This window comes from Melanaphis sacchari, unplaced genomic scaffold (genome assembly GCF_002803265.2).
Source record: "Melanaphis sacchari strain LSU unplaced genomic scaffold, SCAv2.0 Contig368_pilon_pilon, whole genome shotgun sequence".
Taxonomy (NCBI): Eukaryota; Metazoa; Arthropoda; class Insecta; order Hemiptera; family Aphididae; genus Melanaphis; species Melanaphis sacchari.
The window spans coordinates 1-56,764 of NW_020271230.1; the positions used below are offsets into that span (position 1 = coordinate 1).

The following is a 56,764-nucleotide window of genomic DNA, read 5'->3' on the forward strand; positions in this document are numbered from 1 at the left end:
TACGGTGTACTTCGTTCAGTTACGTATTGCTAAGTTTCAGTGAAATAAAATGTCCATTTCTGTAAAGTAGACAGCTGAACAGCTGTTCTGTGAAAAAGGTAACTAGCTAAGACAATTCTTTATCATATTTATAAAAGTTAATATCAGGATTGTTGGAACATGATTTATTTTAATTTTGTTAATTTATAAAACTTACAATAGAACATTGGAATTTAATTTAGGTGCCTGGTGGTTAAAGCAATGATATTGTTTTGAAAACAGATAGTTATTGTGCGTCCCGTTGATGTCGCGTCGATACATATCAAGCGTAGAATAAATACAATGTTTGCAAGTTAAAGGTTCGTCTTTATTTATCTAATTAATATTAACAGAATACAATTTTATAAGCACAAGATGGTGTGAGTGGTGTTACGCTGCCTCGAAATAACTGATGAACGAGACCGTGGTGGTGTTTTACGACCTGCCTCTGAGCGTCTCGAATATCCTAACAATCTGCTGAGCTCTTACCTGGCTCAACTTATATATGGTTATGACGTCAAGATGTGTGACTTAGGGTAGTGATTACCGATGACCTAAGGGCTCTCTAAATTAAATCTTTTATTTCAGTTGGGTGCCTTTCCGCCGATTTCATCGGTTCTAAAATTACAAGACGTGTGATCAAGTCTTGATTGTCGCATCGATAAAGTAATTAACACTTCGTTTACTCATCATTTCTGAAAGTCAGGACGTGTGATCATGTCTTGTTATTAAATATCGATGTGCGGGTGATCGCCATACCGTTCGATACTACACTGTTTGAATATGTTATTCCATCGGTATACATCACCCTCTCCGTATAATATATATGTGTAAAATAACACGGTACGTCATATTACTATTACCAAATAAGGCCAAATGCATATTACAGGACGAAACTCGTGCTACTTTTATGTTCACCCAAAATGGACAAAATTGAAATAATAAGATATAATGAAACTTTTGGAAAACAAAAATGGAACCATATTTAACATTGTAAGTAATAAGTAAATAAACTGTTGCGTCCGCACCGCGTCGGCCCCGTCGGACCAGTTATAGTTTATAAGATAAGATATCGTTACTCACATGATCGCGGTATTAATTCTTTCTTGTGTGTCACAGTCGTCTGCTATCGTTTGGCAGAATATAATGTCTTTCACGAATAAAATGTATATATATAAATTAACTAATTAAAATGTTCAAAATAAATCGTAATAATACACATTGAAAATCAAGTGTTTTAAATATACAGTCCACTAACGCATAAAAATATACGTGGTCTTCATGGCTACATAAACAATAGATAACACATTTATTCCTACCAAATATCGATTGAACACATTTATCTCATATAATAATATGTCTACTCCCGATAACCTTTGGCTATTCTAAACCATTGAGAAGTAGTTAAAAATCAATGCATAAACATACTATAAGTAATTTTACTATGGTATAAAATAATTATTGTTTTAGATTTTATGAAGAATGTTTGCTTTTGGAAATCGTTGATCCACAATTTAGCAAACGATTACTAAAAAGTGATATCGTCGATCCTCCACATATCAGAGACAACATGGTAAAAGCTACGGAAAAAGTTAAGGGAAAAAAACAAACAAAATTATTGAAAAAAAAATTATAAATATGACGTATTCCTTAAAAAATATTTATATAATTACGATACATATTATGTATACAATTTAATATTATGTATATTGTATATATACATGTATGTAGGTACATGGCCACATATATTATGAATTCAATTATTTTTTAAGAGGATGTCAGCGCACCCGTGAATCGGCCGCAAAACTCATTCTGCGGGAACCAAGTCTACGCAATCAGATTTTATGCTAGAAGTACCAAATCTTTACAACATATAAAGGAGAATATTACCTGTGTCGTAGCGTTTTAATTTTTTTGATAGCAAAAATGCAAATGGATTTATCAATTAATTAATACTTGTCTTTTCTTAATTTTTGATTTGCTTATTAAAAAATATTGAATTATGCTAGAAATAAAATAAGAACGCTATTGCACAGATAATGTTTTCCTTTAGGCTCTGTAAAGTTTTTATAATTTTATGATGAAAACTGTTCTCATACAGTTGGTTCGCACAAAACAGTTTTCATTATATTTAAAAATTGAAAAACAATTATTTCCTAGTAGAGCGCTATGCGTGGTATGCGACGCGCAATGTAACTATCTTCGACAAATCCCCACTTCATATCATACGTTCTGTGCACTGAGTAATTATAGCTATTAACCGGCATATCGCTGTTTCCGATCCCGATTTCTACGTATTGTCAGACCAGTTATTAATAATTATTATACATTTATACAAATTATACCCAATGGCCAATATTATTATGATACGTCTTTTATTTTTACGTACGATTACAATATACTACGTCTGTACTCTGTAGCGACTAGCAAGTACTAATAAAAACAATTTAAATATACTTGGACAGTATAAATAATGTTTTGAATATTATTTTGAGGGACTACGTATAGTTGGTATATTATAATTTGTTATAACGGAAAAGCATTTATTATACAAAACATTTAATTTATGCGAATGAGCATTGTGGTTTGTCGTTTGTGTTCCTTGGTTTTGTTTGTATTTTATAATTGTTTTGCAAATAATGGCACCAAAAAAGGTACGAGCAGTTTCAGCTAGACGAGCTCGATCAGGTCCAAAGTCAAGGTCAAAACGTATGAAAGAAACTAAAAAAGGGATTAGTTTAAATCGTAACAACCCCCTAAATGTTCGGTAAGTACCAATTATAATAATTATTTCTGCATTAAAAATTTAGAAAATGAAATGTATTTCTGAATTTTAATTTATAACATAGTAACAGTCAACATTTTTAGAAAAAATTCAAATATTAAGTAAGTAAGAACACTAATCTTCTCACTATTTAATATTTTTCGTAAGGAAATCTTTAATCTGTCTATGATCAAAGTTAGTTAATAGTAGTAACTAACTTTAATAAATAATAATTTTTTACAGTGCAAAAACTGATACTTCTATTACGACAGAAATATTAAATGAACATCAAATATCTGCAGATGATATACATGATTTAACACCTCCAGCTGCATTTTCTACTCCAATCATTTTTAAATTACCAGAGCATAGAAACGATTTAATTAATTTCTCTTGTAGTGAAGTAGAAGCTTTTAATCTTCAAACTAGTCATGATGATGAACGTACTAAAATGTAAGTAATAAGTAATAACTGATAGTCGCGATAATTCGCAAGTTAATTTATAGTTAAAAATTCATACATACAATAATTCAAGTTTTAAAATTCAATACAATGTTCTACCTACGTTTTGCTAATGATAATATTATAAAACAAAGTCGAGCGTAATTCCACAAGTATTTTTTACGAGTCTTTAACTTTATACGAAAATTTAAGAAAATTGTTTTATTTCTTTTATATATAATATGTTGTTTTTCTACTTGGTTTAGAAATATCACAAATACTCACAACTTTGTAGAATAAATGCATTATTAGAATTATAATATAAAAGAAAATGATAATAATAATAATAATTTTAATTAATAACTAAGCACCTATAATATGTAGAAATTACTAGTTCTATTATTATAATTATTTTATAATTATTTTTTTGATTCGTAGGACTACTGAATGTAAAAAAGTACCCTTAGTTGGTCGAAGGATAGTAGACATTTTTCACATATTTGAACAAATTAGAACGTTTCGACATGAAAGTGGTTTCGATTGTACATTCAGTGATATGGAATATGTTTCAGAAAAATTGAACGGCTATTTTTCTACATTTGAATTCAAGTGTAAGATGTGTTGTATTAAAATGCGTATTTCGTCAGAAAATATAAAAGCTGACTATTTGACTATAAATAAAGCGGTTTTAAATGGCACTGTTGCAATCGGTAATTTTTTTTATAATTTTTAATTAAAATGTTAAACTTTTTAGAAAAAGGTACAACATATTTTTTGTTTTCAAATTATATAACTTAGGCATTGGACAAAGACAATTGACAGAATTTTCAGCTGCATTAGAAATGCCTTCTATGGCTAATACGACGTATTCAAGAGTTCACAAATCGATGCATTCTAGTATCCACGACAGTGCTCGGACAGAAATGTTAAAAGCTGGCGAGGAAGAGAGGAGGTTAGCAATTGAAGATGGAGACGTCGATGAAGATGGAAATGCTCTATGTACTGTGGTAGCAGATGGCCAATGGGGTAAAAGGAGCTACAAGTCGAAATACGACGCACTATCTGGAGTGGTATGATATTTTAATTTTTAAGCTCTCTTTAAATTTTAAATGCGCTGAAAGTTGATAAATAATTTTTCTATAGGCAACTATTATAGGATATAGGACAAAAAAAGTACTATTCGTCGGGATTAGAAATCGATATTGTGTCGTATGTCATCGCGCAGCTTTAAAACAAATTGAAAAGCCTAAACATAGCTGTTTTAAAAACTGGAATAAATCGGCTACTAGTATTGAAGCTGATGGTGTAGTAGAAGGATTTCAAAAAAGTATTGAAATGCACAATTTGAAGTACAACAAATTAATCGGTACCTATATGTTTATTTTTATTTTATTACTATGTATAATTCGGAATTCCTAGTTTATTATTACAAACAAATTTTACTAAATTATAGTATTATACTATTATACCTATTATATTATTTAGGCGATGGAGACAGTAGTGTCACTAAACGTCTCAACGAAGTTTTACCGTATGGTCCTAATTTTTTAATACAGAAAATCGAATGTAGAAACCATTTATTAAGAAATTATTGCCAAAAACTTACTGCTGCTGCAAAAAAATGTATATATCCTATAAATGTACGTAGATTTATTTTATCAAATATCATGAGGTTTAGGACTGGTATTGTAACAGCTATTAAGTATAGAAAAAAGGAGAATAAGCCTACAACGCAACAAGCTTCAGGTTTTTTTTTATTAATATTTTTATTTACTATACATCAGTAAAATTATATACATCTTATCTATAATATTATATTTGATTTTTCGTACACTTTAAGATTTGGCAAATGATATAATGAACAGTCCGTATCACATATTAGGAGAACATAACAAGTGTGACAAATATTTTTGTAAAGAATCTAAAACTGGTGATCAAAATTTAGTTTCCATCGCTGAAAACTGTGGTTTAATGAGGGAAATTAATATGGCTAATCGGCGTTTATTCAACAATGCTCAGAGTCTCTTAAAAAATGTTGACAATAATATATGTGAGCAATTTAATAGCATGATTAACAAATACATTGGTGGCAAAAGAACAAATTTGTCTCAAAAACACACATATAATACGAGAGTAGAGGCAGCTGTGATTGCATTTAATTCACAATCGTATTTACGCACAATTCATAAATCTATAACCAATGCAAGTCCAGGTAATTTTAAAACTAAATGTTGTATACCTATATCGTCTTTATATTATGCTCTAGATATTTATTTGTTTACATTTTTATGTATTGTACTATATACATATTGATATATAAATAGGAACATTTGGAAAACGGTTTTTATCAGACGCTAAAAGAATAAGAATTAATAACTGTAGACGAAGAATTTTATTTCCTAAAAATAAAATACACTTAAAAGTTAATGGGCCTGACGAGGATTATGGTTTGTCTGAACCATTGATAGAAGATATTTCAGAAGAAGATATAAAACAAAAAAAAATTGCGTTCATTAAGAGCCTTTCTGAAATGGATCGAAGTAAGTATATCTATTTGCATAAAAAAAATTAACTATAACTGCGATTCTAAATATACATTTGTGTATATTATATAAACTTATTATAATATTATTCATTTATAATAAACATAGGTTATTTGGAAAAAGAAACTAGAAATCAAGCTGACTCTCAACTTTGGCATGTCGAAAGACGAAACCGAATAACTGCATCAAACTTCGGCAAAATATGTAAAATGAGACCACATACGTCTTGTAAAAATACCGTTTATGGTTTACTGTATGGTAACAACATACAAGCAAAGGCGTTGGATTATGGAAAAAGTATGGAGCCATATGCTAGAAATGAATTTGAAACTAAATTTGGGTTAAAAGTTTCTCCAGCTGGTCTATGTGTGGATTCTGAAATACCATATTTAGCAGCAAGCCCAGGTAATATATCTACAAAAAGTTCAAGTTATATCACATTAAACCTACCTCATTCATGTCATAATATTATAGTTAAATTAACATTTTAGATGGTTTTGTTGATTATGATTCATTGATTGAAATTAAATGCCCATACTCAGCAAAAGACTGTGATACCATAATTCACGCGATAAAGGAAGGAAAAGTATTATAATAATATATACGTAAAATTATTTCACACATTTTTAAGAATAAAAAATAATAAAAATGATATATTTCATTTTCTAGATTAAGTATTGCAGTATAAAAAATATAAACGATGAAAACATAACTGAACTAAAAAAAACATGTGATTATTATTATCAGATTCAAGGGCAGTTGCATATAACCAGAAGAAACCTATGTTATTTTATAATATATTCTGAAAAATGGATTTCAGTTGAAAAAATCATTTACGATGAACACTTTTGGTCCGAAAAAATGTTAGATTATTTAAAAACGTATGTATTAGCGGCTACTACATAAAAATATATAACTTATATTCTAAAATATGAATTCAAACGGTTGTTTCAGATTCTATATGGAATGTTTATTGCCAGAACTTATAAATCCTCAATATTGTAAGCGGATATTGATAAATGATATTAAAGAACCCGATCATATAAAAAAGCAACAAAACAAAAAAATAAAATAAATTTGTATACATCTTATAATATAAAAGCTTCACTTATTGATGTATTGGTACTTATTTATTTATTTATTATATTTAGCAAACAGCAGCTTTAATTATTAGTTTGTGGACGCGTGCGATTATTTTATAAAATGCATTCGGTAATATATTATAAATAATCTGGAAATTGTCTTTTTATTAATTAACGATATATGTTTTCATTTTAACGCGAGAAATGAGCATTTTTAAATATTGTAATATTTTAAATACTCAAAACTTGTATAAAAATCGAATATCGTAAAAATATAGAGAATATTCTTAACTTTAAGGTTGATAATAGGTTAATTCACTCTTATACCAAAGCTAACAACACAAGGTTGGTTCTAGTAATGCTGGTATGTTGTGGTAGGGGCAGAAAGAGCGAGGAAACAAACGGTGCATTACATTTACATTACATAACATTACATCGGCGCGAAACGTTTGACACGATGGTCTAAACATTAATGATACCGTCTCTCCCGAGAATAAAACACGCGACTACGTCGCAGACGAAATGGGCGTAGTTTCAAGCTGTCGCGACTGCGGCGATACGGCGAACAACGCCATCTCTTGAGCGTTGTATACGTTCTACTTTCACGCTGACATCCTCTTAACTATATTAATAACTTAAAATGACTTCCTATTCATATCTAGAATTCTGTTTGATAGATATTATAGATATATTTTACTAATTTTCTTGAGTAAATTGCAGAACTCACAGAACGCTCACGACGTGTGATTTAATTATTTGTTACTTATTAACTATATATGTGTATCTCGTTATGAAATTAATGTTGTATAATATTTTTTGTTTTATGCGTTGATACAAATATTTAAGTTGACGGTAACTTTAAAATATAGTTTGTAAGCGAGCGTGACGCGTGTTAGAAGTACACAGGTATTACTATATTAGCGATTATTGGGTAGGTGACATAATTATAATAGGTATAATAATATAGTATAATACGAAACGCTCAATAGCACTGTAGCGAAACGTTCGAAACGAGAGTCGGTGAAATAATAATGTACCTCTCCCGCGACTAAGACGTGTGGACCGCGTTGGGTAGACAATGGGCGTGGTTACAGTCTGCCGCGACGGCGTGGATACGTCAAACAACGCTATCTCTGGAGCGTTCGTTTCGTTATATTTTGGTGGAACGTCCTCTTAACAGATAATTGCGGATCTATTCTTTACTCGTTTACACTATTACTATATTTTATGTAATATAGCCGTAGCCCTATGTATTTGAAAAGTCTTCACTTTCTGACTACAGACTGAATATCTAATTATATCGTTCCCTATGAGTTATTGCCTACTGGTTTACAAATTAAAAATCATTTATTATTTTTGTTATCGATGAAACTAACATAATAGTGTTAGTTGTCTTTTATATGGGTTATTTTTATCATTAGATAAATGTGTTTGAATATTCTATTCTTTGGCAGTGCGGTACGCGGGTTGAACAGGAGACATTTTTTACGTTTTCGATATTGTAAATTGTAATTGGTGACTATTTCAGTGTATTGTGTATAGTGTATAGTTTGTTATAGTTTTTCATATCAAAATATACAAATTTAATATGAACAGCTCTAATAAAGTAAAAAGTGGCGCAGAAAAAAAACGTTTAAAACAAGCGGCAGAATTAAAGTCTGCAGCTTCAGATCCGAAGCAGACAAAAATTTGTTTTAGCAATATTAGCCAATCTAATGCTACAAATTCCATTGCTGTAATAGAAAAGGTTAGTTATATATGTTTGTAACCAGAATCTTTGTTTCAAACTTAAATGTTGACATTAGTGACATAATAAATATAATAAATTAAATTTTTGAACACATTACTTTCTTTTGTGTGCTTCCGATTTTTATTCACTAAAAAGAATATGTTTTGAAATATTTTGGACTATATTTTCAAGTCATAACTACAGCAATTTATCGTTTTATGATTTATTTTATAAATAATAAATTTTAAAGCTTTGATGTACGGTAAAGGTAAAGGTAAATTGTACTGTCTTTTGATAATAAATATAATTATTAAAGAGTAGATGGATGTTCAATGTTCATGCAATTGTTTTGTATATTTTCTCTGTTTGTCTTTATAAATGTATACCTATTTTATAAATTTTTATACTTTTTTTCAATTATAACGTTTAATTTTGACTTTAAATCAGACTATTATATGATATAATTTTTATTTATAAAATTATAAAATTTTTAATAAATACATTTAACATACAAAATATTAATATATATATATTTATTTATTAATACATTTATTTATACCTACATTTTTTTAATACATTTTACTGAGTTCATTTTTAATTTCTCATTTATAAATAAAATTATTTTAATTAAAAATAATTAGGTAATAGGTATTTTAATAGTTGATTACTTTAATTTAGAAAGTAAAATAACTTAACTTATTATTTTTGGTGTGTGATTTTCATATGAATGAATCAATGATATATAAGACACTTAGTTCAAGTATTTGTAATAGTTTCAGTTGTGGTAGAATTAAAAAAATGTTAGTTACAAATTACAATTTATTCAATAATATGAGTTACCATTACTGTATCTCACTTGTGCATCAGCTTATTTTTTATTGATTTCTTATTATAAGATATTTATTATATTAAAATTATTAAAATTATTATAAATGTCAGTAATAATAATTAGGAAAAAATTTTACTAGAGAGAACTTGATTGCAATGATGGTAATGACAATGTTTTTGATATTCCTGATGATTATGTAAATGGCTTACCTACTGATGCGAACTCTGGTGTAATAGATGTTACTAGCTTTAAATTACCTATCAGCTCATCGATTTCCAATAAAATAGATTTTGTAAAGAAAAATACAATTCAACCAACAGTATTAAAAATGTTGTTATTGATTTCAATAAAGTATATTATAGATCTGTTCTTGGTAAACAAATTCACAGAAAGTGGTTATCAATTTTAAAAAATTCTAATGGCATAGATGCTATGTTTTGTACTATTTGTATTGCATTTGGACTGAATGCAGCAAGTAGTAATTATTCTTCTTCTGAAGGTTGTACCAATTTCAAACATGTTTACTCGGCTATTGAACGTCATGAAAACTCTCATATTCACTGTAATGCAGTTGAGCACTATTTTCGAGCATCAAATGAAATGTCAATTGAATATTCAATCAACTGAAATCTTGTAATGTAATTGCAAGAAAAAAAGAGGTAGAAAATAATATCCATATACTAAAACAAGTTTTTGATATAGTCAAGTTCATTGGACGTCAAAATTTACCCTACAGAGGACCAACATCTAACGAAACATTTATCATTTGAAATGATAAATTTTGTAGCTCAACGAGATTCAATATTGAATGAACATTTACAGCAATCTATAAAAAAGAGTAAATTAAGGAAAGTTAAACTTGAACAGGATAATAAATTAAACTCAAAAGGTCGAGGATCATTGGTAACATTTCTTTCTAAAACTACTGTTGACAAGGTGATACAAGGAATTTTGCTATGTTTAAGAAACAAAATAAAAAATGAAATTAGCCAACAAAAATTTAGTATACAAGTAGATAGTACGCAAGACATTGGCGTCATTGATCAAGCCTCAATATGTGTCCGCTATTGTGCAAATGGTGAAATAAAAGAAAGGCTCTTAGCAATTGTTCAAGTTAAAAGTTCTACTGGTAAAGATTTATATCAGTTACTAAATTGTTGTTTTTTAGAACATGGACTAGAATTTAAAAATATAGTAGGAGAATCATTTGACGGCGCAAGTAATATGAGTGGCCAATTTAATGGATTACAGTCTTTCATTAAATCTCAGAATAAAAATTCCATATACATTTGGTGTTATAGCCACATTTTAAATTTATGTGTAATAGATGTTTGTAAAAATATTGACTCTAAAAATCTGTTTGATCTTTTAAATCGTTTAGCTACTTTTTTTGGTAGTTCTTACAAATGGATGAATATTTGGACTCGTGAAAGTTATAATAACACTAATATTGGTCCACATAAACTAAGAAAATTGCAAAAAGTAGCCGAAACAAATACTAGATGGTGGGCTAGACATAAAGCTTTAGATTGGGTTTTCAAAGGTAACGATTGTTTATTTCCAACTATTATAAGTGCATTACAACATATTACAGTGGATGACTCTTTTGATAATAATACATCCTCGGAGGCAAGTTCCTTATTAAAAAATTTAATTGAATTTAAAACTATATTAACAGCACATATTTTCTTAGATATATTTTATTTTATCAGACCTACATCTAACTACTTACAGACAAAACATCTTGATTTTGTATCAGCATGGAAAATGGTTGATAGAACTAAAAATGATATAAAAACTATTTCATTTCATAATGTTGTAAAAAATGCTGAACGGTTTACTACAAATATGAACGAAAAACTTTCAAACTTGAATATTTCAAATGACATAGTCATAGAAGAGACATTTCCAGAACACCGTATAAGGAGAAAAAAAACATATTTTGATGAAAATAACCAATATTTCACCTTTTCAACCTGCCTTGACCAGTATAGAGTACAAACATTTCAAAATATAATTGATCAATTGAATATGAGCTTGAATGAAAGGTTTTCCAACAATAAAGAATTAATAGCTGACGCACAGTTTTTACACCCTAGTTGTTTTCAAGAAGATTTCATACAATCAATTCCTAAACATGGCTTACAAAAATTAGCAGAATTAGCAAGTATTGATTACAATAAATTAGTTGAAGAACTTATTGCTTTTTCCAAAATATTCAAAGGTTTAGTTGGAAATATTTGTAAAAGAACAACAAATATTTATTTCAATGAAAATTAATCAAACGAACTTGATGTTGAGGATGTGAGTGATGACGAAACATACATTGACAATATTGTTCTGTATAGTGACGAAAATATGGTTGGTAGAAATTCTAACAATAAACCTGGTAAGCAGAGTATTCTAAAGACATAATATATGAATCAATAAATTAATATAAGTTTTTTTTTAATTTTATAGAAGTTGCAAGTTGTAAAAATACAAACTGTTCTGGTTGTTTAGTTTGTTGTTATAAGTTGCTGTACAAATATAACATGCATTCTGTGGCTTACCAATTTATTTTTAGCTTATGAATATTTATTAACATTGTCTTTTACACAGGTTAACTGTGAACGGTATTTTAGTAAGTTAAAAATTATAAAAAATAGGTTACGTTCATCACTAAGCCAGGAAAAATTAGAATCGTTTATGATGGTGAGTGTTGAGAAAGAGTTATTGGAGGAAGTATCATTTGATGATATTTTAGAACATGTGAAACAAAGCTCACCATTAATGAAAAAAATGTTAAGTTAAACATCTAAACACATTCAATTGTGAAAAATAATAAAAAATATTATGTTCATAAGATAAATAAAGGATATTGTATTTATAAAGGTATTTATATTTTTTTAAATAGTTCTACATGTAAAATTAACATTTATTTTAAATTATAGTAATAAAACATTCATTATATTTACAAAATCACTACTGATTTAGTAATAATATAGTAAAATATTTAGGGCCGCTAAGTTGTATTTCCCCCTGGGCTGACGATCTCCCAGTTCGCCCCTGAATAGAATTAGAATAGAATAATAATAATATTAATAATAATCGAATCAATATAATTATAATATTCATAAGACTACAGGCTTGTCGTCCAGTTGTCGATACCGTAATACGGGTATTCGTAATAATTGAAAAACAAAAATAGCAGACGACTGTCAGCGTACACATACTTTTATATTTAAGGAATAATAATAATAATTGTGTAGCGTGTGCGTGGTTTGGTCGGTCGGTGCGATAAGACGATGACGACCGAAATAGTCGCACAGCTGAACATGGTGTCTGTTATTTATAAATTTGGTTTCTAATTTTAAACATATATATGAGTAAAACTGTTTTATATTAATTGTTTCTTAAATCGATATTTTTTTCACAAACATAACATAATAATATTGAAATAACGGGATTAAAACAGGATCATCTTCTAAAAACGGGATAAAAAGCGTCCCGTTCGAAGTTTGTCGGGACAACGGGACATGATAACCAAAAACGGGACAATCCCGTTTTAAACGGGACGTCTGGTCACCCTAAACTAAACTATACGTTCGCATTTTTTCCTTTTTTAACCTCTTCAGTTTTAGTATATAACATGTGTGAGCAAAAAAATACTGTTAGTTTAAGCTGTTTAACTGTTAGTTTATATTCATTTTTTTTTTTCGTAATCGTATAAATATTAATTTTAAAATCGTTTTATAATTTCAATGAATTTATCGTTATATAATATGAATCCACCAGTCGTTGTATCAAAATCAGTATTCGATATCCGTCCTTTAATTAAAAAATTACTAGTTGTATTACGTATTTTTAGTGTTTGGATTTTGGAAAAGTAAATAGAAATGACATAAATATTTTTGAGAGGAAAAATTTTGAGATAGGTAAAATTTATAATATTTCAAAACCTTCTATAACTGTTGTGACTAGAATTCGATGTTTTTTTTATTTGTCCATTTATATAATACATGAGATTGCTTCATGCTGATTGTCATCAGAGATTTGTTATATTTAATATTTATAATTTTAATGCTTAATTGTTGTATCTCTCTTTTTCATCTTTTTCTTTGCGGTGTTCATACAATGATTATATAGTTTCGTTTATCAAGTAGTTTTCGAAATTATAAAGTAGGTGTATTTCATGGGGCGTCATTCGATTGCGTCCCGTTTCAACCTTTTATACCTTTTCAGTATGTTAATTTCGTCCACAAGTCGGATAGGTAAATTATTTTTTCTTACTTTTTTATGTTCCAATTGCGTCCTGTTGTATGATATATAAACATAACATTTTGTAAAACGAATAGCCATTATTAATAATTATTTTAATAATAATAATTATACAAAAACCAATAAAAGTAAATCCAAATATATAAGAATAAATAATTTAAAAAACGATATTTAAACTTATCAATTATACGGATTTCTTTATTTTTTCACTAAAAATGGTATTCATTATTAAGTCTAAACTTTAAAGTATCTTTCAATTCTAAAGCACTTTACGTACTAAATTGCTACGTATTCGTAAGTCGATAAGAGTACCAGCCTTATGATAAAATGTTCGTAAACTCATCAAGTAAAAACCAATTCGTGTTTAAATATACCTCCATACCATGTATGACAAAAATATTAGATTTAATATGTCAATTTTATTTATCTGTCACATTAACGCTTACCTACTATACAATAGGACGCAATCGGAACACGGAAAAGGTGGGCAAAAAATCGTTTACCTGCATCTGGGACGCAATCGACAAACTCCGATATTATGGCTACAACACGATTGCGCAATTTTTCTTTTTTTGACCCGACTAAACACACCACGATTGCGCAAAAAAATTGTAACACGATTGCGCCTCGATCCCTTTTTACCTGTTAAAATCACAACACCATTGCGCACCAAATAATATGTATATATAGTATATACTATAGTATCATAATATATACTATATATCATAGTATATACTAGATACGATGTGTAATAACTAATAATGTATGTATAACATAAAATAATTAATCAATTAAATTAAAAATAAATAATTAATTCTCCTGGTATTATATTATAAATTATATATTAATGTCAATACCCAATATTATTTGTTTTTTCGATAGTTATATCAATTTTCAAGAGTAACTATTTTCTGCATTGGTTTTTATTTTTATTTTTATAATTTTATCTGATCGTCGACTCGGTGAAAGCACGGACGTAGTGCTTACATAGTGCATACGTCCGTGGCGTAAAGCAATAAATTTTAGTAGAAAAGTACCTTTAAAGATAATATTTTCTTAATAAGCGATATCACAATATCGGCATTGGATATTGGTATTTTTGTTTCATTCGCAATTTATATCGCGTATAAAGTGAACGTTTATAGTATTATTACAGTATAGTCTAGTGTAAAATATATAGTGTCAATTATTGAAATGGATCTGAAAATTCAAAAGAAATTTCAAACCGAAAAAGGTAAGCCATGCATTTTAGTCGATGGACATAAATACAGGGAATTCAATATACTAAAAAAATGTGGTAGCATCGGATACCGTTGTACCAATAAAAATTGTTCTGCAAGTCTGCTTGTTAATAAAGATGTTACAATAGTTATTAGTATGCTTAACGATCATAACCACGATGTAATTGCTGAAAATATCGTTGGTAGGCAAATTATCAATTCCCGTATTAAAAGGAAATGCGAGAATGATTTATTAACAAGGCCGAATAAACTAATTCGAGCTGAACTTCAAAACGCAGAAAATGATATTGAACTTGTGTATTCTGATGTGAGGTTATGGAGAAATAGTATTTATGATTTCCGTCATAAGAATATTCCTAAAAATCCAAAAAGTGTTGAAGAATCAAAAATTCAAATATTTGATAGACGTGAAAATATAATAAGTAATACTAATGAGTTGTTTTGTCATATGGAAACAGTTTCAAGTCCGGTATTGTTTACTTGTGCTACTAATCTTGAAATATTAAGTCGAAGTTCTCACATTTTCGCCGATGGGACGTTTTCACATTCCCCCAAACATTATGAACAACTTTATACTATTCATATATTGCAAAACGGTTTTTATATACCTGTAGTGTATTGTTTTTTTGACTTCAAAATCAACTCAAACATATATAGATATGTGGCTTACAATTATAGAATTGTGTTTGAAATTGATCGGTATAAATTTACAACTATCATTAGCTCAATCAACTTTTCATTTCGATTTTGAAAAAAGTACACATAACGCTGTTAAAGAAATTTTCCCGAGCTGCAGAATTCTGGCATGTAGGTTTCATTTAAATCAAGCTTGGTTTAGACATATTCAAAAAGATAATCAGCTACTAAATGAATATAAATCAAATTCGGAATTGGGTGTTTGGCTAAAAAAAAATTTTTGCTTTAGGATTTTTACCAGCCAATTTAGTAGAGAATGCTTTTTATATTTAATTGAAAATTCTTTAACGTCTAATTTTGGATTTGCCGATGATTTACTTAAAAACTATATAGAAATCGATGCACAATTTCCACCAACTTTATGGGCAGATAAACCATCCAAAGAAGCTAGAACAACTAACGGTCCAGAATCTTTTCATAGGCACTATAATTCGCAGTTTTATACCTCGCATCCATCTACTTTCCAAGTAATAAACATATTATTAGGTATTCAAACTGAAACCTATTTAAAAATAAATAGTATTAAACGCAATGAAAAAAATAAATTACGAAAAGAGCAAGAAAACAATATTAAATTTATAATGGGTACTTGGGAACAATTTAAAAACAACAAAATATCAATGAATGACTATTTGCAAGCATTGGGACCACGTTTTTGTGCTAGTCACCAAATGTAATTTTTTAAAACTTATTATTATTAAATTTATAACGGATTATTTTTATATGAACCAAAAAAATATTGACTATTGACTATGTCTGTATATACATTTACCATATATCATGTAATTTAAGAAAAAACAATTTTTAACCAAGCCAACGATGATAATTTGTTGACAATCCTAAGCCTGCAATAATTGGGAAGGGAAATTGAATTGATTAATTATATTATGTTGTACCTAAATTATTATACATATTATAGACTATGGTATATAGTATATATGGTACTATAGATATAATATAAAATATATATAATTTTTTGCTCAATCGTGTTGCACCGGTATATTATATATATATATATATATATATATATTTTTTTTATGAAAGGATATAGGGTGGTGGGAAAATAATAGAAAAGAGAAAAAAAAAATACAAGAATGTGGTAGTTATTGCCGAGTATACTATTACATTCATCTCCTTCGTTGTATTGTGTGGATTGGATCTTCTTGTGGCTTCGAATGTTAATATTAAGTAGTCTTGGTGAAGTGTTGGTTGACCGTCGTTTATACCTTTGTTTTGATGCCAATTTCATGTTAAATTGGTTTTACATTTTTTTTTTTTTAACATCTCACTGTTTACATTTTTGTGAAACTGATTTTATAAGTTTATCCACATCAGTAGCTTCTTGGAATAATTAATATTGATTTTAGTCGTGTGAAATGGATTTTTTTTTTTTGAGTAAGTATTAGAGATTGTATTGTTTATATTTTGTTGTAATATTATGATGTTCGAACTTTTTGTAATTGGTCTTACATTGTAATTTTTTTATTCAACCAATTTTTTTTTTGTTTAAGTGTAAAGAGTGTATTTATTATTAGTTTGTTCAACTTCGTATAATTATCTTTGTGGAATAGGAGGGGACACGGTTAACATATCTATTTTGATAATAGCAGGGTATGAACCCTATTATTATAGTAAGCATGGTTAACCATGTAATATAAATGATGTCACCTAAGAAATCATCAATAAGTGGTTGTGGCATTTTCTTTAGCATTATATCATTAAAGTATTTTTGGGGGTCTTGTATTTGTTTTGTTACGTGGAAGTTAGGAATTTTGTCAATCCAATTTCCGTCAAGTTTGAAAAGGATATATTTTCTTTTCCATTCTCATGGTTTATATTTAATGATTTAATTATTGTCCATGATACTGGTAATACTCTTTTGACTGAGTATGTATATAAATTGTTGGTTTCGTAAGGGTGCATTTTTGGTATTAAAACGATATCATTTCTTAATAGTTCATAGCTACACGGAAAGGTCATTTTTATTAATCTTGGGTGATTGTAATTTAATTTAAGTTCTTCTGTTTTGGTTATATTTAAAATTTCTTTTTTATGCTTAAGGTAGGTTGTGGGTTAGTTATGGCGAATGTGTTTATTCCTATTTGTTTTATTATTATAGAGTTGTCATCATATTGTTTAATGCGTTGGAAATAGCAGTATTGATTAATTATATCTAATTTTTTGTTTTTAAAAATTGCTTCTACGCATTTTGGGAAAAAAAGTAATATCAGATGAAAATATTGGAATATTACATTGGTCCGTTATTGGTGGGTCAAAGTGTTGTAGGCCGATTCATGATATTATCTTGTGTTCATCATTCAGTGGCGCCGAACTAATTTTTTTTTAGGTGTGGCAATGGGCATTAATTTATACCCACCCACCTACCACTATATGGTATGAAACCTAAGCCGTGGTGGCAAGCCCCCCCCCCCCCCCCCAAAGACACTACAAATTTTTTAACTTAGAAAATATAATTTTCATGAATAAATTATATTATTTACTGTATTTTTACATTATTTAATATTTTAATATACAGATAAGTACCATAATTTTTAATTAACATAGAAATTAATATGATCATCACACATCAGAAAAGGATATTGGCAAAGAAACTGATTTAAATTTTATATTTTTCTCTATATAGATCTTAATATTATGAAGACATGCAGTACTATTATAAACTATTTATATAAATAATATAAACAACATATTAACCAACTATTGACATAAATATAATATTAGGTTCATTGTTTACTGCATTCTGTTACTCATTTGATTAACATAATATTTTTTTAAGCACTGTACTATATGATGTAAAAATATTGATAACTGAGTCAAAGTCAATGTCAATATCATTCTCACATGATATTAACATCAGAGAATCTAATCGTTCTTCTGCCATTGTACTTCTTAATTTACTTTTAATAAGTTTTAATTTTGAGAAGGCTCGTTCTGGAGATGAACTTGAAATAGGTAACGTTAGTCCAATGCTTAGCGCTGTGTAAATTGCTGGAAACACTTCTTTCAGTCCATTTTGTTGAAATAACTTGTATACTGTGTTTATTGTTCCACAAGTTGTTGACATAATTAGATTTTCTGTGTTTTCTTCTTCGATGTCATCATTGCTATTATCATCACATGGTATTGGCTTATGTATCTTCACTGGTAATTTTATAAGTTTTTCAAACATTAAATACAAATTTACAAACTGTTTGTATTCACGTCTCAAATCCTCAACCTTTACAAATTGTCCATATATTTCTTCAAAACCTTCAAATGCATCAGTTAGTAAATTGGAGTTTTCTTTAACTTCTATTATTCTCTTTACTTGAAAAAGTGATAAATCTTAATATAATGGTGTTGACTGATCATTAAATCTTTCTCTAATTTGAGTACACACAATATCAATGATTGTTAAGTATCTGTTAACTTTAAAAATTGTTATTGGGCAGCTGATAGGATCAGACATAATTTCACCTGGCATTTTCTTTTTTGCTCTTTTTCTATTTGCTACTAATGGCGTGAAAGATAATTCGTCACTTTTAGATGATATATACTGATTCTTATCTTCGATTAAATTTTCAAACTGATTGTCATCTCTGAAAGCTTGAATTTTTTCAAATACACTTTGTATATATTCAGTAGCAGCCAATAAATCAATTTGTACGCCTTGTAAAAATACACTTAAAGGATTAGTTAGCTCAAATATTTGTTTGAATGTAAAACTAGTTAATACAAATGATTCTGACAATAAATAATTTAGTTAACTTCCAGCCTTAACACTACTAACACGATCAACATAATTTTTTAATTCGTCCAATGTGTCAATTAATGAATCGTAAGTCTCAAAAACTGTATGAAGAGCAGCAGCATGAGATGATCACCTGGTAGTTTCTACTCTTTTTAACCTACGTAATGGCTTACCAGGATATCTTTCTTTTTGATGTTGTGAATATAGCCCTACTCGTTTTTTACTGCTGCCAATGTAATCATATAGTGTTTCCAAATTACCGAATAGATTTTTGGCCTGGGAGCAACTACTTACTGCATCTACTATTACCAAACTAAACCTGTGTGTCCAACACCAGACATATGTAGTGGAAGGGTTATGTTCTTTCATTATGGCCTGGAATCCATTGTAGGCACCTTTCATTGAAGCTGCACCATCGTAAGATTGGCCAATTAGATATTTCTTCCAATCTATATCCATTTTTTCACATATATCGTTGAACATTTTAAACGAATGTTGGCTAGTAGTTGATAAAGTTTCTCGAACAGCTATTAGTCTTTCACAGATATCACCGGTGTTTTTATTTATGTAGCGAAACACTATTGACAACTGCTCCTTTCGAGAAATATCAAATGTAGTATCTACAGACACGGCAAAATATTTGGCATTAATAAGCTCATTTTTAATTGAATTACGTATGTGAGTGGCAATAGCTTGAATTAATTGGTTTTGCCGTTCCCATGTGATAACATTATATCAGTAGCGTAGCCAGGATTCTTCTTCAGGGGGCTGATCAATTTTTTACTCAGTGTTGATTTACCAAGGTTTTTCCATAATTTTAAAATGCAAATACCGAAATTTTGTTTTAGACTTTGGTTCCTATATCTCTTAATATGTTAATTGATTTATTAATACACTTGTATACTTTAAATACTTTGGATATTGTATTTTATAATAATATACAATAAATAATTTTACCTGTATTAATTATTTTAAAAAACATAAAAATAGTAATCAATTTTCTTTTCAATAGAACATAATTTAGTATACTAACATTTTATATAATAAAACAAACTCCAATTTAATAAATATGAATAAAATATGATGAATAAAAAAAAAAAACAATATTTATTTACAAAAAATTAAAGTGACAGTTTTAACACGTTGACCGCCATGCGGCCATATAAAAATAATTACATACTGATAATTTTTAGGCCGCCGGCTGCTACACTATATCATTCGTAGGAAGCCATATGGCCGCCGGCTGCCGTAAACTCTATACATTTTGCAATAATAATAAGTATGTTGGCACTGTGTTTATACTTTTTAAATTCACATTGTGACATAGAAGAAGAAATTACTATTCTATCTGTATATAGCACCTCCATATACGATAATTATTATTATTACTCAAATTTAACTATATATTTTACTTAAAACTTCCAAAATAGATTATTTATTTAATAAAACTTAATCATTAAATACTAGAATCTTTAAAAATCATATTTTATGAAATAAATAAAAAATTATAGTACCTTTTCAAACAATAAAGTTAAAATAAATTTCTATTTAAAAAAAAATTAAAATATTGATCCTTTTTTATTAATTAAAACTTAAAATAATTCAGACTTAAATAATGTTTGTCATTTGCTTAATTATTTTTCATTTTTATGATAATTCAAAAAAACAGTCCACACACGAATACACAACACATTTCTTACACAAATTTGTAACTCTTTTAACTTCTTTGCAGGCCTGAACTGATCCAATAATTACAGCTTTATATTCGTAATAATGTGTACATCTCTTTCTTATTTTTCGATTTCTAGCACACTTTTCTGAAGTTTTATTGAAAATATGTTTTGATGATGCTTGTCTTGATGTTGATGACGTTGATGTAGGAACAGAATCTTTATGAAGTAATGGTTAATTTAATCCGAGTATTTCGTTTATCAGTGCTTCACGGAATTGTGTAATTTTAAGTTAATTGTGTGGAGTATTTAAGTTATGTACTATAAATACATTTAACTACAGCAATTCCTAATAAAATCTCCGTCGCCACTTTATGATACCATCCAATTGACTTGCGAACTGGACTGCTGTAACTCGATAGTTAATCTGATAGGTCAATCCCAGCCTTACCAGAATTATAATCAATTATGATTTTTGGCTTCATAATTGTTTCATTGTTTCTATTTTTCTTCACCGTATCTACCATGGTAATGTTATTATGACGAGTCGATAACATAGTGAATCTCTTTCATCGTGCCATTTAGATACCACAACCCCATTCAAATTATTTTTACCTATTATTTGTCCAGGTTTTAATTTTGATTTTGTGACCTCTGGAAGCTTAACTCTGTGTTGCGTGCCAATATCAGATCCAGATCCAGGGTGTTATTTAAATTAAATTTACAACTCTTAAATACAATAATGTTTTATTACATATAAATGAAGTACATGTAACTGTTACAAAAAGTAGCTGAGTGTCGTGAAGTTGCTCAGGTCATCGTAGCTCTGGTACATCTGCCCCTGTTGGTCTCTGGACTCCCTTATATATGTTACGGGCAAAAGCCGAAATCGGGCAAACCTCAGAAATGCCCGGGCAAAACGCGAATTTCCCACAATCCTTGGGCAAAATGTCATATTTCGGCTTTTGACCGGGCAAACCTAGTTATGACCAACATCATTTGGGCAAAACCGCCAAAACCTAACCAATTAATGCATTTAAACCTCAAAACCGTATACTGACTTTTATCGTAAGGGTAAAACCGTACCTAGTGTATTAAATACGTTCGCTAATATTTAATACAAATAGTAATTTTTATCGATTATTACGATTATAGATGTCCACGCGTATCTTGTTAATTTATCGCTGTTATTGTATTTTATCAACTCGTTATATTAAAGGTACACAAAATACACCTTATCTAAATAGTACAAAATTTTATTGTAGTTCGTATTTTTGTGAGCTTATATAAGTACGTCTTTAGCAATGACTAACGAAATGTGTGTATCTGATTTTAAAACTAAATTTGAATTAAAACTTAAAGAAATTACAAAAAGTGAATGCAGTTCTCTAATAAGTGATAAAAATACGATGTAATAAAAGAGGTAGAACAAGCAAAGGTCAAATCAAAGAAAACAACGAGCGAATACAGGAGACTAAATAGATTTGACATACTCACAATCGGTGAGTTTAAAAAGTTAATTGTTCCACCAAGTAAAACCAATGGTGACATTATTTATTTTGTAAAATGCAATGAAATGTTCGATATATTGCACATGGCTCATATAAATTGTGGTCATGGTGGTCGAAACCGAATGGAGAATTCAATAAAACAAAAATACAAAAATATTACCTGGGATATAATTGTATTATATTTACAGTTATGTGAAATATGTAATAAAAAACACGCTCATCCCAAAAAAGGTTTAGTAATAAAACCAATTTTATCTAAAACTTTTAATTCTCGTGCACAGGTGGATCTAATAGATATGCAAAGTAATAAAGATGGTGGTTTTAAATTTATCTTGGTTTACCAAGACCATTTTACTAAGTTTGTTTCTTTACGACCTTTAAAAACAAAAACTTCAAGCGAAGTTGCGTACAATCTTATAGATATTTTTTGTATATTTGGAGCTCCGTGCATACTACAATCAGACAATGGTAGAGAGTTTGTGAATCATATTATAAATGATTTAGTTCTAATGTGGGATGATTTAAAAATTGTACACGGGAAGCCACGTCATTCGCAAAGCCAGGGGAGTGTTGAGCGAGCTAATCAGGACATCGAAAAAATCATTTATGCTTGGATGGAAGAAAATCAGTCTAGAAAGTGGAGTGAAGGATTGAGATTTTTGTCAATTTGCCAAAAATAGTGCTTATCATGCTGGTATCAAATAATCTCCATATGAAGCTATGTTTGGAAAAAAAGTTAGTCTTGGATTAAAAATGTCATTTTTTACCCAATGATATAATTAATAATGTAAATGACGAAAATGACTTACTACAATTTGTAGAAAATGAAAATGAAAATGAAATGGATGTATTAAATGAAAGTGAAAATGAGATGGAGGTATTAATTGATAATGAAATGGAGGTTTTAAATGAAAATGAAAAAAATTTAGTCAACCTATCTGAACAAAAACAAAATTTTGAAATAGCATGGGAAAAGGCAACTGATGGACAGGCCCGGCTCAAGTGATTTTACACACCTAGGCAAACTTAAGTTTTGCCGCCCCTTTACATTTAAAGACTATAAATATTTTTTCACATAAACATTACTGAAATATAGTTAATTCCGAGTTCATTATATTTATTTGTAATTTGTATAAAGTTAACAATTGATTAGATTGATGTATTTATAGTCAAGTAAATCCCTACTAATTTAAATAAATAAAAAAAACAATTTACAAATAGCTGTATTATAATATAAAAGTTAATAAAACATAATATAAATGTTAACATCGTATTAGAACTTGACTTTTCTTGCTTTTGCGTTAGCGAAATCAGATACAACTTCTTCCATATCCATATTATAGGCTAATTCTTTCTCAATTGAAATCATTGCAAGGCCCACTAAACGATCTTGTGTAATTGTGGATCGTAAATAATTTTTAATAATTTTTAATTTTGAGAAACTTCTTTCCCCCGTGGCAGCCGTGACAGGAAGTGTTAAAAGGATTCTTAACGATATATAAGTGTTAGAAAAAAGTTCAACTAATTGATTTTCACAAATATATTCCAAAACAATTCGAGGATTTGTTTCTGTATCATTAAATCGTCTTTGCAGAGCTGTAATTTCATCATATAATTCTACAGCATTAATGTCAGAAGTTAAGCCGTTATCTGATGCAAGTGCTAGTTGAAGATCTTTACAATGAGTCATAAGTTCATCACTATTTTTTATTTTGGAAATGTCATAAAGAAATGAAAATAAGTTTGTATGCTCAGAAAGTAATACAAATCGTTCGTTAATTGATTGTATAGCTCTATCTAAAATTGCATTGAAAAAGTTTACTTTGAATCTTTGTTTAGAATCAATTATGGGATCATCACGTGACTCATAATTAAACTGTGTATTTGTACGTCTAATTCTACTTTGATCTATTAATGGAAATGAATCTTCAATTCCAAGAACCTTTGCTAGTAGTTTAGCAGACTTCATTGTATTTTGAAACCCTTCATCAGAACGATATCTCATTAAAAAAAGTTTAGTTGAATCTAACTGTTTAACTGTTTCAGAAACGTCAAGCGATATTGATTGTAACATTTTACTGGTAATATTTATCTCAAATAAAATATCGTACCAAACTACCAAGCAACACAAAAATTTAAAGTTTAAAAACTTATTGATGATACCAATTGCCTCGGCGCGACTTTTAACACCAGAAGAGTTTACCAAGGAATTATCTTGAGATATTTCTAAAAGAGCTGAATATATTTCTTTGATTTGAAATCTTATAGCTCGTACTGCATCTAATCTGCTTTCCCAGCGGGTCCCACTTAGGGGTTTTACAGTTAGGTTATTGATGTGTTTTACTAAGACATCCCATCGATGAGTCGACGCAGAGAAAAAAACATAGACTTCTTGAATTATATTAAAGAATATAACTGCATCCAGACAACAATTTACCGAATCATTTAAAACTAAATTTAATGAATGAGCATTGCATGGTACATAGAACGCTCTTCGGTTAAGTTGGCGAACTCTTGCTCGGACACCATTTTGTTGACCACGCATATTGGCACCGTTATCATATCCTTGTCCCCTCATGTCATCAAATACAATACCATATTTTTTAAGAGTTTCAAGTAAAACATTCGTCATATTTAAACCAGTTGTATCATGTAATTCGATAAATGTTAAAAAATGTTCATTTATAGAAACTTTTGCAGGGACATTATCTTTCTTTTCGGTAGCTGTTACGAATCTTATAATCATTGTCATTTGCTCTTTATGACTAACGTCAGGTGTACAGTCCAAAATAATTGAATAGTATTTCGAATTTTGTACTGCTGATACTATTTTTTGTCTTATTTTGTTATCTAAAAGTTGGATTATTTCATTTTGAATATTTTTACCGAGGTAATTAGTATGTATGTCTTGAGATGTTATCCTACTAATATGCTCTTTTATGATAGGGTCAAATTTTCCCAGAAGTTCAATAAACTTCAAAAAATTCCCATTATTGAACTCATATAATTTATCAGAACTGCCTCGTAAAGCTAAATTTTGCATTCCCAAAGTTTGAATAAGAGATATAATTCTTTCAATGACGGCTTTCCAGTGTTTTGTTTCTTTACGAATTAAAGCTTGATTTTCATCGTTGATAGTTTTTCCTTACATCATTCGAGTCTGAAGAATTTTCCAATCTTCATACGCAATTTTATGATTTGGGGAGTTTTCATGCCGTTTTAGTATTTCAGATATATTTTTCCAGTCTCTGGTACCTTGCTTAGAGAGAGAAGATATATCTTTTTTAAATAATTTGCAGCAAAAACAAAATACTGAGTCACTTGACTCTGAATAAATAAGCCAGGTTCTATTAAGCTTTTCTCCATTAGATAGTGTCTTAAAGTAGTGAACATTAGAAAACTTTCTTTTAGAATCATCTAATGGGTAATAATTTAAATTTATTTGAAGGGGATTATTTTTGACTAATAATAACTTAATTCTATCATTTATCACAGGCCACTTTGCAGGGTCCTTAATAATTTCAACATCTAAATTTAAATTGTCATCTGAATTGTCCATTTTCGAATTAAAATCTGTAACATCAGATCTTCCATCTTCATCGGTAACTTCAGATTTAACAGTATCATCATTATCTTTATTAATATCAACCTCTAAATTTAAATGGTCATCAGGATTATCGTTTTCCAAGTTAAAATCTGTAACTTCTGTATCTTCATCGATAACTTCAGATTTAACGGAATCATCATGTTTGGATTTAAAAAATTTAAACATTAAGCCGGATTGCTTGGCAATTTCAGCTTCTGTCGCCGCACGTCTTTTTCTGTACTCCGATCCCGATAAACGGTGTCGCTTTTTAGTATTACCCACATCAGAGTTAGACATTCTTGAATTATTATTATATAATAAGATAGGTACCTAAATTAAATAATTTAATCATTACTCATTAGATACCTTTATTTTACTAATACATAATATTATTATACATTTGTAATCCACGCGACAACAGAGGTTATAATATAATATCACGAAACTAACGAAGGGATATAAAATATATAGGTTAGGTTAGGGTTATGGTATATAATTTACAGTCAACTTAATAAGACAAGTAATAACTCAAATCGGTCGAGTCATTAGGATAAACAAAAATTCAAGTTATAGAAAAAATTGGGGCCAAGATAAAATAAAATAAAATTGAAAGTGTAAACGCGTTAGATTTTAATAAAGCCGAAGAAAGTCTCAAGACAAAGTAAAGTTATTAGTAGAAATCGTTTGGTACAATAGTACGATATTAATTTATACGTCATAATATCGATTTAAATTGATAAATAAACATAAATATAATTTCCATACAAAAATGTGTAGCATAATCATAAAGATAATTATTTTAAATATTTAAATAACATAAACAAGTTTAATGTTAAATTTTTATAATTTATAAGAATAAATACCTGTAATTTGTAAATTAATAGAAGCATAATATAATGGCCAATGTTCTACTGATGAAAGTCGGCAGGCAAATGAAAATATTGAAAATAAAATCATTACTCATTAGTATTAACTTATCTGTAATCATCGATCGGTATTCGGTACCTATTTATAGTCAATAATATTCATTAACAGTGCGTTTTGTGGAAGAGTAGGTAATTGAAAACAACAAAACACGTTATTGGGGCCAGACAAATGACTGATTCACGGAACCGTTTAAAAACCGTCAAGATAACACCGTAACTTGCTGCGGTCGACGGTCGACCAAAAGCGTAAATTAAATTTACTAAATTTACTTTTATATTTTGTGCACTACTGACCAAATTTTATATTTTTACTTTTTATTTTTTACTGCACACGATTTGATATAAGTAAGGAGTCTTTTTAAAAATTATCTAATATACAAAAATGTTAAATGCCGCCCCTGGAAAATGCCGCCCTAGGCGTGGGCCTATATCGCCTACCCCTTGAGCCGGGCCTGCTGATGGATTACTTGCGCAAGCAAAAAAAATGAAATTACTGAGTGACAATCAATTTCCACCTCTAACAGTCGAAACGACTGAAAATTTCAGTGCCTTGTGTTGATAGAGGAAAAGTCGATGCAAATAATGTGTTAGGTGTTATATTAAGTGTTACTGATGATGGGTTCTATAAAATAGGAACCAAAAATAGAATTTTGTCATCACTTTATGCCAGAAACCAAATATTTCAATGCAAGGAACAATTTATTAGTAGCAATGATGTACCGAATATCGTAATACCACTGAGGACTGCTAGTACTCAAAATTCATTAATTGGAGGACAAGGGTTTATTTTTTGTTCTTGCAAAACTAAGTGCACTACGAGACGATGCAAATATAAACAACAAAATATTTTGTGTAATTCTAAATGCTATAGTTTTAATATGTGTAGCAACAAATAAACAAAAATATTATTTTTTTATTATTATATTCAATTATATCTGTACAATATTTTTTATTAATTATTTATTTTAACATTATAGAGAACCTAATATTATTATATGTTTATTTTTATACGAGTACTTAATATCATTATATTTTTATTATTATATAAGTGTATTTAATTATATCTGTACAATATTTTATGATTATTATTTTTTCGTATTTAATATAAGTGGTTATTTAAAACGCTACAGTTTGACTCAAGTGAGGTTTAAATATGTTAATTAAGTTTATTTAATTATATTTGTACAATAATACTTATTTTATAATTATTAAATTTGTTTATAATATTATCAAACGTATTTAAAACTCTACAGTTTTGTCCTTACGATGAAAGTCAGTATACGGTTTTGCCCAAATGATGTTGGTCATAACTAGGTTTGCCCGGTAAAAAGCCGAAATATGACATTTTGCCCAAGGATTGTGGGCAATTCGCGTTTTGCACGGGCATTACTGAGGTTTGCCCAATTTCGGCTTTTGCCCGTAACATATACAAGGAAATCTCTTGTTGTTGTAATCGACAACCTTCCAATTCAGATTAATTCTTGGAATTATTTTCACATTTGAAAACAACAATCTCCAGGATGTTATCGTCCTTACTGGCAATTCTTAGAAATGCAAAACGACCTCGCCTAACAACTACTATTGATTTATTATGATGTTTTTACAAAATATGAATCTAATATTTCGTATACATTATAATTATTAGATCACGTATATATCTATATTACTATTGCTAACACCTATAGCAATATTACACATTATATTATATATATTTATATTATTATCATATCTCATAGCCCATAACACCTGTTACATCTTAATGTACCTACTAAATGTGTTTCATTTTCTAAAAGTGCGTTAGCTAGGTTGATTGAAGTGTAAAAATTGTAATTATAGTTTTACCAGCGTTTAAATATAAATAAATCAAATTCATTACAACACTACACCCTAATCCTCTGCCATCACCATTTGCACCACAGAGTTCAAATAATTTAATGCCGTATTTGTGAGCCTTACTGGGAATGTATTGTTTAAATTTTAATCTAACCATGGAATGTAACCATTGTTTCATCGACTACCATCATTTTCTCTGGTTCCAATGCATTTTGAAAATTGTTAACAATTTTTTGGATTAAATCGAAATTTAAAAATCCTATCATTTTCGGGGGCTTGCTCATTATCCGAAAAAATGCCAAAACCGAAGAATCAATTCAAATCTATTTCTGGACATTATGCTTTTTGTTACACTATTTTCATACATTATTTTTAAACTCCAATAATCTTAAAGGCTTGGCATTTGTACTAATCCCATCCACATTAGTAAACCCAAAAATTGCTTTATTTCTGTAGCATTAATAGGTGTCTACTTCGAAAATCTAATAGGTTTAGTTAATCAAAATTTAGATAATACTTGATCTGCATTTTTATTTGTTTCTAAAACTATGAGGTCGATAATTTCGTCTGTTACAAATAATTTGAAATATTGCAATACAGTTTCATTGTTTGGAATTTCAACTTTAAAATCAGGATTTTTACTAAATATAAATTGTTTTTGGTGATGACCTGTAACATTATTCCAGGTATGTTCAATAACGGGTCTTTGTGAATTAGTTACTTCATTAAAAATTTCATCAAAATTATTATCATTTGCAAATGTATAGAAATACTAATTAGGACAAATATTATAATTATATTTTTTTTTATTGCGTGTGGGAAAAAAAGTATTGCAAATTTAAAATGTTAGGCATTTTGGATAATGAACAAACATATACTACCTACCTATGTAAAAACGACCATTGACTTTATAACAAACTTAATAAATTTGGTAAATGACAAAATATTTACTTACCACTGTCAATATTATCGGATTCATTTGAAGGAACATAATGCTCGTCTTCATTAGAATCGTCAAATTCACTAAAATAACTGAAGTCGTCATCTAAAAGTTCCAAAACAATACTTAAATCACAGACTTAGAGCCGTTTCTGTCGAGAACTCATTTGTATAATATAAAAAAAACTTAATAGTCGATGTAAGTACGCCGGCGGACGTACTATAATTATAGTTTATTAATAATCTTCAAAGAACAATAAACCAATTGATATCGGGATCGTATTTTTAGGCCTATTGGTTCTAAAATTATCACTCAGTACATTTTACGAATGTTGCCCGGAGTATACGTAAAGCATTATAAAAATAAACGTCTGTGCAGCTGTACGGCAGTCAACGTGTTAATACTTTGAAAAGGCTAAACTCAATCATGGGCTATGCTGTCCATCGACGTGTTATCACGTTGGCTACTAATCTGTTTTTCAACTAACTTACATTAATTATCATGAGTAGTACCGGTAACTCTCACTTTGTTTTTCTTATTATACCACGAGAGTGACCGGTGCCACTCAGCTTATCTTGGGTTAGGACACTCGGTATACACTGTAGACACGCTCTAATGGATAAAACTATAAACGAAAATAATCTTTATTATATTATTTACCTTGAAGTACAGGAGGAAGTCCAGGTTTTGGTGTGGCTTACGCCCAGAACGCATACCTTACCTTAGCCTTTGGCTATTCAAGGGATGTGTTTGTTTACATGAAGTTAACACCTCATGCACGTCTTCAATATGGAACACGAGTACCGGCCTGTGACCGTACCCTTTTCGAAATTGGCCTTTCGGTGCCTCTTTCCTGTTGGGTTAACAGTTTGTTACTATCTAGCAATTACTCATGCCACAGCCACCACGTTGCAGCCAAGGTAGGCTCCTCAACCATTGAGGGGCATCTTCCCCAAAGAAGCAAGCTTCTCTAGTTACAGATGGGGCTCCCCTCTCCCGTGGTACTTAGTTTAAGGATGGCGTTAGGTGAGCCAACCCGAGATTATTGGTCTCTCCCACTATTTTAGCTCCGAATAGCCGGCTAGTGGTGGGCCTTGAGGAAGGATTTTCAGTCCAGGACTAGGGGTCCTTCCAGCCCCACAGGATGCCTATTACCCTGGGTCGTTTTGGTTGCCCTGGGTACTTCCAAACCCTCTGCTCCATTTTATCGCCTCTTACGATAGGCCCGGAGGACCGTCAAGGTATTCTATTCCCCGTTGACAGGGTGTCGGACTTAAGTACCTGGTACTTTATAGTATTAACTCCCGTGATTTTATTCTATTTATCTATCCGACCTGTTGTTTAGTGCATTCTTGGCAAATTGTCTCAAGGCTTCAAATCGTGTTTTCGTTTTGGTAAATTCTAGTGATGTTACGAACTGTTCGATTTTCGAACTGAAAATTGCAAATAGTCGAACCGAACCAAATACCTAATAGTTCGGTTTGACAATCGATCCAGAGAATTTAAAAATAAGTCGGCGATCTAACATTATTATTGTAATTAATAATAATTATTATTTATTGCGTGTTTTGACTGGCGGCGGCCCGCGGCGCGGCATACTCTCATACCGCGCGTTTCACCGAGCCCACCGTGATACAACTTCACTATGTCAGGCGGTGCAGGGGGAATCTGGTTATGAAAAACCCTAGATACAAAAATAGATTGTTTGGTTGTTTTCAATTTTAATGTCTGTGGCTTATTATTAATATATTTTCTAAAAGTATTATATATTAAAAATTGTTATGTAATAACTGATTACTGGCTGCAGCCAATATTTGCAACGGTCTTGTTTTTTTTTCTATCTTTAGTCTTAACTAAACAGTGAACATTTGTATTTTGTACTATCGTCTATCGTACTGTTCATACCGTCCTTAGTTAATACCATTGATTATAGAACAGACTGTTCTATAATTAATGTTAACACTTTATTCTTTAGTTTATACTGATACTGACTAAACTTATGTAGTAATATTATTATTATTAATATTATTATATTATATTTTATATGATAAGACGCACGGGCCGACGCCGTACGTCAATGTCAATTGTCAATATAGTCACTAGTCAGTATCGACCGCTGATCCGTCGCGCTCAGACGGTTAACACAAGCACGGCATCGTTCCTGTGCGTCTGTGTGTTGTTTTTTCAATTTTATTGTGCTGTTAATTATTTTAATTGTGATTTGTCAACGAATAAATTAAACAATAATATATAATTCATCTATTTATAATTATTCAACTGTATACCGCCCTATAGATTCAGAAGTGGATTCGTTTATTATATATTATTACGCGTGATCGCCGACCGTTAAGTGGATTCGTTATTATATATTATTACGCGTGATTGCCGACCATAAACTTGATTTTTGTTTAATATTGATTAACAATTAGTCAAGATGAATAGTGCGAATTCAGATTCCAACGTGGATTCCATGCGGTTGTTACGTAATGGGAAAGCTTTCCCGCCAAACGACGTAAATGAAGGTAGTAACATACGTAACCTACAAACGTCTAACGACAACGGTGAAGTTCAGCAGTCGCACAGTTCAAATAATGATCCTACGGTTGGTAACAGTGACGACGATTTACGAACCGCGTTATCGAAATTGATGATACAGAACAGAATGCTGTTGGAACGTTTATCACAACAACAAAACAATGATAATTTGGCATCAACGAATATGAATACCGACTCGCCTACGACTGTTGACCGTGTAAACGCTCGCAATGGATATTTTGTCATGCCAGATTTCAACAATTCGCTAACCAAATTCTCAGGACGAGAAGCAAGCCAAGAAACCCAATTATGGATCAACTCAGTCGAAAGTGTCGCCAGGATCCATGGATGGCCAGAAAGCTTCAAAATGGAAATTATTCGGACTAAGTTAGTTGGCCCGTCTCGCAACTGGTACATTGGCCGTACATTCACGTCATGGAGTAGCTTCGTCGACCAATTTAAGAATACGTTTATTGGACATACACTTGACACCGTCGATCGAGTTCGTATTATGTCTAACCGTGTTCAAGTAAAAAACGAATGTGTGTTTGAATATTTCCACCACAAGTCTAGACTTTGTCGTGAAATTGGATTGTCATTCCGCGAAGAAAAACGTCAGATCGTCGAGGGTCTATATTCCCGTGATCTCTGTAACTATTTGTTGGCACGTGATCACTTGAGTGAAAACGATCTTTTATCTGATCTACGTGCATACGATTCAGTGAACGTTGCTCGTATTAATCGTTTTCGAGTAGGAGAGTATACTAAGACCTCAGGCGACAGTGACAACCAAAGTAACCATAATAAATTATATCAACATCCGATCAAGAATCATCAGCCAGTTATAGGAGAAACAACTAAGGTGCAACCACTGGCAAAATCATCGAATACCCGCAAGCAGAGAGAGCTGTCACAAGTCACATGTTTTAGTTGTAAAACAATTGGACACTTCACGAATGTGTGCCCGACCCGTACCTGTCAAAGATGTAATAATTTGGGTCACTCAGAACGGAGATGCCCTAACTCTCGTAGTAGCCGGCAGAATGATGGAGTTGGTGAGAATGTATCACTTTTAGAAAGGTCACCCCAATGTATTGTACCCCCTTATATGATAAGTATTACTATTAAGTACCCGAATGGTGTCTTGTCTAATGTAACTGCACTTGTCGATACAGGTAGCTCCGTTAGCCTTTTGAAATCTACTATTGTTCCTTATATATCTGGAAATATACCACCCAAGTCAGATCTAATTGGTATCAATAAATCTAAACTTACCATTGTTGATCAATTCTCTGCAGATATTTCGCACGCTGATCTCGACACTCCTATTAATATTAATTTTCATGTGGTGCCCAACGATACCATAAAAAGTGACTGTTGGGTCAAAACTTTCTATCTCACCCTCGTATAATTTTAAGTGTTGAAAATGGAGAATTTCTAATTAATTTCAAAAAAGGTAACAATATTTCATTTGAAGAAATTTTATCTATTAATTTTAAAGATGATGAAAATGGTGTTCTAGATATTAATTTAAATATAGAAGAATCATCACCAGTAAATATTAAAACAAGAATCGAACAAATTTTTAAAGATTCGTATCTAACCGATAGTGCTATAAATCATGATGATAATTATACCCATCCAGAAATGAGTATCCAGTTAAAAAACGACAAACAATTTTATTTTAGGCCACGACGTCTTTCTTTTTACGAAAAAGAGTGCCTCCAAAAAATATTAGACAACATGTTGAATAAAAAAATTATTAGACCTAGTAAATCCGGGTACAGCAGCCCTATAGTCTTAGTTAAAAAGAAAAATGGTGAACTTAGATTATGCGTCGATTATCGCGAACTTAACAAATTTATTGTAAAGGATAGGTTCCCACTTCCTTTAATAGACGATAATAAAGATCTAGTACGAGGGAAAAAAATACTTTACTTGTCTAGACCTTAAAGATGGGTTCCATCATATTAATGTGGCCCAAGACTCTATAAAGTATACGTCATTTATAACGCCTTTAGGTCAATTCGAATTCTTAAAAATACCATTTGGTTTGACTACAGGTCCCTCATGTTTCAGTAGATTTATTCAAAATATTTTTAGTGAGTTTATTCATAAAAAAGAAATTATTGTTTACTTCGACGACATTATGATAGCTACCGAGTCTATCGAAGAACATTTCGAATTGCTTACCAAAGTTTTACGTGTTATGAAAAACAATCAACTTGAAATACGCTTAGACAAAAGTGAATTTCTCAAAAACAAAGTAATTTATCTTGGTTATAGTGTGAGTCAATTCGGTATTCAACCAAATCCCAAAAATATTTGTGCTGTTCAAAATTATCCGGTCCCAAAAAACCAAAGAGAACTCCAAAGCTTTATTGGCTTAGCTTCTTATTTTCGACGTTTCGTCCCAGATTTCGCAATCATAGCTAAACCTCTCTACAGCCTACTTAAAAAGGAGCCAATTTTGAGATGGGTGAAGAACAATTAAAATCAGTTGATTGTATTAAGGAAAAATTGGGAGCACAGCCTTTATTATCAATTTGCGACCCAAAAGCAACTACAGAGCTTCACTGCGATGCTAGCAGTCATGGGTACGGTGCTATTTTACTTCAAAAGCAGGCTGATGACAAATTTCATCCAATATTTTATTATAGTCACAGAATTACGGAAACTGAATCACGATATCATAGTTACGAACTAGAAATGTTGGCTATTATCAATGCTATTAAACGCTTTCATGTTTATTTATTAGGAATACATTTTAAAATAGTTACTGATTGTAACAGTATAACGTTAACTCTACAACGAAAGGATATAAACCCTTGTATAGCTAGGTGGGGCTATGTTCCTTCAAAATTATTCTTACGATATTGAACACCGCCCAGGATCACGCATGCAACACGTTGATGCGCTGAGTCGTTGTAGTAAACATATTCTTGTTTTAGAAGCTTGCAATTTTAATCAAACTCTTGCCGTTAAACAAGGAACTGACCCGGATATTAAAATTATTTTTGAATATCTCGAAAAATCAGAACACCCGTTATTCGAGCTACGCAATGGGCTCGTGTATCGTAAAAGTAATGATCGTTTGCTATTCTATGTCCCAGCAGATATGCGTGAGCAAGTCATTCGTTCCTGCCACGATGAAATGTGCCATGTAGGTGAAAATAAAACTATTGAGTTAATCAAACAAATATACTGGTTTCCAAAACTAACTAAACATGTCAAAAAATATATAAGCAACTGCCTTAAATGTGTAATATTTTCCCCAAAAGCAGGCAAGGGTGAAGGATTGTTAAATTTAATCGACAAAGGGGATAAACCATTCCAAACCATACATGTAGATCATTTTGGCCCCCTGAATCAAACTAAAGGTCGATTTAAGCATATCCTAGTCGTAGTCGATGCATTCAGCAAGTTCTTAATTCTATATCCTGTACGTACGGTAACAGCAAAAGAAACATGCTCCAAATTATCACAATATTTCAAATATTACAGTAAACCTCTTAAAATAATATCCGACCGTGGGTCTTGTTTCCGTTCAGAAATATTTCAAGAATTTTGCCAAACCCATGAAATAAAACACATAAAAACCGCTGTAGGGTCACCATCAGCGAATGGACAGGTCGAGAGGTATAATAGAGGACTAGCAATAATGTTATCCAAATTAATGCATGAACATAACAAAGATTGGAACGAACATTTATCTAAAATTCAGTTTGCAATAAACAACACAATTAATCGCTCAATTCAAAACACACCGAGCAAAATTGTATTTGGCATAGACCAAGTAGGTGAGCAAAACGATTATGTTCGATTATATTTACAAGCCTTAAATAAAATTGATGACATTAATGATAACCCTCGTGATTTTAATAAGTTTAGGCTTGATGCTCAGGATAATATTCGGGTAGGCCAACTTCATAATAAAGCTTATTATGATTCAACCAAACAAGTAGCTACTAAATATACAGTAGGTGAGTATGTCATGATTAAAAATGTTGACACTACACCTAATACATGTAAAAAACTTTTACCCAAATTCAAAGGGCCTTATAAAATAAATAAAGTACTTCCCCATGACCGATATGTCATATCTGACATCGAAGGGCACCAAGTGACTCAAACCCCACTAAACACTATAATCGCAGCAAGGGATATCAAACACTGGGTTAAATTCTAATTTTGTTATAATTTTTTTTTTTTTTTTTTGTACATCTTATCGATTCTGATTAATTATACGATATAATTTATATTGGTTATGTTATATATGATTATATTTTTATATTTTTTTTTTTTTTTTTTGTTATTTTTCATCTCTATTACATTCTTTTCAGTATTATTTATACAATTGTTTACTTTTATTTTTATTTTATATGTACAGATCGAGGACGATCTATTAAGTCAGATATGGCCGAGCTGTAGTAATATTATTATTATTAATATTATTATATTATATTTTATATGATAAGACGCACGGGCCGACGCCGTACGTCAATGTCAATTGTCAATATAGTCACTAGTCAGTATCGACCGCTGATCCGTCGCGCTCAGACGGTTAACACAAGCACGGCATCGTTCCTGTGCGTCTGTGTGTTGTTTTTTTCAATTTTATTGTGCTGTTAATTATTTTAATTGTGATTTGTCAACGAATAAATTAAACAATAATATATAATTCATCTATTTATAATTATTCAACTGTATACCGCTCTACACTTATAAGTTTTTAAATAATAATATATTCATTGTAGATTCGTATCGTATTGTGTATCCATGTAAGCAAAATTGTCAATTAATTATTTACCTATTAGAGTATCAATTAAAAATCTTAAATCATATTTAAAACTAAATTTTAAAATTTATCTTTTAAGTTTTATTCTATTATTATAGATTTATTGTAATTTTAATATATACTGACTATGGCTAAGAGGATTAATGCATTTGAGCAGTTAATGAGATCCAGTCAATCTGATGATATTCAAGGTAGTAATGATAATAATTTTCAAATTGATGATCCAGACCCAGAGACAACTGAACTTATAAATGAACAGCATGAAGAAAGTCTGATGACAACAGAAGAAGTAGAGGAAGACCATACAATGAATCAAAGGTTGATTTATAGTTTAAATTTTTTTAACAAAATAAGCAATAATCAATCTATGTGTAATACTTGTAAAAAAAGTATTAAAAAGTCCTTCATCAACAACAACCACTCTAGTAAGGCATCTTAAAATCCACACTAAAAAATATTCTGAATATCAAGCATGTAATGAGGAAAAAAAAAATAAAAAAAGAAGCATTGAAGAGAAAAATTGAAGACACTACACAGAAACAAAACAAAATTCAAGATTCATTCAACTCAAAATCATATTTATCACAAAACAGTGCAAGAGCTAAATTAATTACCCAAAATATAAGTGAAATGATTGCGTTAGATTACCAACCATACTCGATTGTCGAAGACCGTGGATTTAAGAACTTAATGTACACATTAGAGAGCAAGTATAAATTACCCAAAAGACAATATTTAGCTTCTACTGCAATTCCTCGGCTGTATTCAAAAAAATTATCTCTACTCAAAGAAGAAATTAACACTGAATTGAATAGTATGCAATCCATATCATTTACTTTTAATATATGGATAAGTGGGGCTCAACAACCATATATATCACTAACAACACATTATTTAACAAAACAATTTGAGCTTCGTAACAAAACACTAGGATGTTCATACTTTCCAGGTGAACATCATGGAAAAAGTATTTTTCTTAAAATTAAATCTATGGTTAGTGAATGGAACATGGATATTTTAAGTTTAAATATTCCTATTTATATGGTCACAGACAATGCAAGAAATATAAGTTGTGCATTAAATAAATATAATTCCAATGATAACTTACATCACTATTTTTGTGCAGCCCACACATTACAATTGGCCATCCAAGATGCTTTAAAAGAAAATAATATGGAAAGTTTATTAAAAAAGTGTCGTTCAATTGTAACTCATTATAACTACAGTAACAAATCTTGTGAACGTTTACAACAAATTCAAGTTCGATTAAATCTTCCAAACCATAAGCTCATACAAATGGTCGAGACTCGTTGGAACAGTGTGTTTTTAATGTTGGAGCGCATAATAGAACAAAAAGAAGCAATTGTTTTGGATTTGCAAAACTGGGTAAAAGACATTGATATTACAGTAGGAGAGTGGAAACTTATTAATGGATATGTTGAAATATTAAAGCCTGTTCTTGAAGCAACAAAGGAATTTAGCCAAGAAGATATACCAACATTTGCAATGGTAAACCCAATAATATATACCATAGCAACAAAATTAAACAATTTTATTGTGAAAAATAGCAATACAGCAGTAGGATTAGGATTTGCTAGAAGCTTGAAAAAAATCTATATCTAATAGATTTCAAGTATGCAAAAATGACCCAGCATACTTACTAGCAACAGCAATTGATCCTAGATTTAAAACTATACTTATGGAATCATATGAAGTAGAAAATGTAAAACGTTTGCTTACAACAGAAGTTGAGAGTTTTAAATTAACAAGTGATACAAAACTAGAAACAACTGAACAAAATATACAACCCATAACAGTACCTGTTCCGACAAATTCACTGTGGGCTATTCTTCAAGAGCGATCAATCTCCAGTACTGGCAATGAAGGACTAACAAGCTGTGTTAAAAATGAGGTAAGATCACTTCTTGCTTATATATTTAATAGTAGATATTAATTATTAAAATATTATATGATTATCTACTTGAATTTTTTTAATTTTTTTAGATACAGGAATATTTGCATCAACCACTTCTTCCTCCTACATCAAATCCCCCTTGTATGGTGGAAAACTAATACTGAAAAATTTTCAAGTTTGGTTCCTGTTGCATTGAAGTACCTTAGTATTCCAGGAACATCAGTTTGTAGCGAACGGATGTTTTCCAAAGCAGAACAAGTGGTTACAGCTCGAAGACAAAGGTTATCACCTCAATCAGTTGAAAAATTGGTGTTCTTACATGACAATGTTTAAATTAATATTTAATTATATAATTTAAAATTTGATACAAAATGTAAATAAAAATAATAGGAAAAAGTAGCAACTAGCAAGTTTACTAGCAAGCAACTTTATATTTTATAAGATAATCATAAGTTTATAGTAAATACTAAATACCAAATAGTAAACAATAAATTAATAATACATTTTTAACCTTTGGACTTTTTTAATGTTCGGTTCGAGTTCGATAAAATATTTGATAAGTTCGGTTCGGTTCGAGTTCGATTAAAAATATGTAGGTTCAGATCTGTTCGAGTTCGTTAATTTAAAGAAGAGTTTGGTTCGGGTTCGGTTCGACTTTAAAAATCAGGGTTCGTAACATCACTAGTAAATTCAATTACCTCACAAGGCCATTCTTCTCCATCTCTTGTCATTTTGAGCCTTGGTATATCCCTGTGATAATTTACCCTGGGACAGTCGAAGAGTATATGTCGCGCCGATTCAAGTTCTCCACATTCACATAACGGTGAGTCCTGTAGTTTAAACCCATGTAATTTTTCCTTGAAATCTCCATGACCTGTAATGAACTGAGTAACGAAATGATCTAATTCTATCTGAACGATGTATCTAAATTTTACGTCTGGAAACCACTTAAATGTCCACCGACCCTTGGTGATATTGGTCCATCTATTCTGCCAGATTTCCAATATCTCATCTTCAGTCTCCTTTATGCAGTCATGTTGTAGCTTACCAAGTCTTACCTTCTCTCTTGTTGCCAACAATTTCAACTCAAGGTCTAGAGGCAGACATCCTGTCGTTACCTGCAGAGCATCAGTTGAGGTTGTCTTGTATGCCCCAGTTAGACCATAGTTTTATTGCCTTCACTGTTGTCAGTGCAGTGTCCCATATTGACACTGCATATCCCAGTCTAGGTATAAATACTGCCTTGTAGATAACTTTTGATGTTGTCTGCTTTAAACCCCAATTTGCTGATGTGGCAGTTCTCATCCTACTATACATGGTTTCTGATTTTTTCGAGATCTCCTGAATATGTTCCTAGTAGTTTCTCTTGTAGTCTATGAGGACTCCAAGATATCTAACTGGGCTTCTGGATTCTATTACTTCGTTACCAAACGTGATGTTGTATCCTGATTTTAGGCCACCTTTTTAAGTGATAACCTGGGTTTTCTGACTCGAGAAACACAGGCCTCTAACCTCTGCCCACCATTAAATTCTATCTAAAATCGAAGTAATCCTTTCTTTTGCTATTGGCAATCTCGTAGCTGCAACCGCGATAGCTAGGTCATCAGCATACGCTACCAATTTTATTTTGTCTGTTGTATGAGTCTTGAGTGCCTGGTCCATAGAAACATTCCACAAAATTGGACCTAGTTAGGAGCCTTGCGGGCACCCTTTACTAAGTACACATTTTGCTGTGGAGTTTTCTATAGTTATGTGGGCTTTTCTGTTTTCGAGATAGCTCTTGATAATTTGGAGCGAGTATCTTCCCGCTCCAAGGCTCGTCAAATCTTCAAACAGTATATCCCATTGAAGATTATCAAACGCACCTAATATATCTAAAAATACACCGACTACTAATTTTTCGGATCTATAATCCACCCACCCCAGCAACGAGTTAAACGCACTGAGAGTGGATTTCTGGGGTGTGAACCCATGTTGATCATCTGAAAGATTCTTTGCTATTTCTCCTTTTAGTCTGGTGATAATTAGTGTTTCAAGAACCTTAGCAAGAGTCGGTAATAGGCTCACCGGTCTGTAGGATTTTGGTTCTGTCGGGTCTTTATCCTTGTTCTTAAGTAGTACTACCAATTCCGCATCTTTCCAGCAGTTGGGGAAGGTTGAATTCTCCAAGCATCTTTTGTAAAGGTGTGTCAGCTGTTGATGTATAATCGGCCACGCCTTACGCAGTATGGCTGCTGTTATACCATCAACACTAGGAACTTTTTTAGGACCAATTCTCCATATGGCTGTTTTTACCTCCTCAGCTGTTAGATGGTACACCATGGGTTCTAGTAGGGGTTCCGATAGCGTATTCTCACTTCCGTCATGAGGAACGAGAGTCTTTAACAATAGATTAGCAGTCTCCATAGGGGTTCTTGTGAAGTTTCCATCCTGGGTTTTTAAGGATGTTTGTACGTTGTTCAAGGAGATTCCTTTCTTTATCCATTTGTATAGTTTTCCCCACATATCTGAGTTAGCATTGCTGGCGAACTCCTTCCATCGATGGAATGGTGTCATTCGAGTCAAGGATAGGTGGCTATTTCTGATCTTTTTGTATTCATTCCTATCAGAAGATTTGTAGTCTTTTGTTTTCCGGAATTTGTTGACCGGTTTGTTGGATTCTGCTAACTCAGGAGTCCACCAAGGGGGTAATTGTTTCCTAATGATCTTACCTTTTAATGGAATTGACGATTTTGAAGCCTTTGTGATCGCATCGACTAATGATTTTGCACTCTCATCTAATGTACTATTTGGCTTGTAACCACTAATTTCTTATAATAGATGCATTTTAAAACTATTCCAATCCGCTTTGTCTACCTTATAACGTCGACGTTCGCGTGTTTGATTAACAACCCCGTTATTGTTTGTTAATAGGGTGAAAGATATTAATCGATGGTCGCTATCTGTGATTTCTTTTCTGACCCTCCAGTTTCTTACATTCTGTGACAACTCTTGCGAAGACAAGGTTACGTCTATATTCGATGTACCCATGTTTGTTCTACAATATGTGTTTGGCTGATTTGGTTGATTGTGTACGACCAGTAATCCATCATTTATCATTTCCTCTACTTTTTTGCCTTTTGCCCTTGCAGTATGATTATTTCCTTGGCTGTGTCACATGTCTGAATGTGCATTAGTGTCTGCTCCGATTAACCTAGTACAGCTAGAATATTATTTAATTTGGTTATGCACGTTGAAATGGACAAATTAAATTTAAAGTAAGCGGATACAAATGTATTAATCTTTCTGTTTTTCTGTTTCACCGAAACGACGGCAAAGTTTTTCTCGGATAGGGTATTGATACGTACAACCTCCAAGTTCGGATTAAAAACTATTATTGCGGCGCCCGAGGCGTTGTCCGCTCCCATAATAGTTCTTATCGGGACGTGGTCAAGTCCGGGTATACGACCTCCCCTTGTTGGAGGTTCTTTTACCAGAGCTATATCTACCCGTTTTTCTATGCAGTAATCTCGCAGTTGCTATGCTACTATAAACTGTCCGTTCATATTTAGCTGTACAATCCTGAGGAAATGTTTTTGCGTTATTGACATGTAGGGTCCTTATAATCCGTTCTTCTGACTGCATTGTCAATTGCCTTTTTTCGTTCTATACATAATTTTGAATGTGCAACATGATTGCCTCCGCAATTTGCACACTTTGGTGGTTCCTCTTTTTTATTACACGCAGTGTGTTTATGGCCTTTAACCCCACTGTGCGTACAGGTCATAGTGGTTTCTTTACAGAACGCCTCTCTATGACCGTATTTTAGACACGTAAAGCATTGTTGAAAATCAAAATATTCAGAGACCCTACAGTTGGACATGCCTAGATACACTCTTCCTGAGCTAAGTATCCTAGCATGTACGTCTGGTCGAATTTCACAAACCCACCATACCGTTTCCTTGTCTCTTGGTCCTTATGACGTTGGAAGCCACTTCTTGAATAACGCTTCCCAAGGTTGTATTTTGTGCCAACACGTTCAGAGATATCTCCCCCGGTGTTAGCGTTTTATCTACATCATAAATCATCACCATTGGCCATTTACTTGGCTTTAGTTGTACGTCCGTTCTTTCCTCAGTGATGAGTTTTAAAGCAGTATATGTGTCCTTGTCTGCTGCTATTATATTCATAAACTTGGTGTCACCTTTTTGAATGATTGTTTGTCTTGCTATTTTTGCTGCCCCTGTTTTCTTGACTATGTCAGCCCAAATAATTTTCCTAGTACTGTCCACATCGTTGCCTTTTATCACCACTGAAAATATCTTCTGCAGTTCCATACATTTAAGCGCTGCTAGTTTTTCCTGTCTGATCTGCTTCTGTGTTCTTCGGGTGGTAGATGCATCTGTTTCACCCCCACTGGTAACATCAGATGTGACTTTTCTCCTTGGTTTTCCTGCCTTACGCTTGTTGTTGACCACAGTGAAACCCCCATCTGAATTTCCATCTGTTGTGTCCTCTGTGTCCACTGGTTGGCCAGATATTTGTTGAATACGCACCTGTTTTTTAATTTTGTTGACATTTTTTCTTTTCCTGTTTCGGGATATCTGTTCCACCTGTAGTTCCTCATCTAGCGTAACATTTGCATTAACCGTTTTTGACGGCCCTGGTTGAGATTTGGCACTTGTTTTTATCTGTTTATGTTCAATTTCCTTAATTTCGGTCGTTGCTCTAGATTCCCAAAGTCTACCCAGTAGCAGTGAGTTCTCCAGGACCAGTTCATCTACCATTTCCTGGTATTCCTCCTTCACTCCTTGAATTTCCTTCAGTGATGCCTGCGATAGTTTTTTCTTCCCTGCTTCAGCAATTATTATTTCCGAAAGCCTTGAACCCAAAGCTCTTACCTTTTTCCCATGATTTATTGCCACGTCTTTGCGTATTCCTGGGGCTACCGCATATGCGGCCGAGATTCTTGTGGTCCCTGGACTTGTCTTCATCTTCTTAGGTCTCAAGCCTGTTGTTATCTCATCACTTGTTTCACTAGCCACTTGTATATCCGGGCTCCTGTCCGTCATTTTTCTCACTACTTGCCCTCCAGGTGTGTAATTCGTACTAGCATAATCGCTAGCCAACTCCTTTGAACTGCCCAGCGACGAACCCGTTGAGTTTACACCTCCCCTTAATCTTAATGGAGTTGCTGGGATCCTTCTAGGTGTAACCTGTTCATCATCCGATGAGTCTGTGCTCATGGGTAGAGGCAATCTTTCCCTGATCGAGGACGCCCCTTTGCGTCTATTTCGCTGTTTTTTCTTTGACGGTCTATCCCCCTCATCCGAAGATGACGATGTTGATGATCCAGAATTACTAACCGCCTTTACAATTTCCTCTCTTACCCATTTTCGTAGCTGCGCTGTTTGTACGTACGCATAAGCGTCCTCGGGTAGAGTTGGGTACACCAGCCTCCGGCTTTTAGTGTCTTCCGGGTCGGAAGAGGTATAAAGGCCGTTTAACAATCTTTTCAGCAGTAATTCTTCATACATGCTATCCGGTAGCCTATATAGCTTTCTATAAGGAGACGGTGGATAATCATCATATTCACACCTTCTTTTCTCTCCCCGTGCAAGTTCATATAATTTTTCCTTCTCTAACTGAAAATCTTTGGCTGCTTTTGCTTTAGCCAAACATTTCTGTTTGGCTTCACTTAAAGAGTCCAATGCTAAATTTCCACTATATTTGTTTTTCTTGAGAGAATTACCAAAGCTTAAGAACTCATCATCATTATCCTTGATCTTGGTTAGATCCGGAGTACTACCTTTTAGGTTTCTCTCCTTTTCTTCCCAGTTTTTAAGGTGCATTTTCCTATTTTCTTTCGAGCGGTTATATTCTTCCCTAATCATTGCCATGAGGTGGTTTCCCATTTCCCCCCAGTTGAAAGGGTTGTTCCTATCCTCAGATCTTCCTTCGAGGATCCTATTATTCTCTTCAGCTATACGTTCCATTACTTCAACTCTAGGTCTTTGTACACCAACGTCGTCACTCATTGAAGAGCGCGCTGTGTGGTAGGAGCTCAAAGAGTTCATTAAACTCATTGAACCAAATCCTGATGAGAATGATCTTCGTCGGTTAAGGGCCCGCATTTCTATATTTTCGGGTTCTCCTTGTTGCGCCTGGTCCATTTGTGCATTATCACGTTGGTCCATCGTAGACTTTTTTTCGTGGTTTAAGAAAATCCCTTTGAAAGGATTTTACTTAAAACTACCTATGAAATGCCCAGATATCTCCTGTAGCTTCTATATATGACTCTGAGTCGTTTCCGACAAATTTAGACCGAAAAAAAAATTTTTCGCTGTCCCTTACTCGAAAATCCCTAGGGGGGACATCCTTGTATGTAATGAACCAAAACAAGAAAACTTTATTCGGTGTCTCTATCTCAAAAACTGACATAGTTATAGCCACTCAAAATCTGCGGGGTGGAAATTTTAAGGGGGGGTAATTTTTAATATATTCTGTATATGTGACCGGGGGGTTGAGATCCGGTGTTCCTACGATGAATATTGAATGAGATATAGCCGTTCAAAAATTTGACTTTGCAGCCTTTGAAAGGCGCACTTAGTACGAAGACAAAACACCTATCCAGGTATGGAGGAGATGATTTGCACAGAAAATATGGCCTTATGAAAAATTTCACTATTCTTACTACCTCGAAGTACAGTGGGAAGTGCCGGTGACTCAATTTATCAAATATATACATTTTATTAATCCATATAACTTATTAAAAAAAAAACATACAAGAATCATATTAAATGTTTTATAAATTCAATATAATAAAAATTAAAATACAATTCAATTAAAATGTATAACTGAATACTGACAGTAGTCTTAAATAAACATTATACTATTATTTTACATGTGTACTTATTCTAATTATTAATTAATATCATAACAATTTTTTAATGATTATAAACTTAAAATTAAATAATTTTAAAATAAAACACTTGTTAGTAAAAAAAAATGATATGATAAATTTAAAAACAAATTTATAATTTTTTAGAATAGTATTAGTGATTAAATCGTGTCCGGGTGTTTTTCTTTTTGGTAATTTTTTGATTATATCTAAGATTTCATTGGGGCTTGAATATGGCAGCATATTTTGGGGATGGATATCGTGCTCGCTTAGTTTTTGTTGAACTAGATAGTTTGTAGAGTAATCTAGTGAGCTGTTTTTAATGTAAAAGAATTTTCAAGAGTATGAGCAAACAATTCGCATTTATCGGCCTCTGTATTTAGATAAGCATCCCCCGCTTTCAAGGGGGGGGATTTCATTGGAATTCGGTTTTATTAATCTTTTGGTTGCAGTCCATAAGTTGGAGTCTGCTGGGTGTATAGTAGATAAATATTGTTGATAACAGTTAATTCTGTGTTCTTCGAGTGAGTTTTTGACCTTTTTTGTTAGATAATTTAATTTTACTGTTTTGTGGTAATCTATGTAGTTGCCAGAGTCTCCTCATTTGATGTTTTGATTTGATTAATTTTAATATTGAATGGGGAAGTTGATTAGGACTATAATAATTGGTTTCCGTGTTTGGTTTTGCTGAGTATGTATTGGCCGCTTGACAGATGATTTCGCGAAGATGTTTTACTGCATTATCTGCGTTGGAAATGTTTAAAATGTTTTTAGGAATAATTAGGTTTTGAGTAATATGTTGTTTGAATTTTTTCCCAATTTGGTTTCCCAGTGATGAGTTTACGGGTTGGTATTGAAAATGATACAGACGTATCTATTGTAATTTTTACAGGTAAATGGTCTGAATCGAGTTCAAATAGTGGTTTTTGGTTAATAGAAAAAACGGATCGATTTTTGTAAAATTACGTCTAAAATATCAGAGCTTCTGTTTTGATCATATAGGAAGTAGGTATGTGTATCTGGAGCACACATGATCGTGGAGCTATTTGAGAGATATTTGAATAATTTACGTCCGTTTGCATTTGTAGCTTTGCAGTTCCACGTTGTGTGTTTGCAGTTTATGTCACCTACTAGCAAAATTCTTTGATAGCTATTTAAAATTTTTTCAAAGTCATTAGTGTACATTTGAAAGCTAGGCGATTGGTATGCGCTAATTATTGTTGTGATTGAGTGATTAATTGAAATAGATATTGCTACTACTTCAAGAGTTTGTAATGGAGGTAGATATGATTGTTGATGTTTAATTTTAGTTTTAATTATTATAGTGACACCGCTTGAGGGACGTACTGCTAGCCTATCTTTGCGATAAGTGGTGTACCCATTAAATTTAATTTTATCACTAGTAATTAGGTGTGTTTCGCTTACACACACGATATCGACATTATGTGCTGATAAGAACGCTGCGAATGTGTTACGATTATGTTTAATTCCATTGGCATTCCAATTTATGATGACTAGCTTAGAGTTATTTATAATATTAGACGACATTAATATTGTTTAGTAGAGCAGGTAGATTTTCGATAACTTTTTTAATAATCTGTGAGATGAGTGAGCTAATTAATGGCAAATGGCATTAATGACTTTATAAGCTCATTGGTGATATTAGAGTTGTTAATTTCTTCTTTTTGATGATGAATGTTTTTTTCTTTAAGTTTTTCGGCATAGGTTGGAGCGTTACTTGAGTTTGGAGTTATATGAATTGGATCTTGATTTTGGGGAATTATGTGATCAACAGTATAGGCTAGGGTTTTGATATTATTGTTATCGTTTAAATTGCACGATTGCGTTATGTGTTTGGGAGCGTTCCTGAAACGATTGGATGTATTTTTAGTTTTAATTTGCTTGTATATCTTACAACCTCTGTAATTAGCAGGATGATTTTCATTGCAATTGACGCAAATAAGTGGAGTGTTTATGTCTTTGGAGCAATCGGAATAATGGTGGTTTTCTAGACATTTGATGCATCTTGGGGGAAGATTACAAAAATGTTTTGTGTGTTGGAAGCGTTGGCAGTTTTTGCATTGTGGTATGGACGAATCGCTTTTGCGACTCTCAACTGTGATAACGCAATGCAGGAGGCGATCAAGTGAAAAAATATTTATTTCCGATTTGTCAAGTAAGACTACGACTATTGGGATGGGTGATTTGTGACGGTTTTGGAGACGAGTGACCGATGTGACATTGTATTTTAGTTCGACCAGGGCCTTGAATATTGTTTCTTCAGGAATAGAAGTTGGCATGTTTCTGATTATTACTGATAGATTTCTTTCTTCTGGAAGTTGGTAGGTGTGGTATTTTATTTAAATTTCAGATAGGTATTTGGTAATTGTACGATAGTCGTTAACAGTTGATAAATTAAATTTTAAAAATACATTTTTATTATTAATGTTAAAATTTTTTACTATCATAGGAGTGATCTTATCTAGAAACGCAATATAATCGTCGATGTCATATATGTATGTACAGTGGAGGAATTTTTTGTTTTACCTCTTCGAGATCCGTGTCCTCTTCTTCAAAGTTATCATCATTTTGATCTTCATAGTTTGCGATTGGGGTGAATATATTCTTGTTAGTTAGCCGCGGAGACAGGGCCGCGTTGCTGGTACGTTTATGGCCCGAATGTTGGGAAGTATTGGATTTTGCCATGATTGCACCATACACTGAACTTTGATTTATAAACACGCGCAGCAGTAAAGATAAGCAAGCGGGATACGTGTAAGCACTACCTGTTACGATAATTCAACAAAACGAACAGCCGCCTACGAAAATTTGTTTCGTCACAGCACCAATCTACACTCAATCACAGATCCCTAACCTACACCACCCCTCCACTCTTCACGCTCACCTAACGGGTGACACGTGTGATCATTCACAATCGGCTACAGGGGCAGCCACAGGTGTAGGGACAAAGGCAACAGTGTCACGGGTGCTCACCTTCACAGGTGACGGGGGCGCGAGCACGCATAACTCGTACAACCCCGCGGTAGGTCAGTCTGCGCGCATAGTACAAAAGGCGAGCACAGAGACAACCGATAATGACAGTATGGTAATGGCGGTTAACACAGCTCACCAGACAGTGGCTTTCGCGGTTAGGAACCAATGTCCCGCCCGACCGATTGCAATACTGCTAATTGCGGCACGCGAACATGCCCGGACAAAATTCCGACTCCCGCAGTGGAGCTGGAATTTCCGTCAGGCTTCGTAACAACCTTGTTAGATTCGCAAGCGCAGAAATCGTATGTAATTCCGACCGTAGCTCGTAAATACGGAAATACATTCGCCCATATTACGGAAAAGTCCGAATGGTGGACGGTCACACTGCAACAACCAGTGGCACCTCCGTATTTAAAACTAAGATAGGAACGCTAGATATAGAATTCGAAGCTACTATTTTAGATAACTTGTATTGCGACGCGTTACTAGGACACGACTTCCTGGTCAAAAAAGTAGGACGTACCAAACTAATTGAACACAATATTTTGCTTAAAAACCCGGCTCCGATCGCGCTAAAACCATACCCTTATCCGCAACAGAAACAAACTGCTATTGATGAGATGGTGCGCGATATGGAAATACAGGGGCTTGTGAAACCTAGCACCTCACCGTGGGCCGCTCCAGTAGTATTGGCAAGCAAAAAGGATGGAACATTCCGCCCTTGTGTCGAATACAGGCGGCTTAACGACGTGACGGAGTCCGACGCGTACCCGATGCCTGATCTAAATAAAATGATTAGGCAAATGCGGGGCGTGAAAATTTTTAGTGTGCTCGACCTGCGGAGCGATTACTGGCAAGTACCACTGCAGGAAAAAGAACAAAAATATACGGCCTTTCGAACACGTAGAGGTCTGTTTCAATTCCGAATCCTCCCTTTCGGTCTAAAAAACAGTCCGATGACTTTCGTGAGACTCATGATCGAAGTCATGAGGGGGTACCAGGATGATTTCGTACAAGTATACCTAGATGATATAGTAGTATTTTCTAGAAACGAGTATGAACACCAGGCCCACTTAGACAAAGTTCTCGAGCGTCTCAAGAGATTTGGACTAACGTGCAACACAAAAAAATGTAAAATCGACTTACGCGAAATTTAATTTTTGGGGCACATTGTAGACTGGGAGGGTATTCAAAAACAGCCGGAAAAATTAGTCTGCATCGACAATTTTCCGGTTCCACGAAGGGTTAAGGATGTTAGAAAATTTTTGGGGGTGTACAATTGGTACAGCCAGTTTGTAGACAACTACACGGACACCATAGCGTCCCTAACAAATTTATTGAAACAGGGAGTAAGGTGGAAATGGACGGAAGTTGAACAACGCGTGTTTAAATCAATAAAAAACATACTAGTCACATCACCGAAATTGGCGCCACCCGATTACAGCAAACCGTTTTGTCTGCAAACTGATGCGAGCGAAATAGGCGCGGGTGCAGTGCTTTTCCAACGGGGTGACAGACCGGAGGAAAGACGCATAGTGTCCTACGCGAGCAAAAAGTTTAGCGAGACACAAAAACGGTACGCCGCGATGGAACGCGAGTGTTTAGCTGTGATATGGGCAACCGACAAATTTCGCCCATACCTCGAGACCCGACGTTTCGAACTCCTAACTGATAACTCGGCACTAACTTGGTTACATAGGGCCAAAGACAAAAATTCAAAATTGACACGTTGGTCACTCCAACTAGCGAATTTGGATTTTAGTACGGTACATGTCCCGGGAATACATAACGAAGCACCAGATTCGTTATCCCGTGACCCGGCACCGGGCACTCACATAGATGAAGATTGACTAGAGGAAAAATTGGTTGGAGCACCTACAACTCCGACAACCAATAATGACGACACCCCCCTCACCGCAGCCACGTTTGCAAAATGGCAGTCAGAGGACACCACATTACGCGACGTGATTGCCGGTTACAAGTTAGGCGGTCCGGCTTGTAATACTAGAAGCGCGAAAACAAGAACCAACTCCTACGTTTTGTCCGACGGTCTACTACGTATTAACTCCAGCTCTAACTCCCCTATCGTGATCCCGAAGTCCAAAGCACAACACATGATTTGGAGGTGTCACGATAACGTCTTATACAACCATCCCGGTTGAAAGAGACTTATCGGGGTGTTCGACAACGGTACGATTGGAAAGGTCAAAAGAACGACGTAAGGTTGTGTGTCGGTGCGTGCCACATATGCGCATGCACTAAATCACTTAACGCGCGTCCCAATGACCCAATACAACCTAGAACCCCCCGACAACCATGGGAAGTTATCAGTATCGATTTGATGGGTCCATACCCACGTTCCGGTAAGGGAAAATCGTTTATATTGGTAGCAATCGACTGTTTTAGTAGGTGGATCGAGGCTTATCCACTAGGAACAGCGACAACTAAAACAATAGTCGAAACGTTAGAACGCGGGTTCTTTTCACGTTTCGGCTACCCTCGCGTGTGTCTCAGCGATAATGGTCCCCAGTTCGTGTCTAATGAGATGAAAAAAGCACTAAGACACTGGTGAACGGAGGGTTGGACCACACCGACTTACCATCCGAGAGTCAACTCGGTCGAATGCCGAAACCAAGATTTGAAAAAAGAGTTGCGCGCACAGCCCGTGGACGGTAACCATAAATATTGGGACACTAAACTACCCGCCATCCTATTTTCGATACGGAACAGGATAAATGAACAGACAGGATACTCACCCGCAGTCCTTGTCCTTGGCAAAGAGGGAAAGAGACCCGGATTGGGGCCTGGCCAGTTCGGAGCCGACAGGGACATATAATACACAGGAAGAGCGGGTAGCGCGGGAAACACGCGTATTAGATAAAAAGGTAGTGGTAAAACTGAGTCACAACACTAAAACAATGGTGAAGTTCGGCAAAGGTGACTTAGTCTACTATAAGGCACATAAAAATTTTCATGCCGGTTTCGCACCAAAATGGTGGGGACCGGTAAAGCTAGCGAAGCAGGTCGGAAAAGGTGTTTTCCTCACCGACCAACAACCTCCGCGAAAATTAGACGTGTCCTGCCTAAAACGCGCGCTAAACAAATAGATAAAATAAAAAAAAAAATTATCATAAAATTTTGTTCAATTGGTCCAGTGAACATGAGCGGTCGGAACCAAGGAGACCAAGCGGAAAAATGGAGGAGGGTCGCCGAACTGATCTCTCAGCTGGGTTTGGTGTCGGGCGAGCAGGACCAGCCCAGGACAGCGGCGCAGGTGGCACGGATGTCCACACACCACCTCCTCCAGGATCCTGTGCGGGCGGCAATCTACCGCCGTGGTTGGGACAACCGTACGGCTGACATTCAGCGCACGCTGCAACTGCCGTCAACCAGAGCCCCCAACAGACCCGCACAAAAGGCGAGGCCGACACACGAGCCGACAAGACGGCCGCAACAACCAACGGCCGCCAAGACGGTGAGTAAACCTTGCTTCGATGTATCCAGAGGACCGGAACCGGCACCCAAGTCGCTCGGAGCACCTCCCACACCACCAGTACGGACAAGGACAAAGGCTCAGCAGGTGAGGAACAGAAAAAAGTTCCTCAAGTTGAAGGAAAAGAGGAAGGCTAGGGAGCTGGTAGCAAGTCAAAATCATCGACTAGCCAAGCTCCCGACACCAACCACTTTACCGGAGACAACCAGCGAACCTCCATCCGAGTCGGCACCGGTGGTGGCGATGGAGGTGGATCCACCGATATTGGAGGGGAAAACACCCGACGAGTCGGTGCACGCCATCGCGCCGGAGCAACCGAATCAAGCCGTCGACCCGGAGATCACCTCCGAAGACGCTTGATTGGCTGCGCCGGCAATATCGTTCGAGGAAGTACCGGAGGTGGAGCTTGAGAAATCATTCTTCACCCCGGTGGGGTCCCCAAGTCGACCTTAGGAGGAACGTAGTGACGCGAGCCTATCTCAAGCCCCGGCAAGAGATAGCGCAAGCCGAACTACACCTCGACCACATCCACACCGGTACAAGTTTAACCCGTGTGGTGGCTTGGCGGGGGAGTATGACACGGTACGTAACGGTCGTCGGTACAAAGTACAGACACCGCAGCGACCGGTCTTCACTATCACCACCACCAACACGGGTAAAATCACGATATTGTCAACTCTCCCACCAACGCCGTAAAGGTCTAGGTGGGACTGGAAGACAAGTCGTGCTAGACGAGTACCGGTCCTCGCAACGACGGACACTTAAACTTTATCTTCCACACCTGAAAGTGTTCGAAAAACGGTTGGCCGAAAATTATTTTATTTTTTTTCAATTGTTTTGCCATACTTGTGACACAGTTTTTGTCTACGACTCACTGTTTGTTTTTTCTTTCTTTTGGTGACATATCGTTATAATAAAGAAAAAACGTTGTTTTAAACCTGAGACGTATTCGGTGGTTTTTCTTTTTGTTTCTTTGAGTTTTAAATTTGTTTGAGACACAAAACAAATCTCAATCGTCCCGAAGCCGCGTCAATATTCAATATACGGTATTTTCTTATCAATAGACCGCCACAAGCGGTCTCGATAATTAGACTCATACCGACGTTATTAATATGCTGTCAACATATAATATTCAAAATAAACCACCCATGTCCAATCTTTCGAATGCGAATACGAATAAAAATAGAAATAATGACAAAAAATTATCGTTTACACTGGATGTTGACTCAAACGATAATTATACTATGCAAAAAAATGAACGACACCTATCAAGCTCTTCATCTACATCTACCCATGGTTTACTAACTCCGTCAACTTTAACTAAGAATAAAAACAAAAAGTTATTTAAATCCACGAATCGTTTTGAACTTCTTAGTCCAAATGAACCCCCCGAAGAAAGCTCAATTAATGACGTATTTGTTCACAATAATAGTCTTAACGATACACCAAAACCTCCTCCTCCAATTTTTGTAAGAGGCGTGATTGATTATACAGAAGTATGTACAAAACTTATAGACCTTATTGGTGTGGATAACTTTTTCAATAAATCCTCTGCAGATCGATTAAAAATTCAAACTGCCAACCCGGACTCTTATAGAACTCTCGTCCGATATTTAAAAGAGGAGAACGCTGAATTTCATATGTACCAGCTTAAAGAAGATAAACCGATCCGCGTCATTATCCGAAATCTACATCCTACAACACAGACTGAATTAATTAAGGAAGAACTAGAAGTTCGCCTTTTTGAAGTCAGACGCGTAACAAACGTTCTCCATAGAGTTACCAAGATACAATTACCTCTTTTCTTTGTTGATTTAGAACCAATCCCTAAGTCAAGTGGAATATTTCAACTTACTTCGTTATTATATACCAAAGATAAAATTGAAGAGCCATACAAGCCAAAATCGATCAGTCAGTGCAATAATTGTCAGGAATATGGTCACACCAAAACTTATTGTGGCTACCTTTCGCGCTGTGTTAGGTGTGGGGCTTATTTCCAGTTCACCACATGTCCAAATTTACGCGATGTTCCACCAAAATGCACACTTTGCTCTAGCGATCATCCGTATACAGGGAGCTACAAGGGGTGCTCTGTATACAGGGAGCTTCAACGCGGCAGGAAACCTACCACCAACAGTAACTTTTTATCAGATAATATTAGAAATCAGAATACAACTGTTAAAGACGGCTACCCAATAACTAAAACTTAGTGTTACTTTTAAAAGGAATCATACTGTATAAAGAATCTTACTCTAAATTGTCAATACCAACTATATCATTTGATGCTACAGGTGGTTGCTGTAAAAAAATTCAAAGACTAGAAGGTAATAAAAGTAGCCACTTGTTTCTTTACGAAGGTGTAATGAACGTTGATGGTAAAACTTTTACAGTTTTATCTATGATATCGAAACAGCACGATACTTTAAGCATATAAAAATGCCTTCGACAAATACAAATAACGCTCTGTACCTGTTTTAAGTTTCCTTCGAAACTAGTTACCCGTTTTTTGCGTTTTTTAGTTCACTAAATCCGGAAAAGTGCGTGCTTCGACTGGTGTCGTTTTTGAGTCAGTCTGATTACTATTTATTCTAAATTTTTGAATAATTTGTTAATTAACGTGTGCGCATCATTGAAAGGTAATAATTTATTATAAGTTTACTATCACCTAATTACGGTTGAATTCTTATCGGCATCGATTAGCAGCGTCGACCCGTGGAGGCTATCTCGTAATTCGAATCCGGCACGTGCCAAGGTCGCCGCCTATCTTTGTTGTCTACGCCGGGTGCATATTATTTGGCCTATTTATTTTTGCTAAGGCGCTTTATTTTGTCCTTTGTTTATCCGCACGTTTTCACCAGTTAGTCGAAAACACATAATGACTCAAAACAATGATCTTCTTTCTTCCGAGTTAAACAAATGGACTAAAAGCATGCTCGTTGACTATGTAGTGGCGCAGACTCTGCCCGCTGGTGTTAAGCTAAGTGACGACTTGTCTAAGTTTTTAAAAGATTCTTCTTCTGATCCTGTATCGCCTTCGCATGGAAACTCAATTAATATTGCTAATATTCTCCAATCCGTGGTTGTGGAGCTCAAATCCGTGGCTCTTAGTAATGCTAAGCTACATGATAAGCTCAACCACCTCAATGCGGCACCTAATGCTCAAACTCCCAAATCAAATGCTCAACTCTTTAAACTGCCAGTTGATGTACACCCGAACTCGATTACGGGTAATCGTTCTACTCAACCCACAAATCAATTGACTGCCAGTCAATCTTCGTCTGTAAAATCAAAATTCATTGTTGGTTCTGTAAAGAACTCATCTTCCAAGCTGTCATCAGTGCCTGTGCGTAAGCATGTTGATATTTTTGTCTCGAGGCTTGATCCAAGTGTTACAACTGCCCTACTAGAATCTGAATTGTTCAATGGTTACCCAGACGTGACCATCAGCAAAATGGTTACAAGGCATCCATCATACTCTTCGTTCCATATTCGTCTGCCTGCGGATAAGCTGGATATTGTCCTCGATCCTGCCATTTCTGGCTTGGACGTTTTTCGTATATAATACCTTTTCCAGCAAGGTTATTGGAGTTGGGTATGTGATTAGCTGAAAAGATTATTATATGCGAAACGTCAGAACACAGTATGCAGGGCCAGAGGAAGAATAAATAAGCCAAAATCGTCATTAGACCAGAGGATAGGTCAGAAGGTTAAAATCACCAGAGAAAATAAATACGGAACCAGGATTGGCGTCGATAATATATTGAGCAGCAGACATAAAGGACTCATATACCGGATAGCTACTAGGAGGAATGTATACGGAACAAACAATATAAGCAGTATTATTACATAAAATTTAACGAATAAATATTCAACATTGTTAATGAGTGCAGGTAACAAGTTTATGGACCACATCGTTACGAATGGCAACGAGAACTCCACCTCCTCTACTAAAACTACTGGATTGACTACTTATCACAACCTAAATACAACATAGTTGTGAAAACCTAATTCCGTGTCTTGGAAGCTATTAGTAAGCCACGTTGCTAAACAAATGAAAATATAATTAAACACAGCAACATTACATTTAAAAGACAAAGTTTGGTCTTAGACCTCTACAGTTTTGATAGTAGCCCATGGGTAGCTTCACTCCTTGGCTGACAAGTTTTCGGGTGTTTCACAACACCAGATCTGGAAGTGGTGGAGCGTACGCCACACTAAGAGGAGGACAGGTAGACGAACATAAATATCAGTTTTTTGGAGTGGCGTCTTGAATCATCTCAGGAGCAAGACGACCAAACGTTTGACTATTAAGCACCATCGGGCCAGAAT

The 56,764-nt window shown here is 33.4% G+C and overlaps 5 protein-coding genes across 5 annotated transcripts; 3 read left to right on the forward strand and 2 right to left on the reverse strand.

Annotated features, from left to right (window-relative positions):
* Positions 1 to 3,047: 3,047 nt before the first annotated feature.
* On the forward strand, positions 3,048 to 6,841 carry LOC112596890. Its single transcript, XM_025342714.1, has 11 exons — positions 3,048 to 3,235; positions 3,662 to 3,933; positions 4,022 to 4,293; positions 4,367 to 4,589; positions 4,709 to 4,969; positions 5,064 to 5,435; positions 5,548 to 5,763; positions 5,875 to 6,171; positions 6,258 to 6,352; positions 6,436 to 6,647; positions 6,721 to 6,841. Coding segments are annotated over exons 1-11 (2,343 nt in total). The 5' UTR covers positions 3,048 to 3,233.
* Positions 6,842 to 18,379: 11,538 nt separating this feature from the next.
* On the reverse strand, positions 18,380 to 22,575 carry LOC112596886. The gene is made up of 5 exons (XM_025342709.1): positions 22,518 to 22,575; positions 21,055 to 21,243; positions 19,528 to 19,974; positions 19,081 to 19,347; positions 18,380 to 18,948 (listed from the first exon to the last, which is right to left on the reverse strand). Exons 1-5 carry the CDS (start codon positions 22,573 to 22,575, stop codon positions 18,380 to 18,382), a joined length of 1,530 nt encoding a protein of 509 aa, XP_025198494.1.
* Positions 22,576 to 22,744: 169 nt separating this feature from the next.
* LOC112596887 (KRAB-A domain-containing protein 2-like) lies at positions 22,745 to 23,215 on the forward strand (the record flags this gene model as incomplete). Its single annotated transcript, XM_025342711.1, has 1 exon — positions 22,745 to 23,215. A coding segment is annotated over one exon (471 nt), but the record flags the coding sequence as incomplete, so codon positions are not given.
* Positions 23,216 to 23,808: 593 nt separating this feature from the next.
* LOC112596888 (zinc finger MYM-type protein 1-like) lies at positions 23,809 to 26,418 on the reverse strand. Its single transcript, XM_025342712.1, has 3 exons — positions 26,029 to 26,418; positions 25,862 to 25,952; positions 23,809 to 25,679 (listed from the first exon to the last, which is right to left on the reverse strand). The coding sequence occupies exons 1-3, from the start codon at positions 26,416 to 26,418 to the stop codon at positions 23,809 to 23,811; spliced, it is 2,352 nt and encodes a 783-aa protein (XP_025198497.1).
* An 11,212-nt stretch (positions 26,419 to 37,630) lies between these two features.
* On the forward strand, positions 37,631 to 39,226 carry LOC112596889 (zinc finger BED domain-containing protein 4-like). Its single transcript, XM_025342713.1, has 4 exons — positions 37,631 to 38,662; positions 38,722 to 38,731; positions 38,806 to 39,065; positions 39,158 to 39,226. Exons 1-4 carry the CDS (start codon positions 37,631 to 37,633, stop codon positions 39,224 to 39,226), a joined length of 1,371 nt encoding a protein of 456 aa, XP_025198498.1.
* The last annotated feature ends 17,538 nt before the right edge of the window (positions 39,227 to 56,764 follow it).

What these genes read in the sequence shown, in the direction of transcription:
- LOC112596890 (XM_025342714.1), top strand. An exon ending in ACGACGCACTATCTGGAGTG is followed by an intron (nt 4,294 to 4,366) that starts GTATGATATTTT and finishes ATTTTTCTATAG; the next exon opens with GCAACTATTATAGGATATAG. An exon ending in ATGTTAGATTATTTAAAAAC is followed by an intron (nt 6,648 to 6,720) that starts GTATGTATTAGC and finishes CGGTTGTTTCAG; the next exon opens with ATTCTATATGGAATGTTTAT.
- LOC112596886 (XM_025342709.1), bottom strand. Translation starts at nt 22,575, where the DNA reads ATGTCACCATTGGTTTTACTTGGTGGAACAATTAACTTTTTAAACTCA. An exon ending in TTTAAACTCACCGATTGTGA is followed by an intron (nt 21,244 to 22,517) that starts GTATGTCAAATC and finishes TACTTCATAAAG; the next exon opens with ATTCTGTTCCTACATCAACG. An exon ending in TCAAAAAGAAAGATATCCTG is followed by an intron (nt 19,348 to 19,527) that starts GTAAGCCATTAC and finishes ATTTATTGTCAG; the next exon opens with AATCATTTGTATTAACTAGT.
- LOC112596888 (XM_025342712.1), bottom strand. Translation starts at nt 26,418, where the DNA reads ATGTCTAACTCTGATGTGGGTAATACTAAAAAGCGACACCGTTTATCG. An exon ending in AGGACCCTGCAAAGTGGCCT is followed by an intron (nt 25,953 to 26,028) that starts GTGATAAATGAT and finishes ATTACCCATTAG; the next exon opens with ATGATTCTAAAAGAAAGTTT. An exon ending in ACCTGGCTTATTTATTCAGA is followed by an intron (nt 25,680 to 25,861) that starts GTCAAGTGACTC and finishes GAATGATGTAAG; the next exon opens with GAAAAACTATCAACGATGAA.
- LOC112596889 (XM_025342713.1), top strand. Translation starts at nt 37,631, where the DNA reads ATGAGGAAAAAAAAAATAAAAAAAGAAGCATTGAAGAGAAAAATTGAA. An exon ending in CAAGCTGTGTTAAAAATGAG is followed by an intron (nt 39,066 to 39,157) that starts GTAAGATCACTT and finishes TAATTTTTTTAG; the next exon opens with ATACAGGAATATTTGCATCA.